Raw genomic sequence first — 51,650 nt, 5'->3', positions numbered from 1 at the left:
TGAAGGCATGTCGGACCTTTAGATTTGTCTGGATTTGAAGGTATGTTGGGACCTTTAGATTTGTCGCGTGAAGGTATGTTGGGACCTTTAGATTTGTCATGTGAAGGTTTGTCATGACCTTCATATATGTCACAATGTGGTTTGTCGCGACCTTCAGATTTGTCGTGTTTAAGATTTGTTGAAGGTTTGTCACGACCTTCAGATTTGTCATGTAAAGGTTTGTTATGACCTTCAGATTTGTCATATGACAGTTGGTCATGACCTTCAGATTTGTCAGTATATGAAGGTATGTCGGGATCTTTAGATTTGTCAGGATATGAAGGTATGTCGGGACCTTTAGATTTGTCATGTGAAGGTTTCTCATGACCTTCATATTTGTTACGATGTGGTTTGTCATGGCCTTCAGATTTGTCAGGATATGAAGGTATGTCGAGACCTTTAGATTTGTTAGGATGTGAAGGTATGTTGGGACCTTTAGATTTGTCACGATGTGGTTTGTCATGACCTTTAGATTTGCACGATGTGACGGTATGTTGGGACCTTCAGATTTGTCAGGATATGAAGGTATGTTGGGACCTTTAGATTTGTCATGTGAAGGTTTGTCATGACCTTCATATTTGCCACGATGTGGTTTGTCATGACCTTCAAATTTTGCCATGTAAAAGTTTTTTTTTTTTTTTTTTTTTTTTTTTTTTTTTTTTTTTTTTTTTTAAAGGTATGTATGGTACTCTTTAGATTTGTCATATGAAAAGGTTTGTCATGACCTTCATATTTGTCACGATGTGGTTTGTCATGACTTTCAAATTTGCCATGCAGATTGTCATTCTTTCAAGATTTTTTTCAGGATCTGAAGGCATGTTGGGACCTTTTGATTTGTCATGTGAAGGTATGTTGGTACCTTTAGATTTGTCATGTGAAGGTTTGTCATGACCTTCAGATTTGTCAGGATATGAAGGTATGTCGAGACCTTTAGATTTGTCAGGATGTGAAGGTATGTTGGGACCTTTAGATTTGTCACGATGTGGTTTGTCATGACCTTTAGATTTGTCAGGATGTGAAGGTATGTTGGGACCTTCAGATTTGTCAGGATATGAAGGTATGTTGGGACCTTTAGATTTGTCATGTGAAGGTTTGTCATGACCTTCATATATGTCTCGTTGTGGTTGGTCATGACTTTCAAATTTGCCATATGACATTTTGTCATGACTTTCAGATTTGTCAGGATATGAAGGCAGGCGGGACCTTTAGATTTTTCTGGATTTGAAGGTATGTTGGGACCTTTCGATTTGTCATGTGAAGGTATGTCGGGACCTTTAGATTTGTCATGGGAAGGTTTGTCATGACCTTCAGATTTATCATGTGGTTTGTCAAGACGTTCAGATATGTCGTGATGTGGTTTGTCATGACCTCCAGATTTGTCATGTGAAGGTTTGTCGCGACCTTCAGATTTGTCAGTATATGAAGGTATGTGGGATCTTTGGATTTTTCAGGATATGAAGGTTTGTCGGGACCTTCAGATTTGTCATGTGTTTGTCCGGACCTTTAGATTTGTCATGGGAAGGTTTGTCGTGACCTTCAGATTTATCATGTGGTTTGTCAAGACGTTCAGATATGTCGTGATGTGGTTTGTCATGACCTCCAGATTTGTCATGTGAAGGTTTGTCATGACCTTCAGATTTGTCAGTATATGAAGGTATGTCGGGATCTTTGGATTTTTCAGGATATGAAGGTTTGTCGGGACCTTTAGATTTGTCAGGATATGAAGGTATGTTGGGACCTTTAGATTTGTCATGTGAAGGTTTGTCATGACCTTCATATTTGTCCCGATGTGGTTTGTCATGACCTTCAAATTTGCCATGTGACATTTTGTAATGACCTTCAGATTTGTCAGGATTTGAAGGTATGCTGGGACCTTTAGAGTTGTCATATGAAGGTTTGTCATGACTTTCAAATTTGCCATATGACATTTTGTCATGACTTTCAGATTTGTCAGGATATGAAGGCATGTCGGGACCTTTAGATTTGTCTGGATTTGAAGGTATGTTGGGACCTTTAGATTTGTCATGTGAAGGTATGTTGGGACCTTTAGATTTGTCATGTGAAGGTTTGTCATGACCTTCATATATGTCACAATGTGGTTTGTCATGACCTTCAGATTTGTCATGTGAAGGTTTGTCATGACCTTCAGATTTGTCATGTAAAGGTTTGTTATGACCTTCAGATTTGTCATATGACAGCTTGTCATGAACTTCAGATTTGTCAGTATATGAAGGTATGTCGGGATCTTTAGATTTGTCAGGATATGAAGGTATGTCGGGACCTTTAGATTTGTCATGTGAAGGTTTCTCATGACCTTCATATTTGTTACGATGTGGTTTGTCATGGCCTTCAGATTTGTCAGGATATGAAGGTATGTCGAGACCTTTAGATTTGTTAGGATGTGAAGGTATGTTGGGACCTTTAGATTTGTCACGATGTGGTTTGTCATGACCTTTAGATTTGTCACGATGTGAAGGTATGTTGGGACCTTCAGATTTGTCAGGATATGAAGGTATGTTGGGACCTTTAGATTTGTCATCTGAAGGTTTGTCATGACCTTCATATTTGGCACGATGTGGTTTGTCATGACCTTCAAATTTGCCATGTGACATTTTGTAATGACCTTCAGATTTGTCAGGATTTGAAGGTATGTTGGGACCTTTAGAGTTGTCATATGAAGGTTTGTCATGACCTTCATATTTGTCACGATGTGTTTTGTCATGACTTTCAAATTTGCCATATGACATTTTGTCATGACTTTCAGATTTGTCAGGATATGAAGGCATGTCGGGACCTTTAGATTTTTCTGGATTTGAAGGTATGTTGGGACCTTTAGATTTGTCATGTGAAGCTATGTCGGGAACTTTAGATTTTTCCTGTGAAGGTTTGTCATGACCTTCAGATTTGTCATGTGAAGGTTTGTCATGACCTTCAGATTTGTCATATGACGGTTTGTCATGTCCTTCAGATTTGTCAGTATATGAAGTTATGTCGGGATCTTTAGATTTGTCAGGATATGAAGGTATGTCGGGACCTTTAGATTTGTCATGTGAAGGTTTCTCATGACCTTCATATTTGTCAAGATGTGGTTTGTCATGACCTTCAGATTTGTCAGGATATGAAGGTATGTCGAGACCTTTAGATTTGTCAGGATGTGAAGGTATTTTGGGACCTTTAGATTTGTCACGATGTGGTTTGTCATGACCTTTAGATTTGTCAGGATGTGACGGTATGTTGGGACCTTCAGATTTGTCAGGATATGAAGGTATGTTGGGACCTTTAGATTTGTCATGTGAAGGTTTGTCATGGCCTTCATATTTGTCAAGATGTGGTTTGTCATGACTTCAAATTTGCCATATGACATTTTGTCATGACTTTCAGATTTGTCAGGATCTGAAGGCATGTTGGGACCTTTTGATTTGTCATGTGAAGGTATGTTGGTACCTTTAGATTTGTCATGTGAAGGTTTGTCTGACCTTCAGATTTGTCATGTGAAGGTTTGTAATGACCTTCAGATTTGTCATTTGGCGGTTGTCATGACCTTCAGATTTGTCAGGATGTGAAGGTATGTCGGGATCTTTAGATTTGTCAGGATATGAAGGTATGTTGGGACCTTTAGATTTGTCATGTGAAGGTTTGTCATGGCCTTCATATTTGTCAAGATGTGGTTTCTCATGACCTTCAGATTTGTCAGGATATGAAGGTATGTCGAGACCTTTAGATTTGTCAGGATGTGAAGGTATGTTGGGACCTTTAGATTTGTCACGATGTGGTTTGTCATGACCTTCAGATTTGTCAGGATTTGAAGCTATGTCGAGACCTTTAGATTTGTCAGGATGTGAAAGTATGTTGGGACCTTTAGATTTGTCACGATGTGGTTTGTCATGACCTTTAGATTTGTCAGGATGTGACGGTATGTTGGGACCTTCAGATTTGTCAGGATATGAAGGTATGTTGGGACCTTTAGATTTGTCATGTGAAGGTTTGTCATGGCCTTCATATTTGTCCAATGTGGTTTGTCATGACCTTCAAATTTGCCATGTGACATTTTGTAATGACCTTCAGATTTGTCGGGATTTGAAGGTATGTTGGGACCTTTAGAGTTGTCATATGAAGGTTTGTCATGACCTTCATATTTGTCACGATGTGGTTTTGTCATGACTTTCAAATTTGCCATGTGACATTTTGTCATGACCTTCAGATTTGTCGGGATTTGAAGGTATGTTGGGACCTTTAGATTTGTCTGGATTTGAAGGTATGTTGGGACCTTTAGATATGTCATGTGAAGGTATGTTGGTACCTTTAGATTTGTCATGTGAAGGTATGTCGAGAACTTTAGATTTTTCATGTGAAGTTTTGTCATGACCTTCAGATTTGTCATGTGAAGGTTTGTTATGACCTTCAGATTTGTCATATGACAGTTTGTCATGACCTTCAGATTTGTCAGGATATGAAGGTATGTCGAGACCTTTAGATTTGTCAGGATGTGAAGGTATGTTGGGACCTTTAGATTTGTCACGATGTGGTTTGTCATGACCTTTAGATTTTTCAGGATGTGAAGGTATGTTGGGACCTTCAGATTTGTCATATGACGGTTTGTCATGACCTTCAGATTTGTCAGGATATGAAGGTATGTCGGGATCTTTAGATTTGTCAGGATATGAAGGTATGTCGGGACCTTTAGATTTGTCATGTGAAGGTTTGTCATGACCTTCATATTTGTCAAGATGTGGTTTGTCATGACCTTCAGATTTGTTAGGATATGAAGCTATGTCGGGACCTTTAGATTTGTCAGGATGTGAAGGTATTTTGGGACATTCAGATTTGTCATGTGAACGTTTGTCATGACCTTCAGATTTTTCATGTGAAGTTTTAACAGGACCTATAAATTTTTCATGATATGTATTTTTGCCAGTACCTTCAGGTTGTGAAGGTGCAATTGGCCAAGCAACCTCAGGTTGTGATGGGGGTAGTCGCCAAGGTTCCTCAGGATGTGAGGGGGGTAGTCGCCAAGGTTCTTCAGGTTTTGAGGGGTGTAGTTGCCAAGGTAGCTCAGGTTGTGAGTTATCTTCAGATTCATCATGATATGAAAGTTTTGTCATGACTTCAGATTTGTGATGTGACAGCTTGTCGTGATCTTTAGATTTGTCAGGATATGAAGGTATGTCGGGACCTTTAGATTTGCCAGGATATGAAGGGATGTCGGGATCTTTAGATTTGTCATGCGAAGGTATGTCAGGACTTTCAGATTTTTCATATGAAGGTATGTCATGACCTTCAGATTTGTCATGATGTGGCTTGTCATGTGAAGGTTTAACGGGACCGTTAGATTTTTCATGATATTCACTTTTGCCGGCACCTTCAGGTTGTGAAGGGGGTCGTCGCCAAGGTACCTGAGGTTGTGAAGGGTGTAGTCTCCAAGGTATCTGAGGTTGTGAGGGGGGTAGTCGCCAAGGTACCTGAGGTTGTGAAGGGGGTTGTCGCCAAGGTACCTCAGGTTGTGAAGAGGGTAGTCGCCAAGGTACCTCAGGTTGTGAGGTACCTTCAGATTTGTCATGTGAAGGTTTGTCATGAACTTCAGATTCATCATGTGACGGTTTGTCAGGACCTTCAGATTTGTCATGATCTAAAAGTTTGTCATGCCCTTTAGATATGTCATGTGGAGGTTTGTCATGACCTTTAGATTTGTCATGTGACGGTTTCTCGGGACCTTCAGATTTGTCATGATGTTTATTTTTGCCGGGACCTTCAGATTGTGAAGGATCTACAATTGGCCAAGGTACCTCTGGTTGTGAGGGGGGTAGTCGCCAAGGTACCTCAGGTTGTGAGGGGGGTAGTTGCCAAGGTACCTCACGTTGTGAAGGGGATCTAGGTGGCCAAGCTACGTTCTCGTTTTTTGGGGGTTTTTTGAAGAATTTTTTTTTTTTGGGGTTTTGTTTGCCAGGTAGTACCTCAGGTTGTGAGGGGTTTAGTCGCCAAGGTACCTCAGGTTGTGAGGTGGTTAGTCGCCAAGGTACCTCAGGTTGTGAGGGGGCTCTAGGTGGCCAAGGTACCTCAGGTTGTGAGGGGGCTCTAGGTGGCCAAGGTACCTCAGGTTGTGAAGGAGGTCTATGTGGCCAAGGCACCTCAGGTTGTGAAGGAGGTCTATGTGGCCAAGGTACCTCAGGAGGTGTTGATTTTGTAAAACTGAAAAGGGGGACAGAGAGATAATTGATTATTTGTGTTATTATGAAGCAGTTTCTTGGTCATGTTTGGATTCAGGTCGGTGCAACAATAGAACTGCATCACATTATTTAACCTTAACATTAAACCTGCTCTGAGACACAGCCATGAGCACTCTTATACAAGCCTCTGAACTTAATTGCTCTGAACTTCTCAGATTCTTTGTACCCAGTTGGATGTAGTTTCAAAATATTACATTTTCAATGTTTTATTAGATTCATTTTAGTTGATAGAGGGCACTATATCATGTTTTATCTACCAGAGGGGTATCCACAATTCCATAATGTTGTCAGTAGGGTTGGGTATCATTTGTTTTTTTTCCGATACTGGTGCTAAAACGATACTTTTAAAATGGTGCCGGTGCCTAAACGGTGCCTGAACCAGTGCCTGAACCGAAATATATATAGTATATTTATAATGTATATAATATAAAATATAAAAAGGAGCACAGCTTGTTTATTTCTAAGGCCTTATGGTCAAAAGTAAATGATTGATTAATTATGTAATAACAATAACTTATAACAATGACTTATTTCACCAGTAAATTGCTGGTAAACTACAAAAAAAGGGCACCAGATGGGAAAAGGGTATTTTACAATAACTTAAAATGCACCACAAGGCTGGTGAGTTTCAAGTAAACGCACCGTCTATGTTTTTCCGACAACGGCAGCTGCAGACCGTTACGTCCCGCTGTTGGAATCCTCTACAGGGAAATACAGTCACACTTTACACCGCTTAACGTAAGCTGTCAGCATGTTAACCATTGTGTTTAATCCAGCTACTAGCTAACGGTAACGTAGCGTCCGGTGCAGCGATGCTTCTGAAGAAAAAAAAGAGTCAGGCATCGAAATGAGGAACCGAAATTTACGTTCTTATTCAGTCTCGTTACTACCGTTTACCTCGGAACCGGTGCCCTATTGGCAGTGTGTTTTGGTACCCAACCCTAGATAGAGAGCACTATATCATGTTTTATCTACCAGAGGGGCATCCACGTGGGCACTTTATCATGTCTTCTCCACTGGTAAAGCACCCAAGAGGGTTCTTCATCCACTTTTTCTCCCCACTGGAAGGGCCTCCCCGAGCGCATCCATGAGCTCCGTCTTGAGGCTTTGTTTTGGAACATGGGGGCTCTGCGGGGGGCGGTCGCCACCCATGACCATTGCCTAAATACACCAGTGTGGGTAACAGCAGGTGACCTAAAGAGTTGAAAGGAAGAAGTCAGTCATAAAGGCTCTGACACACCAACCCGATTATCGGCCGTCGTCAGGCGGGGGTGCTGTCGGCCTTCATTTTGGCCAATTTGACTTGTTGAATCGGCCAGTGGGCAGTCGGACTCAATGACCAATCTGATTGGTGAAGTGCTAGCCCTTGACTAGCAAATCAGTGCCCGAGACCTGACATCGCCAGTATCTTCTTATTACAAGCCATCGTATTTTCTTCTGTTCAGCGAGTAATGACAACAACGATCCTTCTTGACTACTATCACCTCTCTCTGATGAAAACAATGACTGATGACAGCGTGTTCTGTGTTTACGAGGTCTGGAGACATGTTCCCTCATTTCCAGTTTTCATTTCTTGGGCGACAATTCAGATTAGCGCCACCTGCTGTTATGGAGAAGTATTACATCTCGCGCACGCGCAGAACGTACGCTCAAGTCGGCGTCTCTTCGGTGTGTTCTGAGGCACTTTTTGACCTCAGGGAAGCGACTGATCAGTCCGACTGGCTTTTCTGCCGACGGTCGGCCATCGGTTTGGTGTGTCAGAGCCTTTAGACATAGTTAAGGGAAATAATGACAAAAACTACATCTTAACTATTTTTTAACTATCTTTGGTGAAAAGAGACGTGACGTAAAGCTTGCAGTATAATTAGAAATATTACAAGAAGACAGAGAAAATATGCAGAAAGATATGGAGAGATGATAAAGAGAGAGAAAAATAAAACTTCTGTGAATGTTCTGACCTTCGATTACTGTCTTTTCTTTCAGTTTCTCTGTCGTCATCCCATCCTCTTCGTCTGTGTTTGCTTTTTCCACATGCTACGTTTTCTGATTCTTCAGATGAGTCTGAGACAACTACACAGCACAAGGTAACAGTTACAAGGCAGAGCAGCAACAGTTCATTTTCTCTATTTAAATTATTTTAACCATTTACAGACCCAAACGGAATCTGCAGATTTCTTTTTACAGTTTTTAGCGGTGATCCAGAATAAAAATCTGCGGAATTTAGCAGAATTCTGTGTCCGCAGATTCTGTGTTGCCCTGATGATTTGGCACTTTTGTATTAATCTGATTGTATATATGAATATTTATGTCATGATGTCATCATGGCAGCCTGTGCTGATTCTTGTTCTGTGTGTTTTTTGTTTGTTTATCACTCATGTTCTCCCTCCTGTGCTGATTGCTGAGGGCGTGGCTTAGCTGGCATGTGGCTCCAGGTGAAGCTCATTCCCTAATCAACCTCCTGCAGTATTTAAGGCAACTAGTGTGGTATAGTGGCAATCCTAGCTCCCTGTGTTCCTTGTGTTCCTGCTTGTGTAGCTGAAACAGTTTTTCTGTTTGTCTCATGTTGCAGCCTGTCTTGCTCGTTCGTGTGCCTGCCTGCCTGCTTGCTCCTCACACCTGCTCCTCTCTCTCTCAGTAAGGATTGGACTCAATTGTTTGTTGGACTCTGGAGGAGGCCTACCACATGGTCGTCACAACCACATCACGGGGCACAGCACCCACCACTCACCACTGGATTCCCTCTACTCAACTTCCCCTTTTTTGCCACCAGCACATTTATTGTATATACTTCACGCATTAAATTATTTAATCTTACTTTTTGTGTTGGTCGTCTGCTTTTGGGTCCCACCTTCTGTGTCGTTCCATAACAATGTAATAGGTATCAGCACGTCTTCATACCTTAAAGACACACTTGGTAGATCGCGAAATGACTCCAAAAATTCATATTCAGAATCAGCTTTATTGGCCAGGTTTGCGTAAACAAACAAGAAATTTGACTCCGGTTAATCTTTGCTCTCAAAGTACACCCCTCACAACATATAAAGATTAAAAACCGAAAGGACAGTAAGAAATTTGTAAAAAAAAAAATACTGTTAAGTGTACAGTATAACAGTACAATAGAATTTACTATTTTACAAAAAATATAGAAAAAAGAGGGTATAGAGTATAGTCTGAGATTTTAGGATTTAGATACGAGTACAGTGCAAGGGAGATCAGTGCAATGGTAATGTATTACTAACAATATTGTAATTGTAGGTTTGACCTACTTAACAATGTCAAATGGCTGCCTGGTGGTCATTGTTTTTTTTAAGATTATTTTTGGGCTTTTCCACCTTTAATGGACGGGACAAGGGAGAGAGAGAGAGGGGGGGGGGCAAGACATGCAGGAAATCGCCACAGCTCAGAGTCAAACTCTGGACCTCTGCATTGAGGCATAAACCTCTCAGTAAATGTGCACCTGCTCTACCCACTGATCCAACCCAGCCACGCTGGTGGCCAGTTTAAACACTTGGCTGTTCTATTTAACATAACGGTCACAGTTTTAAACACGTCGTTAATAAACGCCTGTCTGATTCTGATAACTAAATCCGTAACAAAAACCGTTGACTTTTGGTTTCACACGGGTCTCTTCGCAGACTTCGGGGCTCTCATACTATGTCATCTTACTTCCTTGGTCAGTGTTTGTTGGTCAGTTTAACCAAGGGTGTAAGTGAGCATCCTGAAAGCGTACCTCCTATGGGGGAGATTCTGAGCCTTCACCTCTCGTTAGCATCCCATTGACTCCCATTCATTCTGACGTCACGTTGACAGCGAATAACTTTACATCTGAAGCATTTAAAGACTCTATTTGTCCGTTGTTTATTTCTAAAGAAACACGACAATGTATAAAAGCCTCCATTACCTTGTACCTCACGTTATGGCTCCGTAGCAGACGTTTTTGTAAAAATTTAACTTTCTGTCGCACAGTAGAGGAATTACCGTATAGTACAGGAGAAGCTCGCAGGCAATTGGGAGGACGTGGAGGCATCATACAGTCAAGGGAGAAGCCCATAGAGTCCATGAAAGCATCGAAAGAAAATATTTCAGCGATGTTTTGCTCCTACTCTCATGGACAGCTCCTACTCATGCTCTCCGTCTCTGTAAGATTGGGAATGATTGAGATTTCTCTTGGCACAGCTACCAGAAGACTTCCAACTTTCCGACAGGTTGTTCACGTCACATCTACTTCTTCAGCACTGGAAAAGTGACTTCTAATATCCTTCACTGGTCTCCGTCCAAGTCTATGGCGTCGCTGTGTTTCACTGTCTATGCTCTTATGCTAGTCATTTTACTTCCTTGGTTTGTTCCCGTGATAATTACAACGACTGCTAGAGGTCACTATGGTCAGCCATTGTACCCCTTTTCTGTCTTGTTTTAAGAGCTCTTTCTTTTGTTAAGAGTTTCTTACACAAACAAATGAACACGCCTCCCAGTCGCAAAAAATGTAACTATTGCCGCCGCGGCTTGGTGAGTTTTTGGTGTTACTCCCACCACTGCAGTTATGTCGACATACACAAGACATGTTTGGTTCTTACCTGATGCTATGAGTCCGTTGGCCAGCACTGAAACACACAAAGACAGTTTTCTTCTGAGCTTAAACACACCTTAATAACACTTTTAAAAAAACTGTGACACAAATGGCGTTTTTCCATTACATCAGGGGTGTCAAACTCATTTTAATTTAGGGCCATACTGGAAAAGAGAATCACACCAAGGGCCAGACATGTAGAGTTAAATTCACATGCATACATCAAAAAAAGTAAAATATCTTTGACTGTAGTACTGAATGTTGCTTTTTTGGTCATTTTTGTTACTTTTTATGACTTTGTGGCATTCTCAGACGTTTTAATTTTTATTTTATTTTTTGTCGGTTTTTGCATCGTTTTGTTGGCTTTTTTGTCGCTCTTTTCGACTTTTGTCGCACTTTGTTCGACATAAACCCCTAGAAAGTCAGCAAAGAGTTCCTCCTGCCATCATATTGATTTAGCAAATCATGCAAAACAATGATTGATGATTTCATTGCCTGAATATTAAAACACTCTCTGGTTCTGTGGGAGTTTCTCAGACTCAAAGTCAGTAAATCTGCCAAATTCTGCTGTGAGAGTCGCATCATTTGGAGTTTGAAAACAGTTTTTCGAATTTTTGGTTTGGTGCACAACTAGCCAGGGCCAAAATGTATTGTGAACCTAAAATTGATACGCGGGCCGGACCAAAATTTTCAAGGGGCTGCATTTGGCCCGCGGGCCTTGAGTTTGACACATGTGCTCTAGTAGAAGGAGGACTAGTAGAATCAACTTTTTTACTGGCCCCGGGCCATCGGGCCATTGCTAGTGTCGAGCCCTGATTAAAGTGTTGGATGTAGTTGTCTCTGACGCAGGCTGTTTGACTAAGAACACACCTTACTGGTTAAATAATTGAGATCAAACAAACGGATCGTATTTTAATATTAAGATAGCCTCAAGATATACACGTTAGAAACATCACACAGACCAAAGAAGAACAGTGTTTACGGACCAAATGCTTTGTTGAAAAGCCAACTTTAACTAAACGTATTTCTTTCTCCCTAAATTACTACTTAAAGTGTCCTTAACCCTTGTGTTGTCTTCCTGTTGACCAACAAGCAACTTTTAGTTTTTCTGAGTCAACATTTTGATGTTTATGTCACTTTTTCTGATGTTTTTATAAAAAGATTTCTGTGCCTTTTGACATTTTTTGTGGGATTTTCCTGCATTTTTTTAAAGCTTTTTCTGACATTTTAGTCACTCTTTTCAACGTTCTTTTATCTGTTTTTCTTCAAATGCTATGAAATTGAATAAAAAAAAACAAATTCAATGAAAGTAGTGAACTGATTATTTATTTTACTTATGAAATGAGTTGTAGAGAACCATCCACTTTGCTTTTTGTTGTTGAAAATTTGGTTAAAAAAAAAAAAATAATTCTGATGAAAATGGGTCAAACTTGACCCCGAGGACATCAGGAGAGTTAACGACTAAACAACGTTCTCACCATCTTGTTCCAGCTTTTCAGTGAACCCAAGACTCCCTGTTTACTCTGACTACGTTTCAAACAGTCCTCCAGTCCAAACAATATGAGGATATCAGCCGTTTATCCCCCCCCCCCAGTCTAAAACTACCCACAGGAGCGTTTTCATAAATAAAAAATTCAGCTTCACACAGCAAACACAAGACACAGCAGAGGGTAAACAAGAAAACATTCAAATCAGCAAAGTCAAAACAGTCAAAATGTTGGAAGTTAGTTATCAGGAAAAACACTTTTTTTCCTTTATGGAGTTCTGAATGTAAATGTCTTAACTAACATACCTTGGTTTCACCATTTAATTCTGGGAAACAGACAATTTCTCTGCAGATAAGTTATCGGACTACTCACAGGCCAGCAGTGTAAACCGCAGTGAAACCATGAGGGCAGGTCTGCAGACGGCTCTGCAGGTCGGCAGCTCGCCGCGGCACTCGGGTTTCCCTCCAAAGATCCCGAAGAAAGTGGCGATTCCTCAGAGTCAGCACAATCTTTAATACTCTGTGAACTGTCTCTGACTGTTTGATTAAGAACACACCTTACTGGTTGAATAACTGGGATCAAAAACTCGGATCCTATTTTAATATTAACAGCCTCAAGATATACACTTTAGAAACATCACACAATCCGGTACGATAGTCTATAGTCTACGTGTTACGCAGGTATACACCGTATACCCATTAGGAAAGCTCCAGGATTTCCATATACCCACTTAAATGATGCAATGATATGCAACAACATAGTTTTGTGACAGCACTTTCACTTCAGATATGTTTTCACAAATACTCGGGCGTGTATAATGTGACAGAAAACTCAACAACAGAGAGGCTCTTGTCATCTTTTATGGACCCCATCTCACTGAGCGCACTGCGCAGTGTGGGTGAAGTGACATAGACTGATGGTAAAAATAAATATATACAGTACAGGCCAAAAGTTTGGACACACCTTCTCATTCAATGCGTTTCCTTTTTATTTCCATGACTATTTACATTGTAGATTCTCACTGAAGGCATCAAAACTATGAATGAACACATATGGAATTATGTACTTACAGTTTTTTTCGATTGCTAAACGACAGTGGGCACAACTGGAGTCACATGTGCAAAACTCAAACTACAGTCTGCACTACCTACAGTCACCTGAGCTAAACAGGTCACATCACCTGCACAACTCATTCAAAGCAACACAACTCTTAACACACGTCTCAAACAGTATGAACAATCCTCACTGAGATAACACACACTGTCACTCAGAACACACTGAGGGTAAAAACACTAGCATCAAACACCAATACAGAAATGACAAACTTTCTCATCTTTACAGTTTGAACAATTTGAGTGACTTGACACTACTCAACAGTTTATTTAAGGAAAAAATATAGATTGTATAGCATACCAATTTTTACATAAGGTAAACAAGAAGGAATGAAAATCATCAGTTTTCTTCAATAAAGTATTTTGTCTCTAGTAATTTATGGAATTACTGGGGAAAAAACTAAAAGGTACATAACAGTACCAACGAATAGTGTGACTAATCCTCCCCTCTCCAGCATCATGTGGCAAGTTCATCACATTGGATGTCTGCATTATCTCTAAATACTAATTACTGTAATGTGGTGTTTCTATTGCTTTCACCTCCATTACTTTCTGAAAAACAGTAAGAACGCAGTTTTACTATTGTAAAGATAAAGTGTTTTTCACTTTTTTTATGCGCTGTACATAACCTCAGACATCTTACCTGGACATATTGGTATCTTTGCTCTTTTACCCGTTTCTCTCAAACAGTACAGTGTAGAATTGTTTCATTCTTATTTGGTGTTTGTATACAAAAAGGACTTCTGAGCTTTCTGCGTATAAATACCATATATGTTCACTAACTAGTCTAAAACAAGACACCTGCTTAGGCTTTCAGCTAAAATTGCAATCAGCAGTGTTTGATAGGCACCAGACTGAAATCTATTCTGTTTTGAATGTGTGGTTAACAGTTTTGACAGCAGTGTGTTAGCATTTGAACAAAGTGCTGTAGATCTACAGTGTTGTGCACCTTGGGGTTAAAAGTCATGGGATAAGTGTGTAGAGTTTTGAAAACTGTGTTCAAGCAATGAAAAATGAACTAGAGTTTGGTCCACATGAACTGCTGCTGTGCAGACTGTAGTTAGAGTTTTGCACATGTGACTCCAGTTGTGCCCACTGTCGTTTAGCAATCGAAAAAAACTGTAACAAAAAAGTGTGAAATAACTGAAAACATGTCTTATATTTTAGATTCTTCAAAGTAGCCACCCTTTGCTTTTTTATTAATAAGGGAAAACATTCCACTAATTAACCCTGACAAAGCACACCTGTGAAGGTAAAACCATTTCAGGTGACTACCTCATGAAGCTCATTGAGAGAACACCAAGGGTTTGCAGAGTTACCAAAAAAAGCAAAGGGTGGCTACTTTGAATAATCTAAAATATAAGACATGTTTTCAGTTATTTCACACTTTTTTGTTAAGTACATAATTCCACACGTGTTCATTCATAGTTTTGATGCCTTCAGTGAGAATCTAAAATGTAAATAGTCATGAAAATAAAGAAACACATTGAATGAGAAGGTGTGTCCAAACTTTTGGCCTGTACTGTATGTATATGTATGTGGTACAGTATACCTAATACATTAGACTACACCACTGACCAGACACTGCCCTCAATTTGTTATGAGCCATCCTGCTATTAGGCCACAACAAATAGGAAACACACCGTGATAAAGTTTAAATGTAAAAAAAAAAACAATTTCAACTTTTTGGTTGTCTTTTCTTTTTTGACATGTTTCTGTCAATATTTTTGTCACTGTTTTTCAGTGCTTTTTTGACATTTCTTTCCTACATTTGTCAACATTCTTTTTATCAATTTTGCTTTACATGTTATAAAATTGAATAAAACACCCAAATTCAATGAAAGTAGTGAACTGATCGTTTATTTAACTTGTGAAGAGCATTGTAGGGAACCATCTACGTTATTTTTATTAAAATTTGGTTGAAAGAAAACCACATTTCTGATATAGAAACCTTGTAAAGAACAACCGAAGGGTTAAGAACACACCTTATTGGTTTAATAATTGAGATCAAACAAACGGATCATATTTTAATATTAAGATAGCCTCAAGATATACACGTTAGAAACATCACACAGACCGAAGAAGAACAGTGTTTACTGACCAAATACTTTGTTAAGAAGCCAACTTTAAAGTAACTAAAACTGTCTGAAATGTAGTGGAGAAGTAGAGAATGGCGTGAGAGAACACTACCAAACATTTGTACTACATATAACCGTTGGGAAAGACTGAAACTTGTCTCAAGTTGTGTGTTTCCTGAGTTCAAAATCAAAGTGTGTGTGTGTGTCTGTGTGTGTGTGGGTGTGTCTGTGTGTGTGTGTGTGTGTGTGTGTGTGTCTGTGTGTGTGGGTGTGTGTGTGTGTGTGTGTGTGTGGGTGTGTGTGTGTGTGTCTGTGTGTGTGGGTGTGTGTGTGTGTGTCTGTGTGTGTGTGTGTGTGTGTGTGTGTGTGTGTGTGTGTTTTGTTTGTGTGTGTGTGTGTGTGTGTGTGTGTGTGTGTGTGTGTGTGTGTGTTTTTGTGTGTGTGTGTGTGTGTGTGTGTGTGTGTGTGTGTGTGTGTGTGTGTGTGTGTGTGTTTGTGTGTGTGTGTGTGTGTGTGTGTGTGTGTGTGTGTGTGTGTGTGTGTGTGTGTGTGGTAGCGCCCTCCCCTTGAGCGTCTCTGAGCACGGAGATGAACACACGCTTCAGGCTGTTATGTGTGTTCAGTTATGAGGCTCGTTGGAGATGAACTGCGCCTCGCCTGTAAAGTAGACGAGAGCAGGCGGCAGCAGCGGGGGGCGGGGACAAAAGTCCGCTCTCAAGTCGGACAGTTTTCCAGCTGACTCCAGCAGCCTTCAGGATGAACAGGAAGTGACACAAACACTGTGGTCCGTTCGGGTCCGATTCCGGTTTAATAAAATGTTATCAGACCCATATATCAGCTCCTACACAGTCTCCAGTTGTTTTTATTATGACAGAGTAGCTGTCAGAATGCTCTACATGCGATCTGTTGCTGATTTTAATTACCAACAGACTGTAGATGATCCGTAACCTGAACAGATTTAGTCTCTCTGACTTCTAAACATAACTATCAGCCTCACAACATGTGTTCTGTACATAATAAGCCTTTAAATCAGACAAATCACAGTTAAAATCCCTCCGATTCCAAATCAATAAAAAGTTTATATAAAACGTCATCATGTTGAGTCGATTCTTAACCAATCAGCTGTTCGATCAGCTGAGAGGCCGGCGTTTCCCAGCATGCACTGGGTCCGCCTGCGTCCGCCTGGCTCTTGCAGTCGGTGAAAAGCAACTGCGCTACCTGCGTCTCAGAACTGCGGCCGCCTTGGTCTCGTGAGATTATCGTTGCCCACGTGTGCATGACGTCAGAGGAAGTCGGGATGAAGTCATTGGGACTTTGTCTTATTCCCCATATCTCCCAGAGTTAGATGAGTCCATACATACCCTTCTCATCTCCATGCGTGTCCTAACTCTGTCTGACGCAGCCACCGCTAGCCTAGCTTAGCACAGATCCTGGAGGTGACCGGCTCCATCTAGCCTAGCTTAGCACAGATCCTGGAGGTGACCGGCTCCATCTAGCCTACTGCTCCCAATAAGTGACAAAATAACGCCAACATGTTCCTATTTCCATGCTGTGATTTGTAGAGTCACAGCAAGTACAAATAACAAGGTCACATGACACACAGCCATCTTCTAACTGTATACATGCTGGGAACTATATTCTCAGAAGGCGAAGCACTGCTACTTCTGTTACTTGGGCGGAGGGATATGCTCGCAGCACCTGAGAAGCCCCGTGGTGAGGAGCAGAGAGTAACAACAGTGCTTCTCAGGTGCTGCGCTAATGGACCCTTTTCACAGCAGACATGTTGACTTGTCATAGTAGGAAAAGCACAGCTGAGATTGATAACCTTAACGATGGCTCAGTTCCATCAAGAGTCCCAGTAAGATATTTCAGTGAGTCAGCATGAACAATACCAGGACCTCTCCTAAGTGGAATGCAGCCATCAGTAATGGTTTAATACCAGGACCTCTCCTAAGTGGAATGCAGCCATCAGTAATGGTTTAATACCAGGACCTCTCCTAAGTGGAATGCAGCCATCAGTAATGGTTTAATACCAGGGTCTCTCCTAAGGTGGAATGCAGCCATCAGTAATGGTTTAATACCAGGACCTCTCTAAGTGGAATGCAGCCATCAGTAATGGTTTAATACCAGGGTCTCTCCTAAGTGGAATGCAGCCATCAGTAATGGTTTAATACCAGGACCTCTCCTAAGTGGAATGCAGCCATCAGTAATGGTTTAATACCAGGGCCTCTCCTAAGTGGAATGCAGCCATCAGTAATGGTGTAAATACCAGGGCCTCTCCTAAGTGGAATGCAGCCATCAGTAATGGTTTAATACCAGGACCTCTCCTAAGTGGAATGCAGCCATCAGTAATGGTTTAATACCAGGACCTCTCCTAAGTGGAATGCAGCCATCAGTAATGGTTTAATACCAGGGCCTCTCCTAAGTGGAATGCAGCCATCAGTAATGGTTTAATACCAGGGCCTCTCCTAAGTGGAATGCAGCCATCAGTAATGTGCTTGAATATACCTGTGCTTTTCCTACTATGACATGTCAACATGTCTGCTGTGAAGCAGGTCTATCACTCCGCCCAAGTTGGCGTGTTACTTTAACCCCCCAACGTAGCACAAGTTGACTTCACAGTTCCTGTTTTCCGTCAGATGGTTTATAGATCTCTCATGAAGGCAGCTTCATTTCATAGCTAAGTTTCCATCCACTTGTCAATCGAATTCTGAATCTGAAATTCGGTAAAAAAAACTCCTGCGAAAAAAAGCTGGTGTAAGTGTGTTTCCATCCAACAGCTTTAAAGTGAATAAAAACCTGTGTGTAATGACGTCACATGCTGTTTTCAGGTTAAATTGGTATAGCAAATTGATTTGAGACATTTTAAGGTGTTTCCGTTCATTTTCACACTGAATCGCACAACATTCAAGCAAACTTTGCTAGTAGTTGTTGTTAATATTAGAAGCCGAGGAGGCTCCGATGGGCCTTTGGCCGAGGATCTGATCCAGCTCATCAGAAAGGTGGAACTTGCCTTTTATTTTCCCTCCGGCACCGCTGAGAGACAACTCTCTTTTTTGGAGACGTGTATCGCTGTTTGAGCTCCTTCCATTTACACCGCAGGACGTCCCACTGCTTGTCCTAACCTTTGTTGGTCGTTTCCTTCGCGAGTTCCTGATAAATTATGGCATTTCTTAGATTTTTGCTATCTAAAATAGCTGTAATATTTTGCTTGTAAATTAAATTCAAAAAGTCTCTCATCTCCTCGTTGGTCCACTTCCATCATGTCTTTGTTGACGCCCGTCATGTATGCAAACATAAATACTGGGCGGGAATTAACTACAACTTCTTCTTCTTCGTTTTGTGGTGGGTTGCAACCACAAAATGACCTAAAACTTAATCGTAATTCATTATTTATTCGGCAAATAACGTTTCCATCAGCGTTTATCGCATAAGCCAATCTATATATCGATCAAGAGAAAATCCGATGAGACCGAACGTATTTCCTTTGAGTCGATATTCATGAAATTCTATCGTATTTTACTGTTTTCATAATGGCATTTTTCATTCAATATCACTTAATTCAGATAAAAACGTGTGGATGGAAACATAGCTACTGATGTTTCCTGTACGAGACTCTCACACCGCCTCAAAACACCCCCACAAGTCTGATCTCTGTTACATGATTGGCCACCACAGCAGGACACAGGGTTGCATTTCTCTAAAAGTGAACTCGTCTCAACTTTTCGGCGCAGGTCTGCTGTATTTTTTGAAGTGCCCCCCCCCCCAAAAAAAAAAATGACCACAACTTTCATACACTTTTGGTATTATTTAACTTTTTAAAGACATTCATATTGATTAAACCCATTTTCACTTTTCTACATTTTCCTATAACTTCACTTTCTTATCACACATTGAAACCAGCAATTCAGTGTCACGACAGCTTTTTTAGAAAACCTTAAAATAATCCACTGTTGTTTCATACATTATTAGTATTATTCAACATTTCAATGAATATCATACAAATTTACAAATACAAAATTATTCCCACTTTTCAAAGTATTCTCTCAGAGCCAGCCCGGAGCATAGGCAGTACAGTATTAATGCTAGAGGCCCCCGCAGTCCAAATGAGTAAAGAAAACTTACAGATATTAAGAATAAAAAAATGCCACAACGTCAGAAAAAAACAGCAAAAACTTCTGAAAACTTCCAAAAACGTTGAAAAAAGCGACGAAAATGCCGGAAAGTGTCAGAAAAGTGTCAAAAACGTCAACAAGCAACAAAAATACTGTAAAAAATGCAGAGAATTAACACCAAAATGTCAAAATTATGACAGAAACTTGGAAAAAACATTCCAAAAACTGCCAAAAACGTCGAAAAGCAACATAAACTGTGTAAAAAATGCAGAGAATTAACACCAAAATGTCAAAATTATGACAGAAACTTGGAAAAAACATTCCAAAAACTGCCAAAAACGTCGAAAAGCAACATAAACTGTGTAAAAAATGCAGAGAAATAACACCAAAATTACAAAAAAACTTGGAAAAAACATTTCGAAAACTGCCAAAAACGTTGAAAAAAAAGCAACGAAAATGCTGGAAAGTGTCAGAAAAGTCACAAAAACGTTGAAAAAAGTGACAAAAATGTATAAAAAAAAGGGTGAAAAATGTCAAAAAGCAACATAAATAGTGTAAAAAAATGCAGAAAAATAACACCAAAAATGACAAAAGAAAACTTTAAACTTTAAAGATTAAAGTGACATATCATCAGAAACGTACAGTAACAGCTGACATCTTGCCCAGGGCCGGCTCTGTATTCCCACTACTTCACCTTCTTCTTACGCATTAAAGCAGCTTTTCAGCTTTTTCAGCATTCACACGCATCTCCTGCAGGAAAAGCATTTTGTAGTTTCTTTCCAGACTGATGTCAAGAAGTGGCGTATGTGTGACACTTCAATTAGCATACGCCATTATTGGCGCGTAATCAAGACACATACTCGCTTTGTAGCGTGTTTATCAACGCCGTTTGGCCTCCATTGACTTACATTACCTTGCGATTGCGTGTGAATTGACACCGTAGCGCACATATCGAAAGATTTGTAAGTGAGAAAGCTATATGAGACATACAATAATACAGTCAAATATGTTTGACTTTGATTAAATAAAAGCACGTCAATAAACTCTACATGTCTGGCCGCTGATGTGATGCTTATTTCCAAGTGTGGCCCTTAGTGAAGTTGAGTTTGACACCCCTGCCGTAGAGAGTAGTATGAACGTTGGTCCCTAGTCCAGAGTGTAGATGTTCTCCGTGACCGGTCTTCTCATGCGGATCTCGTAGATGATGTGAGGAGGTTCTTCGGAGGAGAAACTGGAGGAGAAAACACATGTTTAACAGCAGCTTTCATAGATTCTTCTTAGGTCAGCATCAGTGACTTTCAACCAGTCCTCCAAACCGTACCAGGATATCGGCCGTTGGTTCCTCCCCTCTATTACCACTCATTAGTGCGTTTGAATGCTGGATAGATAGATAGAGATAGATTGATAGATGGATGGATGGGTGGATGGGTGGATGGGTGGGTGGATAGATAGATATACAGACAGATAAATGATAAATAGATAGATAGATAGATAGATAGATAGATAGATAGATAGATATACAGACAGATAGATAGACAGATAGATAGATAGATAGATAGACAGATAGATAGATATACAGACAGATAGATAGATAGATATACAGACAGATAGATAGATATAGAGATAGATAGATAGATAGATAGATATACAGACAGATAGATAGATAGATATACAGACAGATAGATAGATATAGAGATAGATAGATAGATAGATAGATAGATAGATATACAGACAGATAGATAGACAGATAGATAGATAGATAGATAGATAGACAGATAGATATACAGACAGATAGATAGATAGATAGATATACAGACAGATAGATAGATAGATAGATAGATAGATAGATAGATAGATAGATAGATAGATAGATAGATAGATAGATAGATAGATAGATAGTGGATGGATGGATGTTACTTCACTTCGTGAAGGTTACCACGTGACACAGAAAGTGACGTAGCTCCGTTTGTTCAGATAAAAAACTCTCTGGTTGGTTATGACTCTTTCTCTTCTTAATTTTTACTCCATGGGCCTTTTTGAAAAATGTCCTCAGAGCCGAGAAAAAACATTTTAAATTTGAACTCATTTTGAATAGTTGAACTCACCAGCGGATCTTTAAGGCTCTTCTGTATATTCCACCTGGAGAAGGAAAGGAGATTTAAAACTTGTTAAATCTGCAGACTCGGTGTGTTCAGCTTCAAGCAAAGTATCATAATAACAAAATGTATATTGTTTAATTATTGTGCATGCAGGAAAAGAGGAGAAAACGTACGTTTGAAGGCCAGAAAGAGAAAAACTGCTGCCAAAATCAACAAGACGCTGAGGGAGAGAGAGAGGACGGGAACATTGATCTGAAGGGAGAGAGACGGGAGAGAGTCCTCCACCTGATGAGATACAGAGAGAGAGAGAGAGAGAGAGAGAGAGAGAGATAAAGACAAACAGACGGACAGACAGAGAGAGAGATACAGACAGACAGACAGAGACAGACAGAGAGAGACAGAAAGACAGAAAGACAGAAGTACAGAATAGGTGTTACCACAGCGAACACACCAGACCAACGTAGCGACAGCTGCTCGAGGAGGTGGTCTCGGTACGGTACGTCTGGGCTGAGAACATGAAAATTACTGAAATAAAATGAGCTGGTTTTACCCTCAGAGATGTCCAGAACACAGGACCTTCTTCCTGTTTTTACTTTCTTGATCCCGCCCCCCCAGACACAGCCGACCAATAAGAGGAGGGAACGTTCTTGCATGGTTTGTGGTGACGCATTTTGGTACAATTGAGATTTTTCTCAATGTGAAACAAAACCAAACGAAGGGGAATTCGCTCCAACTTCATAAACTCATCAACTGATTCGGAACGAAGCTAACGAACTACAGGTGTGAATCTTCTTAATTAGGGATGCACCGAATCCAGGATTCAGCTTCTGATTGGGCTGAATATTGTGTCATGCCTGCTCCTGTGTCGAGTGATATATTGGGCTTTTTGAAGGGGTTCTGTTTCTGCCAAACCTTAGAATTTTCTTCCACCGAATTCGAACCCTACGCTTGCACTCGGCGCGCTTCGCTGGTCGCCGTAGTGACGGTGCCGTTGATTACGGGAAGGTGTTTACGTAGGTGGAGCGTTCAATGCAGCAGGCTGTGAGAAAGTGGACATGGAACTGGTGAGCAGAACAAGTTGTTGTTTGGCAGAACTTTCAGTCAAAAGAAGACCATTCAAGTCCAGCTACATGTTCAATTTGTTCAATGCTGATTGGTCTGGTGGTGGCGAGGACCCTAAACTATACACAACATGGCCGCTGTTACAACATCTGGTCTGAAACATCCGAAATAAAACGAGTTGTGCACGAAGGAATCTCCAGACAGCAGCCAGAATGCAGCAACTTCAGGTACGGCAAAGGAAGGACAGTCACAGGTAAAAACTGGTGTAAAGGCCAAGACACACCAACCAGACACACCAACCCAACGGCCGACTGTCGGCAGTAAAGCCAGTCGGACTGATCAGTCTCCCCGAGGTCCATAAAGTTCCTCAGAACGCACCGAAGAGACGCCGACTTGAGCGTACGTTCTGCGCACGCGTGACATGTAATACGTCTCCATAACAGCAGTTGGCGCTAATCTGTATTGTCGCCCAAAAAATGAAAACCGGCAGCTGATTGGACGAACACATCACGTGGGGTCTGGCTGCTCCCAGATTTTACAAAATAGTTCACCGAAAAGTGTTTCTGGAAACATTTTAAGAGAGAAACTTGCTGAATCTGTCTTCATTTCAGATCAACAAAGGTCAGTTTAAAAGATTTTCGTCAGATTTTGAGATGCTGCGAGCCGAGCCGACTGCTCATCATTTCCGGTAAGTGTTTTAACATAACTTTTCCTTTTGGGACGACACTAACCGTTGAAAGTGGGACTATGGTATTCAAATAGACTGAGGATGGGAGGAGGATATAGTATTCAGTTTTGGCAGAATCTTAACCAGTGGATTTGGTATCGGCCGAACCCCAAAAATCTAACCCTCTAAACTCTAGCCATAGATAGATAGATAGATAGATAGATAGATAGATAGATAGATAGATAGATAGATAGATAGATAGATAGATAGATAGATAATGGATGGATAGATAGATAGATAGATAGATAGATAGATAGATAGATAGATAGACAGACAGACAGACAGACAGACAGATAGATAGATAGATAGATAGATAGATAGATAGATAGATAGATAGATAGATAGATAGATAATGGATGGATAGATAGGTAGGTAGATAGATAGATAGATAGACAGATAGATAGATAGATAGACAGACAGATAGATAGATAGATAGATAGACAGACAGATAGACAGATAGATAGATAGATAGATAGACAGACAAATAGATAGATAGATAGATAGATAGATAGATAGACAGACAGATAGATAGATAGATAGATAGATAGATAGACAGACAGACAGATAGATAGATAGACAGACAGACAGACAGATAGATAGATAGATAGATAGATAGATAGATAGATAGATAGATAGATAGATAGATAGATAGATAGATAATGGATGGATAGATAGGTAGGTAGATAGATAGATAGATAGATAGACAGACAGACAGACAGATAGACAGATAGATAGATAGATAGATAGATAGATAGATAGATAGATAGATAGAGTGGGGGGGGGCTGTTACTCACCATGACGGTGTCGGAGCGCTGCAGGGTGGAGTTCTTCCTCAGCAGCTCCAGCTGAGACGACAGCAGGAATTTCCAGTTTACTGCACAGAGAAGGACACAAACACCCTAAATTAATGTAGTATAATAGTAGTTTTGGTGCCTATGTACCTAACAAAAAAATCGTAGAGCTGCACTTCAGGTAGATCTGCGGGCTCACCTGTGGACGCCGATGCTGACGTGGTTGTCGTTGGAGGAGGAGAACTGGTGACCGGAGCTGAGACAGAAAACAAACGAGATTAAACTTCAGATTAACTGTGAGACACAAAAAGAAAGAAAGACCAAAATGTCAAAAGGCAACAAATGTCGAAAAAATACTTCAGAGGCATTTCTTTTTCTAGAAGGCGACAAAAACGTTGAAAGGGCAGCAAAAAAAAAAAAAAGAAACTTGAAAAAAATGACAGAAACGTTGAAAAATTTCCTCAAAAAATCTCGGAAAAAACATTGAAACAGAACAAAAGCTTTTGTTTGGTTGTAAATTACGGGGAGTATTATAGAGAGGGTTGTGCCTCATTGAACGATAGTTCATGAACTCGTTCATATTTTGGGCGAACGTGAACTGAACGTACCGTATTACCGCCTGATGAACGTTAACGTGAACTCCTTGATTCTGGTGTCTGTGAATGGCACGCTCTCTCTCTCTCTTCGTCCAATAGGGTGCCAGATTTCTATAGAGCCTTCCAGGCCAAAACCAGAGCTAAAACACACCGTAAACAGGCCTTCATATGTAGCGGAGAAAACACCCAATCTGGCAACACCAGCCACCAGTATCTCACCGCTGCATGGGTTATCAAAACAGAAAGCAGCGTGGAGGCTTCGTATGATCATTTAAACCAGTTTTATGGTCGCTGAGGATGGAAACATCTGACATTTCTGGGCAAACTTTGCCCGACGGCTTTCAAAAAGAAAATCAGCACTTCAGTCACATCCACAGCAGACCTGGAACGGCACATTGGACTGAAGCAACATATGGAAAAAAAGAACTGTGAACTTAGTTCAAAATGTTGAACTATGAACTGAACTTGTTCATTTTACAGTTTTTTCCAATTGCTAAAACACTAAAATGACATCATAGCACAATTATTTAAACTGACACACAGAGAGCAAAACCTCTTCTCAAGTCTCCAAAAGTCTAAACACATTTTCTGCTTTACACACATTTTGCAATTCAAAATGTCTCTTTTTAAATGCACTGAACACGGTTCTCTGCATAAGACACAACAATCTGACATAAAGTCACATGTTTGTCATTTCTAAACACTGCCATTCAAAATGACACTACATGAGCTGATTGGCCAATGTATATATATATATATCTATATATATATAGATATATATATGCCACCTGGCCAAACACCTAATTGTTACCACTTCAATCAGGAAGTAAGCACTATGATGCCTCTTTTTTTCTATATATTTTTTCTGCACATTTTCTTTTTCAGTTTACTGTTTTTTGTGAGCATATTTTTGTTCAGTCCAGTGTAAATATATCTGCTGTGCATATGTTGCACTGACTTTGGTGAAAAATTTAAAAATAAACGTTTCAACAGCATGTGTGTGTATCTGCAAATATTTCTGTGCATGTGAACAATCTGAAGAATTTTCTACAATTTGAACTATTTTAGTATTATGACAAAGCACACTAAAGATGAGAGTGCTTTTCATTATGCCCAACAGTGTGTAGTTGGTTAGACACACATTTGGTAACATGAATGAAGTGTGCACAATGTGGTGCAAAAGTTTGATTTTGATAATGCTATATGTAGTTTAGGTTGCAGTGCTTCATTTTGCAGGATATATATGAGGTATTTTGCAGTTTGGGTGTGTGGTTTTGTGAATTGCGTCAAGTATTTTGATAAAACCAGCCTAGTAAATTGTGCTTTAGCAATTGGAAAAAACTGTAAAATTTGTGAACTGATCTTTGAACTAGTTCATTTAGAAAGTGAACTTTCCCAACACTGAGTATAGAGAGCAGAAGAACTGTAAATCTTGGGTGCCTGGGTAGCTCAGCTAGTAGAGAGTGTGCCCATATATAGAGGTTTACTCCTCAACACAGCAGCCACAGGTTCAACTCCACCCTGTGTCCCTTTGTTGCATGTCATTCCCCTTCTCTCTCTCCCCTTTCATGTCTTCAGCTGTCCTGTGTGAATAAACCAGCCCTTTCACTGAGTGTGTGAAGTGTGTTTGCTAACCTTTGACCACTCTCAGGTTCATGATCACCTTCTTGTCGTTGAAGATGCCGTCGATGTCGACCCTGCAGCAGTACTGCCCGCTGTCCGTCCGCCTCACGTTCAGGATGTCCAGGTCCATCTGTCCGTCCAGGACGTCCCCTGTCAGACGGTACCGGTCCTCCACCTGCAGCACCACAGTCAAGGTTAGATCGCCCTCGCCACGATGATACAGTAAAAATCAACTAAAACCTTAAAAACAGCAACAAAAACGTCGGAAAAAGTGACAATAATCTCACAAAAATCAACAGAAAAGTCTGAATGTCTCACATCAGAAGGGTTGAACATCTGCAACTTTCACTCTTTAGTGTTTAGCTTAGCATGGCGCCATAGCAGCCATTAATAACACTGGCTTAACATCAGGTTGAAAAAGCCAAGATGCGAAATTCAATGCTTCAAAACAGCAGTCCACTGACCAATGGGTGATGGCACCGATGCTACCACTGTTATTTTTTAATAAATGGTTCAAACATCTGTCCCCTTAAGTACTCGGGACATGAACACTTGTTTCCTGTGTTTTAGGACCAGAACTTCCAGGGTCCTATCCTGCACCAGGCACAGCGCAAAGCCCGAGGCAAGTGTCTTTGCTAGTTTAAGACCGACGCAGTTGTCAGTTTCCCGTCCAGCGCCCACCTCATTTAAACAGCAAATGCACCTGCACCCATCTGTGGCGTTCAGGTGCATTCTGGGCGTGCTGGTCTTACAGGGAGGTGTGTTCAGGTGCATTCTGGGCCTGCTGGTCTTACAGGGAGGTGTGTTAAGGTGCATTCTGGGAGAATTGCTATCTTGAGGCAGCGGGAAGTGATGGCACCATTGACCAACAAAAACCTGGTCTAAAGTCAATAACGCAGCATTTCATTGTTATAACAGAGCATTAGTAAAATGCTCCTAGGCTCGTGCACAGCGCGCGCACACTATGCTTGTTACACACACAGGGACGCACAGCAGCGCACACACACACAGCAGCAGACACATGCAGAAGATAACTAATAAAAATATTAGGGTGCAAATCCTCCATCATAACAGCAATGCTCCAAGGTCCAAACGCGCCTGGCTTTTAAAGGGAATGGGAGATGATCTCTGATTGGTTGATTGCATGTTACGCGGACTTCTTCAGTCCAGAATAGATGTGTAAGAGTGATGCTGATGTTTAGTTTGTGCTGACCGTGGCGATGACCCCGTGCTCGTCCGTCTGGACCAGGATGTTGTTGCACCAGAAGGTCCCGCAGCCTCGACCCCAGCAGACCCGGCTCAGACCGAACCGCTTCACCGAGTACTGGCAGGACAGAGAGGCCACGCCCCCCTCAGCCACCTTAAAACAGGAGACAGACCACAACGGTCCACCTGCAACACACACACACACATGCAGACACACACACACACAGACATGCAGAGACACACAAACAGACACACACACACACACAGACACACATACACACACAAACACACACACATGCAGACACATGCAGACACACACACAGACACACGCATAAAAACACAGACATACACATAAACACACAGACACAAACACACACACACACACATACACACAGGCCAAAGACAATTTTTGTTACAAGTAAATGTACACAAGTATCAGCATTAAAACACACTTAAAGGACTGATGGTTTCAGCTGAATGAAGCAGACCCAAACGTTACATATTATTAAGATAATAATAACAGATCCACCGTCACAAACATTGTTGACATGAATCAGCGTGACATAGACGCAGAGTTTGTGTGAAAAATGACTACAAGATGAGTAGAAAGAAACACACTTGCTTTGTCTCATTTGTGGAGTTTAAATCCTCTGTAGAGATCTGTTTTAAAGAATAAAGAAAGGTCCCACACATACCAAATAAATCCTCAATAAATATCTGTTATAGAGAATAAAGAAAGGTCCCACACATACCAAATAAATCCTCAATAAATATCTGTTTTAGAGAATAAAGAAAGGTCCCACACATACCAAATAAATCCTCCATAAATATCTGTTTTAGAGAATAAAGAAAGGTCCCACACATACCAAATAAATCCTCCGTAAATATCTGTTTTAGAGAATAAAGAAAGGTCCCTCACATACCAAATAAATGCTCCTTTAAAAACAGCTTCAACCAAAAGAGCTTTTCAGCTGATGAGTTTAGTTTGTGCAGAGAAACTCAAGCTGTCAGAGCAGACAGAAGCATCACGAGAGACAGGACTCCAGTACAAGTACAAGTACCTTAACTCTGTATTGGAGTAAAAGTACTCCGTTACATTCCCTGTCTGCTGGGTTTCTGTGTTTCTCACCTGACAGGACGAAGAGGAAGATGAAGAAGGTCTGAGGCGTTCGGCAGTGGCGAGGCGAGACGGCGGCCATCCTGTGAGTGAGTGAGTGTGTGTGAGAGAGTGTGTGTGTGTGTGTGTGTGTGTGTGTGTGTGTGTGTCTGTTCATTGTCCAGTTAGACCACAACACAGTGTGGCTCTGTGACAGAGCAGTGGGACCAGAGACACAGAGAGAGAGTGTGTGTGTGTGTTCATTGATTTCTTGAAAACTGAAATGGATGTGGAAGTTAAATGTGTCTTATAGCCTCTAATCTGACCCACAGCTGAGTTCTCCGTCCTCATGTCTCAACCAGAGAAGGTTTTAACCACATGGTTAATGTTGTGAAAACGGTCCCAGTGTGGTTAAGTTTAGATCCCAAAACTACTGAGTTAAGATGATAAAAAGATGGAGGTTTGGGTTACAATCAGACGTGACTTCACTTCCTGAAGGTCACCACGTGATGCAGAACGTGACATAGCTCTCTTTGTTCCCTAAAGTTAAAATAACTCTGTTTCCTTTTCTTTTCAAAAGGGAAGGGAAGGACAGTCTCTAAAATGTTTCCTAATTTGCAGTCAAATCAACTTTAAATCCTGATCCTGATGAATGCAAAGACAGACCGGAATAAGATGATCAGTTATGAAAGGAAAAACTGAAATACAAAAGGACTTTGTGTCTGTAACAAACACACACACACACCACACACACACACAGACACACACACACACACACACACACACACAGACACACACAGATATACACACACACACACATACACTCTCTCACACACACACACAGACACACAGATATACAACACACACACACACACACACACACACACACACTCACACACACACACACACACACAGACACCACACACGCACACACACACACACACACACACTGACCCTGGCTGTGTGGAGATGTCGCAGAAACACAGAGGACTCATTATTCACATCAAATATTTCTGTTTTCTCTCCCTGAAATCTGCAAAAACTCCCAAAACTGAGACTATCACACCGAGCGGCTTCAACCCAAACATTCCCACAGCGGAGCCACGGTGATCAGAAATGAGATTTTACCAATTTAACAAGATTAAGGATTTATTATAGACAAGAAATATCTAGACAAAGTGCTAAAAAGTTGGTTTAATGTATAATTATATCGTTCTCTGTTACAAGAAAAGACAGACAGATAGACAGACAGACAGACAGACAGAGAAACAGACAGACAGACAGAGAAGCAGACAGACAGACAGAGAGACAGACAGAGAAGCAGACAGACAGAAGCTTTTAAAGTTTATAATCTATAGATTGGCCATGAATATCTGGATGATGCAACAGGTTTAAATTCAGCATTTCAGTCACAAAGCTGCAGGACGAGTTATTTAAAGGGACTCTCTGTCTCCATGTGTTTGTGTCTGAGTGTCTGATGGAACAACAATCTGTGAAAAAAATTGTTTACAATCACTTTGGCACTAACTTCAGAACCTTGACTTCATTTTTCAAAACTCCAACACTTGCTTGCTTGGATACAATCCACATAAAGCTAATGTCACGGCCCACCGGCCGTGACCCGGGCCTCCTTCATGGTATGTGTGTAAATGTAGTTTTTGTGCTCTTTTTCTCCTTTTTTATTGTGCCTGCTGTGTGCTTGGTGTGTTTTGTTTTGACGTCCGTCTCTGTGTTTTTGCTCTCTCCCACATGCTCTGGAAGCTGATGGTGGGCGTGGTCACGGAGCTCCTGCCTACACACCTGCAGCTCATCAGACTACTCAGCACTCCAGTTGCTCATCAACCGTTTACTCCCCTTTATAAGCCAGGCCAACCTTCCAGTCCTCGCTGCAGTTAGCCTCACATGTATGTCAGTCAGTATGGAAAGTTTGTGCAGCTGCTTAGTGCTTTTTGCTAATCTGCCTCCTGTTCTCCTGTCTCCTTCTTGTCATCTGGACTATTCCCTGCACCTCCACCTGTCTGTCTGCTTCACCAGTGTACTGGATCTTCACTAACCCTCCAGCCGGCTCACTTACACACACTGCCCCACCATCTGGACTCGCCTGTTTTTTTTCACGTACAATATCCAAATAAAACCTCACCTTGTTCATTCAACTCACCTCGTCTGGGTCTGCATTTGGGTACCTGTTCTTGTGAAACCTGACAGCTAAGATCATTTGTTCACTTAACAAAGATCACCTGTTCAATATGACACAACTTAACATCAAGTACTACTATTTCAAAAAGCAATTCACACATTACATTTCAAATGATTGTCTATTCATTTCATTACAACGATCTAACCACCAATCGATACAACTGCTCAAAATAATAAGTAACTGTTGCGTTACTCTTAATGACTAGTTGTATGGAAACAGACAAACAATATTCCATGTTTAGATCATGAAAGTTTCAAGATAATGAGATTCATTGTCCCCAGTTAGCATGGAGCATGAACCAATTAGACTACATTATCTATGGATGTAACATTTCATCATCATTCTTAAATGTAATGTACTACTGTTTATCAGACACTGTTCCTATGGTGCCATGTACTACCTTTGAGACTATTTACAGTATTGACAGTACTGCACTGTATGCATGCAGACCCTTGGAATTGCTTGTCCAATTCTGCCAACTCGTTACTGATGATTGAGATATATACTTTATTTATATATATATATACACATACATATATATACAGTACAGGCCAAATGTTTGGACACACCTCATTCATTTTCAATGTTATTTTCATGACTATTTAATTAAAAAAAAACTGAAAACATGTCTTATATTTTAGATTCTTCAAAGTAGCCACCCTTTGCTTTTTGATAACTCTGCAAACCCTTGGTGTTCTCTCAATGAGCTTCATGAGGTAGTCACCTGAAATGGTTTTCACTTCACAGCGGGCTTTGTCAGGGTTCATTAGTGGAATTTTTCCCTTATTAATAAAAACAGCAAAAGGGTGGCTACTTTGAAGAATCTAAAATATAAGACATGTTTTCAGTTATTTCACACTTTTTTGTTAAGTACATAATTCCATATGTGTTCATTCATAGTTTTGATGCCTTCAGTGAGAATCTAAAATGTAAATAGTCATAAAAAAATAAAAGGAAACGCATTGAATGAGAAAGTGTGTCCAAACTTTTGGCCTGTACTGTATATATATATATATATATATATATATATATATATATATATATATATATATATATATATATATATATATATATAAATATATATATATATATATATATATATATATATATATATAAAATATATATATATATACATACAGTATATACTCATACCAACATTGTTCGCCATGCCTGAAGGTTTTTTCCAAGATGTTTGGCTAATTGCAATGTAGATGAGAACCTGGGGCCAAATCCACAAGACACAGTTGATGAAGATGTAGAAGTACACTAATCACTTCTTTGTTTTGCTTTTTAAAGTACAAGCAAGTTGAGGAACACTGCATTTTACAGTAATAGTGTTTTCTATTTTTTAGCTATTTATTTTGGCTTTGATTCAAATCAACCTATGTTCTGATTATACTGTATTGATTTTCCTCAATACATTTCAGGTTTTGTTCAATGATTCCAATGTGTCTATAGTATTCTCTCTACTACTGCAGTACTTTTACAGGGATATATTTACTTGTAGTACCATAATGAAACATGTATTACCTATTTTGTACTACAATATTTAATGATTGTACGAACAATGACCAAGTGAAACTATGGGTAGCTTGTGTGTGGGTGATCTAAAGTAACGTTTCAACGGTATTTCACAATCTTTTGTGGTTGCTATAGGTTTTTTCATAAAGCTCACAGAGGTTTACAGACGGCACAGTTCAACAGTAAGCTGCCAGTGTGAGAATGAAGATCTCTGTGAGTTTTACGCTGTTGCTGCTGCTCGGCGTCGTTACCTTGTTATTAAAATGTTTGCAACCCCTGTTGTTTTCAGCTTCTGTAACACTGATATGCATTTGATGATTTCAATCAATATTTAAAATAAATTTGCTCTCTCTCTCTCTCTAAACTGAACCTCTCTGTTAATCATTTATTTTAAACACAGAAATGATGGACCTTTACTCAATCACGTACGCAAACTGACCATCTGTTTACCATCAGGCCAAATTCTATTCACAAACTTTATCACATTAGGTCATCAGCCTCCCTGACCAAACTGGTTGCCCACCCCTTCCTGAAATCAGACAGCCACACTGAATAACAGGAACGACGGTCATAATACAACAGAATGAAGATCTGAGTTTTACGCTGTTGCTGCTGCTCGGCGTCATCTCTGCAGGTGAAAGTAACCCTTCAGTCACATTAGCTATAAAAGAGAGCGACATGCACTTGCTTGATGGGCGCTCCTGGGCGTTCCTAGTCTACTCCTGGTTGCTTGGCAACAGTAAACAGAAATTCTCCGGTGCTACCTTCAAGCATGTCTTAACCCCTTAACGCCGACTGTCGCTAATTTGCATCAAACCCCTTCCATTCCGACTGCAGGCAAGATAGCGTGTGTATTCCCCCCAATGCCGGTTTGTTTACATTCGATACATACCTAGGAACCTTTTGCATGCACTGGTTTCTCGTAGGACCGGTCGGAGTGGGAGATACATCCGGTTCACGGAAGCGAAATTAAACCTAACCCTACACCTAACCCTACCCCTAACCCTAAATAAACTACTGTCAATGTTAGGGAGTAGGAGAGTGTTTTCTTTCTTGCCGTTGTCAAGATCCATGTATTTGTCAATTACAGTTTAGAAGTTCTAACAACTTTGTGACATTCAATTCCATTCAATTCAATTCAATTTTATTTATAGTATCAAATCATAACAAAAGTTATCTCGAGACACTTTACAGATAGAGTAGGTCTAGACCACACTGTAATTTCCAAAACCCCAACAATTACAGTAATTCCATCAAGAGCAAGCATTAGCAGTGGCTATCGCGACAGTGGCAAGGAAAAACTCCCTTTTAGGAAGAAACCTCGGCAGACCCAGACTCTTGGTAGGCGGTTGTCTGGCCGGGCGGGGGTGTGATGAACAGTGGCGTAATAGTCACATTAAAGGTCACAGTGACGTCGAAGGTTATCGTAGAAGTTCATGTCATAGCAGGGCACATCGTGTCATACTGAGTAGTGCAGTCCCCTATACCGGACCCAGACTACTCTGTGCATAGGAACATCACAGCAGGGCGTTGCGGGATGTAGCGTGGCGCTGCAGAGCATGGGTGGATGCAGCAGGATGCAGCAGGACGCAGCAGGATGCGGCCGGGAATTGCAGAGAATCACAGAGCATAGCTCTGCGAAGAAGAAACATAAGGACTCCGGGGAGTAAACTCCCCAGAGCTAGATTAGTAACAAGCAATTCTGGGACAGGATGCATACAGAAGTAACAAGTAGAGAAGAGAGAGCAGCTCAGTGTGTCATAGGAAGGAAACAGCCTCCCCTGCAGTCTAGAATTGTAATAGCATAACTAACTACGAGGAGAAGCAGGTGGGCCGGGTTAGGTGGACGCTGCAACTCCTCACTCCCTAACTATAAGCTTTGTCAAAGAGGAGGGTTTTCAGTTTACTCTTAAATGTGGCGACGGTGTCTGCCCCTCGAACCCAGACTGGAAGCTGGTTCCACAGAAGCGGAGCCTGATAGCTGAAGGCCCTGGCCCCCAGTCTACTTCCAGAGACTCTAGGAACCACGAGTAGCCCTGCATTCCGGGAGCGCAGTGCCCTAGTGGGACAATAAGGTACTAAGAGCTCTTCTAGGTATGATGGTGCTTGACCATTTAGAGCTTTGTAAGTCAGGAGGAGGATTTTAAATTTGATCCTAGATTTCACAGGAAGCCAATGCAGAGAAGCTAATACAGGAGAAATATGATCTCTTCTCTTAGTTCTCGTCAGAACACGTGCTGCAGCATTCTGGATCAGCTGGAGAGTCTTAAGGGACTTATTTGGGCAACCTGATAATAAGGAATTGCAGTAATCTAGTCTAGAAGTAACGAATGCATGGACTAGTTTTTCAGCATCATTCTGAGACAGGATATTCCTAATTTTGGCAATGTTACGAAGATGGAAAAAGGCTATTCTTGAGGTTTGTTTTAAGTGGGCGTTGAAGGATATATCCTGATCAAAAATAACTCCCAAATTTCTTACAGCAGTGCTGGAGGCCAGGGCAATACCATCCAGAGTAGCTATATCTTTCGAAAACGAAGTTCGGCAGTGCGTTGGTCCTATCACAATAACTTCCGTTTTGTCTGAGTTTAACATCAGGAAGTTGTGGGTCATCCAGGATTTTATATCCTCAACACACGTTTGAAGTCTTGCTAACTGACCACTTTCATCTGGCTTAATTGACAGATATAATTGGGTATCGTCTGCGTAACAGTGATAATTAATTGAGTGTTTCCTAATAATATGACCTAGAGGAAGCATATATAAGGAAAATAGAATTGGTCCAAGCACTGAGCCTTGAGGAACGCCATGGCTAACTTTGGCGTGCTTGGAGGGTTTATCGTTAATGTTAACAAATTGGGATCGCTCAGAGAAATAAGACTTAAACCAGCTTAGTGCAGTTCCTTTAATTCCGACTAAGTGTTCTAATCTCTGTAACAGGATTGTATGATTAATTGTGTCAAATGCAGCACTAAGATCTAGTAAAACAAGAATGGAGACAAGTCCTTTGTCTGCAGCTGTTAGAAGGTCGTTAGTAATTTTCACCAGTGCCGTCTCTGTGCTATGATTCTTTCTAAATCCTGATTGAAAATCTTCAAATAAACTGTTGCTATGTAGAAAATCACATAACTGATTAGCAACCACCTTCTCAAGGATCTTAGATAGAAAGGGAAGGTTAGATATAGGTCTATAGTTTGCTAAGACCTCGGGATCCAGGGTCGTTTTTTTCAGAAGAGGATTTATCACAGCTATTTTAAATGACTGCGGTACATAACCTGTTAATAAGGACATATTGATCATATCTAGTAGTGAAGTGTTTACCACGGGTAACGCTTCTTTGAGTAGCCTCGTTGGGATGGGGTCCAAGAGACAGGTAGATGGCTTAGCTGAGGATATCTTTAACATTAATTGTTGAAGGTCTATAGGATAAAAGCAGTCTAAGTATATGTCCGGACTAGTCGTTCGTTCTAGCGGTCCTGTATTTAAAGATGAACTGTTAGAAGTTGAGGGCAAAAGGTGATTAATTTTATCTCTAATTGTTATAATTTTATCATTAAAGAAGCTCATGAAGTCATCACTACTCAGAGCTAGAGGAATAGATGGCTCAGTAGAGCTATGACTGTCTGTCAGCCTGGCTACAGTGCTGAAAAGAAACCTTGGGTTGTTCTTGTTTTCTTCTATTAGTGATGAGTAATAGTCTGATCTGGCTTTTCTTAAGGCCTTCCTATATGTTTTGAGACTTTCTTGCCAATCCAGACGGGATTCTTCCACTTTGGTGGAGCGCCACTTACCCTCGAGGTTTCGCGAGACTTGTTTCAATCTGCGAGTTTGTTCGTTATACCAAGGAGCTGTTTTCCTTTGCTTTATCGTCTTCTTTTTGAGAGGAGCGACAGAGTCCAAGGTCGTCCGTAGGCAAGTCGTAGCACTGTCCACAAATGCATCAACCCGAGAGGGACTGATGTTAACATAGAGGTCCTCTGTTATTCTAAGGCACGACATAGAGTCAAATGCTGTTTTAATATCTTCCTTAAATTTAGCTATAGCACTGTCAGATAGGCATCTAGTGTAGAAGCCATTATCTAGTTTAGTATGGTCAGGTAGCAAGAATTCAAAAGTAATTAAAAAATGATCTGATAATACCAAATTCTGCGGAAATATTATTAAATCCTCAATCTCAATACCATATGCCAGCACAAGGTCGAGGGTGTGGTTAAAACAGTGCGTCGCCTTGTGCACACTCTGACTGAAACCGATTGAATCCAGTAATGAGTTGAAAGCAGTAGTAAGGCTATTGCTGTCAACGTCCACATGGATATTAAAATCACCTACAACATGAATGAAATCTACTGTGTTTTATTAATTTTACCATTTTGTAAAGAATTTTACCATAATGCCTGTTGTCGCTAATTTGCATCATACCTAAATTTATATCTATTCCATATGCTATAGACAAATTAACAATCTCAACTTAATTTAGCATCAGCTTGGAGCCAGAAACACACATAATATTTTGTTTATATAATTGTGAATAAATTCAGGCGTCAAGGGGTTAAAAGTTACTTCAGAGGTATTGTGAAGTCACAAGAACAATGTTTTTAGATTTAAAAGTATTTATTTCTCGATAAAAGTAACAAAAGATATGAGATAAAATGCCAAACATATCTGATATATACATAATTACGATGTCCTGAAGCGTTTCCACCATCTTGAAATATTTTCTTCGACTCAAGCCACTGACATACGTCACGCTGCCATCACGCTGCCTTCACTCCGATTGGCTGTCGCTTTGTCGCATCGCTCAGCATTTGCATAAAATAAACTTCTTGTCTATTTTGGCCCAGCCTTGCTCGTGGCAGCGGCGAGCTCGTCGCTTGTCGCTGGCAAAAAGCCTCTCCCGTTGAAAATGAATGGTAGCCTGTCGCTTTGTCTCTGTCTCTTGTAGCTAATGTGACTGAGGGGTAAGCCAGCAGTCTTTTCCCAAAGACACCTACGCTGTGCTGAGAAAGATGCCTGCTTCGTTGGTTCAACTGAAGGCGGACATTAAATTGTTGCAGACTCAAGGTACAGTAATGAACTGTTTGCATTGTGTCATAGCAGTTCAGAAATATCCAAATGATTTAAAATAAGTATGTTTCTATGTAGTGGATCAAAGTAGGTGGTTAAAGAAACTCGAGCATATTCACATTTAACAAGCTGACATCACACAATATTCTATGTTTTTTACAAAAAAATGAGAGAGTTGGAGATTAATTGACTTACCCTCAGGCAGTGAGATTCATGAATTCAGTGTAATGGATGTGGATTCATTTATTTGAGATAATACTACGTATTCAGGTCATTTTATTGTATTTTCTTCAAATTCATATATTTATAGTTTCTATAAGAAGAGAGGGCCAGGGCAAAACCAGGGTGCGAACTATGGGGGAGCTAAGGGGAGCTGTGCTCCCCTTAATAAGACATGGGCTCCCCTGAAAACGTGATTTGTGAAATTTTGGGGGGTCTCTAAAAATATTGACAGTGTGTCACTTTGACGTGCAATTTCACTTTTGTGTAACGTGATCATCGTGGATTTTTATGTGTAAAATTGCAAAAATATCATTCATGCATGCATGACGGCGATTTAAACCTAATTCACTTCAATAAAGATAACTATGCTATACAATATACTATACATGCCATTCTTGTCATGAGCATCAAGGCGTGGTGGCGCTGCGGTGCAAATTCAACTCATGTTTAGTACATGTTAACTCAAAGATTCGTAGGAAAAATCTAAACGTTGGAGGCCATTAATCGCCGCATAAAGTCCTTGAAATCCATTCTGCAGTTAGCATCATATAGCCATGGCAAAAAGAAAACAAGGCTGTTTAATTCATTTAGGTTTTTACTAAGAAATTGTGTAGCGATGTTGTTAATAGCACGACCGATTCACCTGCTGCAAGCCCTGTTAGCACACCTCCCACCGGGGGGGGGCAACGCAAGAAGAAGCTGAAGAAATAATGTCCTCTCTGGCTGAAGATGATCCTAACCCCTCTTGCTTCTCTCTCCTGTTAAATTGGAACAGCCAGCAGTGGAGAGACTGGAAGAGCCCACATATATACATGGCTGTTTGTTAAGTATGAAAGCTTGGGGTGGGTTGCTTCATTGAACGGAGGAATTATGGTATTCTTCGGTAACACAGCCTGATACTTTGTTTTAACCCTTTTCAATTTTAAAATAAAAAAAAAAAAATTTCAAGGTTGACGGGAAGACAACACAAGGGTTAAAGACTATTTGTGGTTCCTGTTGATAAAGTATAATAGGGTAAATCCTGTATAGTGCATACACTTGTAGCTGTTATGTATCTTTGTAAGTCATTGTAAGTCGCAAGCGCACAACTCCCACCCCCCGTGAAAAAAATAAGAAAAAACTAAGGGCTCCCCCAAAGGCCACGGTATAGTTCGAACACAGGGCAAAACACATTTCATTGCATTCTTCTGTACTTTTGTCAAGTACGACTTGACAAAATTACCTTGTTATCAAAATGTTTGCAACCCATGTTGTTTTCAGCTTCTGTAACAATGATACGAATTTGATGATTTAAATAAATATTTAAAATAACTTTGCCCTCTCCCTCTCTCTCTCTCTCTCTCTCTGTCCAAACTGAACCTCTCTGTTAATCATTTGTTTTATACACAGAAAGGATGGACCTTTACTCAATGACTTATGCAAACTGACCATCTGTTTACCATTCGGCCAAATCCCATTCACTAACTTTATCACATAAGGTCATCAGCCTCCCTGACCAAACTGGTCGCCCCCTCATTTCCTGACATCAAACAGCCTGACTGAATAACAGGAAAGACTTTCAACATAACAAGATTATAAAAAGCAGCATCCTGACGGGAAAACAAAGTCATAATACAACAGAATGAAGATCTTTGTGAGTTTTACGCTGTGGCTGCTGCTCGGCTGCGTCTCCGCAAATGAAAGGGTTGAAAGCCAGCTGACTTTTCCTCAAGACATCTACACTGCGCTGAGAGAGATGACCGCTTCGTTGGTTCAACTGAAGGCGGACATGACGCTGCAGACTCAAGGTACAGTAATGAACTGTTGTACATCGTGTCATAGCAGTTCAGAGATATCCAAAAAAATTCTCTAAATTGTGAAAAATGTGGATCAGTGTTTCCCAAAAAGCCCAAGATGACGTCCTCAAATGTTTTGTTTTGTCCACAAGTCAAAGATATTCAGTTTACTGTCACAGAGGAGAGAAGAAACTAGAACATATTCAGATTTTACAAGCTGACATCACACAAGTTTAACTGTCTTACCATAAAAAAATGACTCAAACTGATTAATGGATATCAAAATAGTTTGAGATTAATTTAATAATGACTAATCCATTAATCTTTGCAGCTCTAGAGCAATGTCTAAAGAAACTGTCTCTGTTGTTGCAGAACAAGTACAGCTGAAGACTGAAGTGGAGAATCTGAAGCAACAACAGAGAGGTATTGTTCTATAATCATTTTTCTTGCTGCCGGCTGCTTCTTCATCACAACTACTGATTATTTTCATGATGGATTAATCTGTGCATTATTTCTCCTTGTTTGTTCAACTGAAGGTGGACATGACGTTGTTGTAAAGAGAGACTCAACGTACAGTAGTGAAGCCGTCTCTAGAAACCACTGTTGTTTTACACCGTGTCATAGCAGAAATATATTCAAATGCTCAAACTGATTAATCAATTATCAGAAGACTTGGAGATTTATTTAATAGTTGATGCACTAATCTTTGCAAGTCTAGGAAAATGTCCAAAGAAACTCAAGCTGCAGTGAAAAGAAGATGACACAGTTTTGTCTCTGATTTTGCAGAACAAGCAGCACAGCAGAAGACTGAAGTGGACGAGCTGAAGCGACAACAGATAGGTATTGTTCTCTGATCATTGTTCTTGCTGCCAGCTGCTTCTGCTGCTGAGAGATTTACAGTGAGACATTTCATTTTTACCAAATAAAATCATGGCGGCCAAACACTTCTAACTTCTGGTTAATTTAGGAGAAATCTACACACACAAATAAACAAAAAACACGCATCTAACATTCAAATTCGTTCTGTGCCATCTCAAGACGTTAAAGATGAAAAGTTAAGCTTGGCATAGCCATTTTGAGCATTTATTGATGAACGAAGAACTTGTAACTTGAGTCTACATTGTCCAATATGCCCGAAATTTTTAACGATTGACAAGAGTCCACGCCTGAGGACATCTACAGGCAAAAATGTACTTTTGGTTCTAGCACCCCTTGCTGGCAACAGGAAATCAGCTTTATATGACTAACATCATCCGATTTACATGAAACTTATAGCATGTGGTAGCCTGACAAGCCAGCCCCACATCCAAATGTTGGGTCTGGGAACTCCCAGGTCATTGGTCAGGGCTCAATCTGAGGGGCGGGATAAACGGTTGTCTTTCAAATTCCCTCTGCACCAATAGGATAGCGCTCCAACCAATCAGAGCAACGCTGTGTCGATGGTGCTACGGCCTGCCTACGGACTACTTTAGACTCTGTTGCTCCCCTCAAAAACAAGACGATGAAGCAAAGGAAACTAGCACCTTGGTATAACTCCCAATCTCGTAAATTAAAGCAAATCTCGCGAAAACTTGAAAGTAAATGGCGTTCCACCAAACTGGAAGAATCTCGTTTGGATTGGCAAGACAGTCTTAAAACCTATAGGAAGGCACTCAGAAATACCAGATCAGACTATTACTCATCACTAATAGAAGAAAATAAGAACAACCCAAGGTTTCTTTTCAGCACTGTAGCCAGGCTGACAGATAGTCACAGCTCTACTGAGCCATCTATTCCTAAAGCTCTGAGTAGTGACGACTTCATGAGCTTCTTTAATGATAAAATTATAACAATTAGAGAAAAAATCCATCACCTTTTGCCCTCAACTTCTAATGGGTCACCTTTAAATGACTGCTAGAAAGAATGACTAGACCTGACATATACTTAGACTGCTTTTATCCTATAAACCTTCAACAATTAATGGTAAAGGTATCTTTAGCTAAGCCATCTATGTGTCTCTTAGACCCCATCCCAACGAGGCTACTCAAAGAAGAGTTACCCGTGTTTAACACTTCATTACTAGATATGATCAATATGTCCTTATTAACAGGTTATGTACCGCAGTCATTTAAAGTAGCTGTGATAAAACCTCTTCTGAAAAAACCCACCCTCAATCCGGATGTTTTAGCAAACTATAGACCTATATCTAACCTTCCCTTTCTCTCCAAGATCCTTGAGAAGGTAGTTGCTAATCAGTTATGTGATTTTCTCCATAGCAACAGTTTATTTGAAGACTTTCAATCAGGATTTAGAAAGAATCATAGCACAGAGACAGCACTGGTGAAAATTACTAACGACGTTCTAACTGCTGCAGAAAAAGTACTTGTCTCCATACTTGTTTTACTAGATCTTAGTGCTGCATTTGACACTATTGACCATTCAATCCTGTTACAGAGATTGGAACACTTAGTCGGCATTAAAGGAATCGCTCTAAGCTGGTTTAAGTCCTATTTCTCTGATCGATCTCAATTTGTTAATGTTAATGATAAATCCTCCAAGTACGCTAAAGTTAGCCATGGCGTTCCTCAAGGCTCAGTGCTTGGATCAATTCTATTCTCCTTATATATGCTTCCTCTTGGTAACATTATTAGGAAACACTCAATTAACTATCACTGTTATGCGGATGACACCCAATTATACTTGTCAATCAAACCAGACGAAACCAGTCAGCTAGCTAAACTTCAAGCATGCATTAAAGATATAAAATCCTGGTTGACCTACAATTTTCTGATGTTAAACTCTAACAAAACTGAAGTAAAATTCAGGATTGACTTTAAAGTCCTTCTCCTGACCTACAAAGCCCTAAATGGTCAAGCACCATCCTATCTAGAACAGCTCTTAGTACCTTATTGTCCCACTAGAGCACTGCGCTTCCAGAACTGAGAGCTACTTGTGGTTCCTAAAGTCTCTAAAAGTAGAATGGGAGCAAGAGCCTTCAGCTACCAGGCTCCGCTCCTGTGGAACCAGCTCCCAGTCTGGGTTTGGGGGGGAGACACCGTCACCACATTTAAAAGTAAACTGAATACTCTCCTCTTTGATAAAGCTTATAGTTAAGGAGTGAGGAGTTGCAGCATCCGCCTAACCCGGCCCACTTGCTTCTCTTCATAGTCATCAGATTTATTTATCATATAATGAATCATACAGTGACAGTAGAGGGAGGCAGGCCAGTACAGCCTGATCCGGTTGGGGAGAGTTCTAGCCCGACCAGGCACCTCTCTTTAACCTGCCTCTCTTAGTCATGCTACTATAATTCTAGACTGCCGGGGAAGTTCCTTCCTTCCTATGACACACTGAGCTGCTCTCTCATCAATGTTTTCATTTGTTTCCTTTTGTATGCATCCTGTCCCAGAACTGCTTGTTACTAACCTAGCTCTGGGGAGTTTACTCCCCGGAGTCCTTATGTTAGCTCTTATGTTAGCTCTGTGATTCCCTGCAAATACCCAGCCACGTCTTGCTGTGTCCTGCTGCGTCCGCTGCATCCACCCATGCTCTGCAGCGCTACGTTTCATCCCACAACGCCCTGCTGTGATGGTCATACGCACAGAGTAGTCAGGATCCGGTATAGGAGACTGCACTACTCAGTATGACACGATGTGCCCTGCTATGACATGAACTACAACGACTACCTTCGAAGTCACTGTTCCATTATCTTTAATGTGACTATTATCGACACTGTTCATCACACCCCCAACCGGCCCCGTCAGACACCGCCTACCAAGAGTCTGGGTCTGCCGAGGTTTCTTCCTAAAAGGGAGTTTTTCCTCGCCACTGTCGCAATAGCCACTGCTAATGCTTGCTCTTGAGGGAATTACTGTAATTGTTGGAGCTTTGGAAATTATAGTGTGGTCTAGACCCACTCTATCTGTAAAGTGTCTCGAGATAACTCGTTATGATTTGATACTATAAATAAAATTGAAAAATTGAAATTGAAATAGCTGATAGATTAAAGTTTAAACTCCGAACACATCTTCCTTTTTTAAGAATGACTTCAGTGCCGTTCTTTGTTCTTTTCTCAAAGAAAAGCTGAACTCCAAGTCTTCCAGGAGACCGCTGTTCTCCAGCAGCAGCAGCAGCCATAAGCCCCGCCCCCCTACTCTATACACGATGTGATTGGCCGGACTAGAGTTTGGCTTTTCCAGCTCGCAAGCCAACGGAGAGTTGCTAGATGACCCTGGCTGCAAAATAAATTTGCTGCCACTAGGGTGCGTCTAGATTTCTAGGCTGAATATGTGGTCTACATGTGATACTGAGCTGGCCCTTATACTTTAAAGACGCCTATGTACTTAGGCCACGCCCCCTTTTATGGCTTTTAGACTTAGGGCTGAATATGTGGTCTACATGTGATACTGAGCTGGCCCCTATACTTTAAAGACGCCTATGTACTTAGGCCACCCCCCTTTTATGGCTTTTAGACTTAGAAAACTTTAATGTCCCAGAGAGGCAATTTGTTGTACAGTACAGGCATATTTAAAGTAGTAAAGTAAAGTAAACACATTTAAAGTAGAGTCTTGTGTAAAGTATCATTGAACTCAGCATAGAGTTCCCTTTTCATTGGTGATGATTTGCCCCACCCCGCTATATTTGGTACAACATTTAATGCAAAAATGCATGGCCGCATGGAGCGGAAAACCCCAACGCGCAAGGAGGTGCGAGTGGAAGGCTGCTTGCAGATTTTATATTTTTATGGTTTTGCATTTTTTTGGAGATTTTGTTTGTTATTGTTATAAATGTTATTCGGCCCTCTTCAAAAAGCTTTTAGTAGCTTCTTTAGGGTTCTCCATTTCGCACATTCTACATATGAACACTTGTATCTTCTGAAATTGAGTCTTTAAGACATGAAGACGACATGTGAATTAACTGAAACTGAACTGAACATATTTCAGAAAAGGGTCAAAATCTTGACACCTGTAGATGAAAATATCCTGATTCAAAACAACCAAATCTATTAATTTTCACTTAATTCTGATTATGTATGATCCCATAACTATAAGATTCTCAAAAGCCAATTAAATATTAAATATTCTGTTTTTATTTTAAACACGTGTCCTGCTTTCTAAATACTAAACCTTGATAGGAATGTAGTAAATTAAATACATTTTATTAATTATTAAGTAATTAAATTAAACACTTTGATAACATAGGACTCAAAATGATCAGTTTAATATTTGATGATTTTTAAAATAACATTTCTCTCTCCCTCTTTCTCTGTCTCTGTCTCTCCCTCTCTCTCTTTGTCTCTCTCTGTTTCTCTATCTCTCTGTCTGTCTCTCTCGCTCTCTCTCTCCCTCTCTGTCTCCCTCTCCCTGTCTCTCTCTGTCTCTCTTTCTGTCTGTCTGTCTCTCTCTCTCTCTCCCTCTCCCTCTCTCTCCCTCTCTCCCTCCCTGTCTCTCTCTGTCTCTCTCTCTGTCTGTCTGTCTCTCTCGCTCTCTCTCTCTCTCTGTCTCTCTCTGTCTCTCTCTCTTCCTATCTCTGTCTCTCTCTCTCTGTCTGTCTCTCTCTTTGTCTCTCTCTCTCCATCTCTCTCTATGTCTCTCCGTCTCTCTCTCTCTATCTCTCTCTCTCCGTCTCTCTCTATCTCTCTCTCTGTCTCTCTCTCTCAGTCCGACAGGTTGCATTCACAGCCTCACTGGTGGTTGCAGGTGAAACAACTTTAGGACCCTTTCCCTCGGACACTACCCTGATCTACAAACACGTGCCCACCAACATTGGAAATGCCTACAACTCAAACACAGGTAGCTCTGATATTCTAACAATACATTTTAGGGATGCACTAATATCAACATATTGGCTGATTACCAAGATGTTAACTGATGCTGAACATTGGTCCTGTAGGGTTACTTTACAGCTTGTTTCTTACTTAATACTGGATCAATGTCAAAGATGCGTTATACTGGACATCCCTAATATATTCGACTTGTATGTTGCTGTTCAAACTTTAAAATGACAAAAACAAACGTCCAACAGGTGTGTTCACTGCCCCGGTGAGAGGAGCGTACAACTTTGAGTGGTCGGTCGGTGCACGTGGAGATGGCAGCCACGGTTCAGGTGCTTGGTTGGTCAAGAACTCCGAGAATGTTTTCATGGCATGGGAGCGACAGATTCAATATCATGGGACTGCTTCTAAAGGCGTTACGCTGCTCCTGGAGGTGGGAGACGTCGTGTTTGTGCGTCTGGTGGCTAACACTTTGGCGTTTGACGACAAAGATCACCACGCCACCTTCAGTGGGCATCTGCTGTTCCCCATGTGAGACAGAAACAGCAGCTCTGTGATAGTTACGCAGGATTTTGTTGTCTTAAACAAGTCTTCATAGCACTTCATAGATTTTCTCTGATTTCATCTGCATCCAAATATTAATGAGTAACTAGAAAATGCGTGGGAATGCTGAACAGCTGAATTGCTAAAGCTAACTGGTTGAATAGCTTAAATACGTAAAATGAAGATGAAGTAGTGAAAATAGTTGAAAAAGTAGGAATGGTTTTAATTAACTTAAATTTCATATCATAGTACCACTAATGTACAAAATATGTGGAATAATTCCAAGTTTTTTTGAAAAGCTTATGTTAAAGCTAAACTGGATTGCTGGTAAAAATGTATAAGAAAAAGGTGAAGTTGTCAGACAGACGGACGGACGGACAGAGGAAAGAGGAAAGAGAGAGGACAGAGAAAGAGGACAGATAACAGAGAAAGAGAACAGAAAGAGAAAGAAGACAGAGAAAGAGGACAGAGAACAGAAAGAGGAATGAGAACAGAGGACATGAAGAGGAAAGAAGAGGACAGAAAGAGAACAGAGGACATGAAGAGAAAAGAGCACAGAAAGAAGGAGGACAGAAAGACGAGGACAGAAAGAGCAAAGAAGAAAGAGGATAGAAAGAAGAAAGAGGACAGAAAGAGGAAAGAAGACAGAAAGAGGATAGAAAGAGGAAAGAAAAAAAAAAACCCGATAGAAAGAGGAAAGAAGAAAGAGGACAGAAAGAGGAAAGAAGAGGACAGAAAGAAGAAAGAGGAAAGAAAGAAGACTGAGGACAGAAGAAAGAGGACAGAAAGAGGACAGATGAAATGAGAAAGAGGACAGAAGAAAGAAGACAGAAAGAAGAAAGAGGAAAGAAGAAAGAGGACAGAAAGAGGACAGAGGACAGAAAGAGGAAAGAAGAAAGAGATCAGAAAGAGGAAAGAAGAGATCAGAAAGAGGAAAGAAGAAAGAGGAAATAGGACAGAAAGAAGACAGAAGAGGAGAGAAAGGAAAGAGAACAGAGAGTGAGAGGACAGAAAGACGAAAGAAGAAAGAGAAAGAGGAAAGAGGACAGAAAGAAGAAAGAGGACATAAGAAAGAGGACAGAAAGAGGAAAGAAGAAAGAGGACAGAAAGCAAAAGAGGAAAGAAGAGACAGGAAGAAGAAAAGACAGAAAGAGGACAGGAAGAAAGAGGAACCGAAAGAAGAAGAGAAGGAAAAAAAAGAGGACAGAAAGAGCAAGAGAACAGAGAGCGAGAGGACAGAAAGAAGAAAGAGAACAGAAAGAGGAAAGAGGAAAGAAAGAGGGAAGAGAACAGAGAGCAAGAGGACAGAAAGAGGATAGAAGAAATCCATAAGAAGAAGTTGAAGTAGTGAGAATAGTTGAAAAAGTGGAAATTGGTTTCATAAGTATGAATTTCATTGAAAAGTTGAATAACACCACTAATGTATGAAATCATTTATTTTCTAACTGGATGAATAAGTATGGAAGACTTACAAATGCTGCGAGAAACATTGATGAAAATGCAGAAATATGGAACAAATTGTTTGAAAAATCTATATCCATTGCATAGAACAAACAGAGACAGAGAGAAAGAGAGGGATAGAGAGAGAGGGGGAGGGAGAGACAGGGAGGGAGAAGGAGTGATGGAGAGAGGAGAGAGAGAGAAAGAGAGGGACAGGGAGAGAGAGCGGGAAAGAGAGAGAGGGGAGAGAGAAAAAAGAGAGAAAAAAGAGAAAAGGAAAGAGAGAGGGAGAAGGAGAGAGAGATGGAAAAGAGAGAGAGGGATAGAGAGAAGGGGATAGAGAGAAAGAGGCAGAGGGAGAGAGAAAGAAAGAGAGAGAGGGGGAGGGAGAGACAGGGAGGGATGGAGAGAGAAGGAGAGAGAGAGAAAGAGAGGGACAGGGAGAGAGAGAAAGAGGGAGAGAGGGAAAGAGAGAGAGGTGGAGAGGAAGGGATGAGAGAGAGAAGGAGAGACAAAGAGAGAGGGGAAAAGAGAGGGATATAGAGAGAAAGAGAAGGAGAGAGAGCAGAGGGAAAGAGAGAGAGAAGGGGAGGGAGAGAACAGGGAGGGAGGAGGGATGAGAGAGAGAAAAAGAGAGAGAGACTGGGAGGGAGAGAGGAGAGCGAGAGAGAAAAGAGACAGGGAGGGAGAGAGAGAAAGAGGGAGAGAAAGAGAGAGAGAGTGACAGAGAGATAGAGAGGGGGAGAGAGACAGACTGAGAGACTGACCTGCAATCTATTGTAAATAGAACCAATTGTAACATGTTGTTGTTGTTCTATTCCTATCTGTGATTGTAATGAAAAAGTGCTGTGTCATGCTAGAAGGAGGAGCAGCAGGTGTTCCTCCAGCTGTAATCAAGCCTTGGCCTTCCTTTGATCTATAATTAGCACACCTGGTAAAGGACGAACATTGGTATACAGTGAGATCCAGTCTGAGAAAGCTGAGAAAGATCTCTTCAAACAAGTCTTAATAACTCCAAAACAGTACACGCTATCCATACAGTGACTTCACCGTGGGAAACAGGAAGCCTTTGTGAACGTCTCCATCTAAAATTTATGTTGATAAACGTAAAAATGTGGGCATATCAGCGATTTAAGAAAGTGGTTCGTTCAGAGTTTCGCTGGAAAATATGCAGTTCGTTTCCCATTGCTGGGGATAGGGAAGAATTTCAAACTCTTGTCATTTGGAAGCTTGCTGAGCCCAAAGTATAAGGCGTATCGCTTAACTGAGCAGACTTTCTGAAACTAGACAAAAATGCCTACGTTTTGATGTATAAATTGTGTATGACAAGTAGAAAATGTGGGCGTGAGAACAATTTAAGGAGCAGGGACAAAGATAATTTTTTTGAAGCTTCACACTCTGGATGATGACATCATCACTCTAAGCAGCGCAATACACACTCTGTTTAATCGATAAAATTTCCTGAAATGATCACTAAACTTAAACAGCTTTTTAACAAAAACTGTAAAAGATATCAAACTGAAAAGCACAAGCCGGATAGCTGAATATTTTGTGAACATTTTAAAGTTTGTTTGATGTCTGTAGGTGAAAGTATGAAGGAGCTGAAAATTTTGGGAGTGGAAGAACATTTTAAGGAGTTGAATGCTGCTCTCATTCACTTCAATGTTAAAAAAAAGTGTTAAAAAGCTTAAAATTTAAAAAAGTATAAATAGTAGAAAAAAGTTGAAGAAGTCCCATCATTAGCTGAAAGAGCTGAACATTTGAAAAGTTGAATGGTTTAAATTGGTGGAAGTATGCAGAAGTTACAGAGAGCCAAAAAACGTACGGAATAAAACGAAGAAGAATAATAAAGAACAGGATAACAATAGGTGGAATGCTGTAGAACAGCATTCCCCCAATAATTGTCGACAGGAATCTTTTTTCCTTCATATATAAACTGATTAATGTTTCTGATTCTCTTTTGTTTCTGTCATTTTAATCAAATATTAAACATATGTCATTGCAATTAAATATTTGAACGTTTCTTTATTCTTCTTGTTTCAACTTTAACTTATTGAAATCAGATAATCAAATTTAACATCATAGCCGTATAAAGAAACAGAGAATGTTAAGCTGTTGTAACATATCAACTCTGTATGATATCCACATGAGATTCTCTGGACATTGGACGGTTCAGTCTCACTTTCTAACATGAAGCACACAACAGGAGATTTCTAAACTTAAATAAGTAGTTTTGGTGCCTAAATCTAACCAAACTGCATCCGTTTCACAGTGTTGACATGTATAAAACTGCAACAGTTAAGTTTTCGGTTAACAAAACTGTTGATTTTTTTTTTTAACTCAAACAACATTTTAGAAAAAGCTATTTTTTGTCATTGAAAAAGTGACGTCAAAACAACAAATATGTTGATTGGGTTGTGTGTGTCTCTGTGTTTTAAATTTATTTTAATAATTTTTCTATAATAATATTATATTATATAATAATATAAATAATTTTAGCAGTTAAAATCATGTCCCTAGACCCTTCAGATAGGGTGCTGCCAGTCACCTGTCCTCACAATGTCATACAAATGGGAGTGCATGTGTCTCTCTGTGTGTCAGTGTGTGTGTCAGTGTCTGTGTGTTTGTCTGTGTTTGTGTGTCTCTGTGTGTGTGTGTGTCTGTGTGTGTGTTTTAAATTTATTTTAATAATTTTTGTGTTCATAATATAATAATTTTAGGGGGGTGCTGCCAGTCACTGGTCCTCACGAAGTCATAAAAATGAGACTGACTGTGTTTGTGTGTTTGTGTGTCAGTGTCAGATAGATAGAAACATGTCGGGAATTAATGTTGAGGCTTGCTAAATATAAATATCATTGCATTTCATCAGCCGTAGAGAGTAACTATGCCTGTAGTGGAATGGCTTCGAATGACGACCAAAACCACTTGTCTTTTACTTTGACCATTAACTGTTCAATATGTTGCAGTTTTACAAACAAGAACACTTTCTTGTTAGCAACTTAAGCTTGATGGACATGTTTTGCATCTAGCGTCTCACCTTCATCTCGGTAAGCTAGCAGGAGTACACAACAGACAACTTCAGTGTAGGCTACTTCAAAATAAAAGCACTTCCTGTGACGGTTTGCATTAAAACTAAATTACTGTTAAATAAGGTTGTGTACCTTTTCACATATCAGCTGTAAATAAAGTACTGTAAATAATGTAAATAGTGAGTTTTAATCACACTAAAATTGACCATTTCCTTTAAACTAAACAACATGTATTTCTTATTCAAGTGCTTTAAACAAATATTTTACAACAATGCTGTACTTCAATACAATGTAAGGTACTTTTAATTGACTATTTTCATTTTCTCCTACTTGCCTACTGTACGTTTTACTTCTCTATTTTTATAGCTTTAGTTACTTTGCATATTCATATTAATCATACAAAATATTATGAATAATCTATGATGTATTAAAGTGGATAAAGAGGAGACTTTATTGATTCGGTAGTGAAATTCACAAGCTACCTGCCAAGTCAAATTTCTGCAGTTATTTTGGTGGAAGTAACTCAAAAGTAATGATAGACAGATTTTTATTGATCCCAAAAAAATGGGAAATTTAAAGTGTTCCATCCATCCATCCATCCATCCAAGAACAAATATTTAAAATATATACAAGTTGGGAATAAAATGAAAATGTACAACTGATTATTGCTTATTAATAAATATGAAGATAAACCTATTGTGCAAGGTGCATTTAGTGCAGTTGTGATGTCTATGTAAAAGTAGTGTAACACATTACAATTCAGAGACAGTGATATTGTAATACAACTAATTACTCTCAAATGACATTAGTCTAGTAATCTATAATGTATAACATTGTTGAAGTAACTTGCCCAACATTGCCAACTATACATACTCCGCAAGCCTGAGCTGATGTCTCCTGTAGTCAGCTGTGTTCAGCAGTCTGAGCTGATGTCTCCTGTAGTCAGGTGTGTTCAGCAGTCTGAGCTGATGTCTCCTGTAGTCAGGTGTGTTCAGCAGTCTGAGCTGATGTCTCCTGTAGTCAGGTGTGTCCTCCAGTCTGAGCTAGTGTCTCCTGTAGTCAGGTGTGTTCAGCAGTCTGAGCTAGTGTCTCCTGTAGTCAGGTGTGTTCAGCAGTCTGAGCTAGTGTCTGCTGTAGTCAGGTGTGTTCAGCAGTCTGAGCTAGTGTCTCCTGTAGTCAGGTGTGTCCTCCAGTCTGAACTGATGTCTCCTGTAGTCAGGTGTGTTCAGCAGTCTTAACTGATGTCTCCTGTAGTCAGGTGTGTCCTCCAGTCTGAGCTAGTGTC

The 51,650-nt window shown here is 40.4% G+C and overlaps 2 protein-coding genes and 1 long non-coding RNA gene across 4 annotated transcripts; 2 read left to right on the top strand and 1 right to left on the bottom strand.

Moving 5' to 3' along the window:
* Positions 1-20,207: 20,207 nt before the first annotated feature.
* Positions 20,208-28,984, bottom strand: timd4 (T cell immunoglobulin and mucin domain containing 4). The gene is made up of 8 exons (XM_039776635.1): positions 28,856-28,984; positions 27,734-27,912; positions 26,533-26,695; positions 24,501-24,557; positions 24,305-24,384; positions 21,895-22,006; positions 21,728-21,761; positions 20,208-20,853 (listed from the first exon to the last, which is right to left on the bottom strand). Exons 1-8 carry the CDS (start codon positions 28,923-28,925, stop codon positions 20,769-20,771), a joined length of 780 nt encoding a protein of 259 aa, XP_039632569.1. The 5' UTR covers positions 28,926-28,984; the 3' UTR covers positions 20,208-20,768.
* LOC120543535 lies at positions 28,829-30,975 on the top strand. Of its 2 annotated transcripts, none has more exons than XR_005636360.1 (2): positions 28,829-28,928; positions 30,584-30,975. It is a non-coding gene; the product is annotated as an uncharacterized LOC120543535 (long non-coding RNA). The 2 variants fall into 2 exon arrangements; XR_005636359.1 differs by lacking the exon at positions 28,829-28,928 and adding an exon at positions 29,783-29,928.
* Positions 30,976-39,447: 8,472 nt separating this feature from the next.
* Positions 39,448-46,381, top strand: LOC120575705 (complement C1q-like protein 4). Its single transcript, XM_039826535.1, has 5 exons — positions 39,448-39,613; positions 39,974-40,024; positions 40,388-40,441; positions 45,241-45,372; positions 45,605-46,381. The coding sequence occupies exons 1-5, from the start codon at positions 39,448-39,450 to the stop codon at positions 45,886-45,888; spliced, it is 687 nt and encodes a 228-aa protein (XP_039682469.1). The 3' UTR covers positions 45,889-46,381.
* Positions 46,382-51,650: the final 5,269 nt, after the last annotated feature.

The sequence above is a fragment of the Perca fluviatilis genome, chromosome 16 (genome assembly GCF_010015445.1).
Source record: "Perca fluviatilis chromosome 16, GENO_Pfluv_1.0, whole genome shotgun sequence".
NCBI classification, from domain to species: domain Eukaryota; kingdom Metazoa; phylum Chordata; class Actinopteri; order Perciformes; family Percidae; genus Perca; species Perca fluviatilis.
Note: the sequence above shows the minus strand (reverse complement) of the source record. Positions and strands in the feature narration are given on the sequence as shown.

What these genes read in the sequence shown, in the direction of transcription:
- timd4 (XM_039776635.1), bottom strand. Translation starts at nt 28,925, where the DNA reads ATGGCCGCCGTCTCGCCTCGCCACTGCCGAACGCCTCAGACCTTCTTC. An exon ending in GAACCTGAGAGTGGTCAAAG is followed by an intron (nt 24,558 to 26,532) that starts GTTAGCAAACAC and finishes TTTCTGTCTCAG; the next exon opens with CTCCGGTCACCAGTTCTCCT. An exon ending in AGCGCTCCGACACCGTCATG is followed by an intron (nt 22,007 to 24,304) that starts GTGAGTAACAGC and finishes GTATCTCATCAG; the next exon opens with GTGGAGGACTCTCTCCCGTC.
- LOC120575705 (XM_039826535.1), top strand. Translation starts at nt 39,448, where the DNA reads ATGAAGATCTTTGTGAGTTTTACGCTGTGGCTGCTGCTCGGCTGCGTC. An exon ending in CATGACGCTGCAGACTCAAG is followed by an intron (nt 39,614 to 39,973) that starts GTACAGTAATGA and finishes CTGTTGTTGCAG; the next exon opens with AACAAGTACAGCTGAAGACT. An exon ending in TCTGAAGCAACAACAGAGAG is followed by an intron (nt 40,025 to 40,387) that starts GTATTGTTCTAT and finishes CTGATTTTGCAG; the next exon opens with AACAAGCAGCACAGCAGAAG.